General features: G+C 37.4%; 4 protein-coding genes across 11 annotated transcripts; 1 reads left to right on the top strand and 3 right to left on the bottom strand.

Moving 5' to 3' along the window:
* Positions 1-12,465: 12,465 nt before the first annotated feature.
* abi3bpa (ABI family, member 3 (NESH) binding protein a) lies at positions 12,466-34,789 on the top strand. Of its 7 annotated transcripts, none has more exons than XM_084121792.1 (22): positions 12,466-12,768; positions 17,892-18,071; positions 18,146-18,214; positions 19,259-19,391; positions 20,211-20,392; positions 21,226-21,272; positions 21,359-21,404; positions 21,491-21,568; positions 22,739-24,283; positions 24,759-24,833; positions 25,319-25,474; positions 27,342-27,401; positions 28,609-28,650; positions 28,754-28,879; positions 29,047-29,136; positions 29,231-29,440; positions 30,802-30,907; positions 31,185-31,264; positions 32,831-32,860; positions 32,980-33,138; positions 33,216-33,338; positions 33,427-34,789. In XM_084121792.1, exons 1-22 carry the CDS (start codon positions 12,696-12,698, stop codon positions 33,540-33,542), a joined length of 3,726 nt encoding a protein of 1,241 aa, XP_083977918.1. In that variant the 5' UTR covers positions 12,466-12,695; the 3' UTR covers positions 33,543-34,789. The 7 variants fall into 7 exon arrangements, with proteins under 7 accessions (XP_083977918.1, XP_083977920.1, XP_083977919.1 ...); XM_084121793.1 differs by having other exon boundaries at positions 12,489-12,768; positions 22,751-24,283; XM_084121795.1 differs by having other exon boundaries at positions 12,489-12,768; positions 22,739-23,296.
* Positions 34,787-46,681, bottom strand: tfg (trafficking from ER to golgi regulator). Of its 2 annotated transcripts, none has more exons than XM_084121800.1 (8): positions 46,564-46,681; positions 44,797-44,984; positions 42,365-42,448; positions 39,290-39,436; positions 38,738-38,887; positions 38,225-38,380; positions 36,185-36,268; positions 34,787-35,652 (listed from the first exon to the last, which is right to left on the bottom strand). In XM_084121800.1, the coding sequence occupies exons 2-8, from the start codon at positions 44,978-44,980 to the stop codon at positions 35,267-35,269; spliced, it is 1,191 nt and encodes a 396-aa protein (XP_083977926.1). In that variant the 5' UTR covers positions 44,981-44,984; positions 46,564-46,681; the 3' UTR covers positions 34,787-35,266. The 2 variants fall into 2 exon arrangements, with proteins under 2 accessions (XP_083977926.1, XP_083977927.1); XM_084121801.1 differs by having other exon boundaries at positions 44,797-44,981; positions 46,564-46,670.
* A 338-nt stretch (positions 46,682-47,019) lies between these two features.
* On the bottom strand, positions 47,020-48,841 carry jagn1a (jagunal homolog 1a). Its single transcript, XM_084123027.1, has 3 exons — positions 48,702-48,841; positions 48,027-48,132; positions 47,020-47,726 (listed from the first exon to the last, which is right to left on the bottom strand). The coding sequence occupies exons 2-3, from the start codon at positions 48,113-48,115 to the stop codon at positions 47,264-47,266; spliced, it is 552 nt and encodes a 183-aa protein (XP_083979153.1). The 5' UTR covers positions 48,116-48,132; positions 48,702-48,841; the 3' UTR covers positions 47,020-47,263.
* Positions 48,842-50,975: 2,134 nt separating this feature from the next.
* On the bottom strand, positions 50,976-60,136 carry col8a1a (collagen, type VIII, alpha 1a). Its single transcript, XM_084122919.1, has 3 exons — positions 60,048-60,136; positions 54,148-54,367; positions 50,976-53,857 (listed from the first exon to the last, which is right to left on the bottom strand). Exons 2-3 carry the CDS (start codon positions 54,362-54,364, stop codon positions 51,933-51,935), a joined length of 2,142 nt encoding a protein of 713 aa, XP_083979045.1. The 5' UTR covers positions 54,365-54,367; positions 60,048-60,136; the 3' UTR covers positions 50,976-51,932.
* Positions 60,137-72,089: the final 11,953 nt, after the last annotated feature.

Here is a 72,089-nt window from a genome sequence, read left to right as displayed (position 1 = left end):
GTTAGCCTACCAAGCAACCCACGACGCATAAACAGCTGCTGTGTGAAGTAAAACGGACAAACTCTAGAGATTAAAATGAAAATACAAAATAAGTGGTTGTAACAAAGGTATGTTGTTGTGGGAAGAAGGAGATGGAGCACACACATAAACTTAACAAAACATAACATAAATAGTCCAGGCCTGGTCCTCTCTCGTCGCTCCTCCTAAAATAAGATTTTGCACTTAAGAAATGTCATTCTGTAATAGTTTTTGTCCTAAATGAGGTCCTAACTGAAATTGCCATTGTTACCAAAAAGATAAAATAAGATTCTAAAGTTAGTTTCTGTAATGCGCCCCCAGGAGTCTAAATTGAAGTGTAATCAGTTGACAGAGAGTTTACTAAAGACAAAGTTCTCCACACTTCCAGAGGCTGTAGAAAATGATACAGAAACACTATATGGATTATGAGTTGACATCATTTCTACAGGTTCTGATATAGATTAACAGTGCAGATTATTCTAGCAGCATCCAAACTTATTTATTCTGTTCTTTACGGAAATTAGGTCATTATCTTTGAGAATTCTTAAAGAATTACACATGCTAAGTATGCATAATATGTGTTAGTGGATACTAGGGGTTGCAACAGGAAAATAAATCTTTGAAGTCCACTTTTACACTGTTTCCAACAGTTAAAATGACAAGTAAATGCATACTCCGAGAGCTCTCCACAAGGTATGTATGATTATACCATCTGGATGCTCAAAACTGATCGGGTGAACGCACGTTTAAACAGCTTATTGTACACGTAAGTTAGCCTAGCCTAATCGCATTCTAAACTGATGCTTTGCTGCATTAATGCACACACATAAAGTAGCTCATACATCATGCAGATCGCGTGCACACAGAAACATGCAGTAATGTATTGTCACCATAGTGTTCTGTGATTTATCAATAACTTAGAAAATGAAAAGTTCTAGCATATATTTCTTATATTTATATATACAAATAAGCTGTTATGTAGGACAGTAGGAGCAATAGCCTTGTGGGCAGCGCTGTGTCATATGCCCAACCCGTTCTCATCAAGGGAACCCGCATGAGTGTTAGCTCAAGGTTCAGACTTATTTGTTCAATAATGACTTCATCAGCGACTAGTCGACTCCGACTCGATTTTAATCACGTCAACTTAAAAAAATGTGTTCAACCTCTAGTAGTAGTTACTGACCATCAGTTGTCTTTACATTTCTCATACAGTCAGATATCATAAGAACGTACAGCAGAATACAGTATACAGAATAAGAATAAAGTTAAATTATTTACAAAACAAGTAGGCTACTACATATTCTCTGAAATCTGGGCTAAATGAGTAAATACTATTACTTCATTCGTGACATCGGTCAGACCCTCAGTCACCTCTCAGATACCAAATACTGACATTGCCTGTAACTAGAATATCTACAATGGTTTTGAGAAAACTATCGCTGCATCCGAAATCGAATACTTCCCTACTATAGATGCTATGCGAAAAACTGTAGCTGAATAGTCCCCAAATGACCTACTATTTCTGCCGAGATTCTGAAGTGTGCATTAGATGGACACTTTACTATCCTGTGAAGCCACTGGAGGGGATTTATGAATGGAATTGAAGTGATGCAACTGACTCTTTGTAGGTCACATGATGACTAATAGCCTAAAGTGCATAGTTTTTTAACGGTAGAAGTAAATTCAGATTTTGGACGCAACATTTGATTTCTAATTCAGTATATAATTAAAAAAGAGGGAATGTAAATTCATCCCCTTCACTATAATTGAATGGATTTGTTTAATAAAATAACGGCAACACATAATAAGAACATTATGTCCATGACAGAATGTAAGTATGGCATGCTAAACTATGAGTCTGCTTGAGAGAGTGCCGGAGACAGTCACAGAAAAAGATGCTTCCAGTAATTGGTGTGCATCTAGTGATAAATTTGATAAACGTCCTGCTGCAGGGCATGCTTGTACAATACTTCTCAGTGTTACAGTCCAATTGATTCTGTGTGCTTAGACTTTTCTGGCATTGTTAATAATGAATTATCCTCCTGAGTAGAATTCATCAGTCCCCCAAATACACATATGCTGCCAACAGCTGCGTTTAGTCACTTTTTCTTCCTTTGAAAAAAACAAACACATGCACATAAAAATGTTCACAACATTTAACACCACTGATCGGTGATGTCAAGGGCCACCAATGACCAAACTTTACAGTCAAATTTGTCTTCTGTGTGGGCCGATAAGTGCTTGTAATTTTAGTGGTTTATGCAAACATATGTCGACACCTTAGTTTTTTTCTACTTCTACGTGTTTTTGTCTGTTTGTTGATTGGTATGCCATGTGTGTCTGTTTATATTTGTTGTTTTGTGTCTTGACCAAAATTTCTTCTACAGGAACATGTGCGTAAAGTTCATTTGGTTCAATCACAGCTGCAGAGCAAAACACACACAATCATCTGCACCAAACCATCACACAGGCAAGAGGCTTGATAATCCATTGTTTCCCAACTTGTTTTGTCTTTTGTACCACCGTAGTCCAATCAGTAGGTCTCTTAAGCACCCCTTCATTGACACTAGACATGTGTCATTTAATTCATATTATACTACATATTCTTTATAGTTATTCTGAAGATTATTTAAACATTTTGATACTCAGACCAACAGCACATTGTACATTTTAAACAAAATTGCATCTTAATCTATTTTTTGCTCTGTTAACGAAAATAGTTGCAAATTAGATCAAAATCAATGACTCATTCATAAACAGACAATTTAGTTTCTGAATGAATTAGTGTTGTTTTTTGAATGAATTGTTTGAGTAAATGATTCAATGACTCACTCATAAAAAGTGGCTGCATTTGAAATTGCACACTTCCTGAGTAGGTATTTCTTTTGAATAATTACTTCCCTCAGCCTCTATGTAAACCATAATGTTTTCTAAATTGAACCCAGATTTTGAGGGAACTTGTGACTACTGGATTATTTGAGACCCTGCTTAGAATTTAAGGAAGTTGAGAACAAACAATAGAGTAAAGAGTACTTTTCAAAAAAGTTTCTGTATGCACCCATGGTGGACGGTTGTCAGAGTAGCTATCCCTGTTTCAAAAGAGAAGTTTATTAAGGTTGCAGGCCCAGCAATATTGCTGGAAGTTGGGAAGTGAGGCCTCCCTTAGCCTTGGGAAGTTATAGGATTGATTTCTTAAGGCGAGCAGGTTTATTCCCCTATAGAAATGAGTGCAAAGGGCATCAAAGCCATTCAAGAAAAATGTATTAATGAAAATCGTTATATGTGTAGAAAGAGGTAAAGAAATTTAGGCAGAATAATAATTTTGACCAAGTTAATGCGACCTACAAGAGATAAAGGTAGAGAGGCCCACCTACACATATCCAGCTTGAATTTATCCACGAGTGGTTATTGTAAGAATTGATGGGTAGAAGTTTTTCACCAGCCCCACTCCGGACCAGAGCCAGAGAGAAAGACTGAGCAGACTATTGCCCTGGAGCCCGTGTCCAATGTCTGATCAGGTGCGTTAGACGACAACACTGTGTTTCAGTGGGCATGCTCATGGAGTACGAGGGGATGGATGGAAGCCCCACCCACACTCCCTACGCTGAGGGTGAACTAGAACTGTCCTCTGTGAATTATTATTATGAGGATTTGGAAGAGGACATTCCCTTTAATATCCCATTGTCACTGGTCCCACCCAGCTCCAAGTGTCCTGCGTCTCTGCTGGTCCCACCCAGCTCCAAGTGTCCTGCGTCTCTGCTGGTCCCACCCAGCTCCAAGTGTCCTGCGTCTCTGCTGGTCCCACCCAGCTCCAAGTGTCCTGCGTCTCTGCTGGTTCCACCCAGCTCCAAGTCTCCTGCGTCTCCAGTGATCCCACCCAGCCTCCCTCTCCCACCTCCTCTATACCTTGGAAATGTATGGAAGACTAATCTTAATTAATCCCTTAGACACCTCTTGGCACATTGCTTTATCAATGTGCCCAAGGTAAAACAGGCATCTGCAGAATAATCACCAGTTTTGTCCCACTGCCACGGGTCCCATGATCAGATCCTCTCTGCCCAAAGTAGATGAATGCAATCAGTTTCCATCATGAATGCAACTTCCTCTTGATTGGAGTCTGAAAGATACAGTCCTGTACATCTGCCACTGGCATGTCAAACAAACAACGACAGAGAGCTGATAGAAAACAGACGGAGAGTTTAAGAGAGGTGATCCCTGTTTCCCTGACATCTCAAAGCACAACTCTTAAACATGTGACTGCTGCCAACAGCAAAAACACGCCAGTCCTGAAAACAATGTGGAAAGATTGATCCGCTCATATTAAGCGATCTGTCACACATATGATTAAGCAAGTTAAAAGTCCCTGGCCCCCTGTTATTGTATATATACACAGTATAATTCATGAATATATCATTCATATTCATATTTAGATGACTGGTCCTCTGCTGCTGAAGGCTGGGTTTTGTGTGTCTGTTTGTGATGTAGTTGGCATTTTTATAATGAAACATCTGTGCTGAATTTTCAATTATTTATCCTGAAACACCTCCAAGAGTGAGGAGGGGTGAAAAAAGTGGAAAACTTCTGGTCACTACAGACAAAGTACAAAGTCTGTCACGTAGTTCAAGTAGCACTGTTTAAAATAGGCCTACCTGTTACAACATAATGGTATAAATCTGTTATGAAACCCATAAAATCACTTTAATGCAGCCAAACATAGCTGGAGATTTGCTTTGCAGATTTTATTTGACAAGAATCTTGACAAATGTGACCAAAATCCTTGTATGTTTGACAACATATAATTTAAATCAGACAAGATAAAGGCTGCTTCAATAATTTAGCAAGTAAGCATTAAACTGATGAATTTAACCAGAACAACTAAATAAAATGAATGTTTTTTAATAGTGTGTCAGTTAATAGTGTGTCAGGACCATAACCATACACCATAACAAAAGTTTAGGGTCAGTAGATTTTTTTTAAAGAAATGAATACTTTTATTCAGCAAGGATGTAGATTGATCCAAACTGACAAATATTTTTACATTGTTGCTAAAACAATATTTCAAATAAATGCTGATCTTTTTAACTTTATATTCTTCAAAGAATTATTTACAGCCAGCATATTATAATGTTTTCTTAAGGATCATGTTACACTGAAGACTGAAGTAATGGCTGTTGAAAAATAAACTCGTCATCGTAGGAATTAATTGCATTATAAAATATATTAAAATACAAAGCAGTTATTTTAAATTATAATACTATTTCACAATATTTTTTATGGAATAGGGACCTGGAGACAGAAGAGCAGGTGAAAGAGTTTATTAAACAGCAGTGGGCAGACAGACAGCTAAATGGCAAACACAAGGTAGAGGAGAGCACAGAAGTTGGCACCCCATAAAACGAAATAATTTCCAAAACTATGCCATTCGTTTGTGCTGCGTTTGTGCTGATTTGTGCCGCAAAAACGAACGTTTGTGCTGGTTTGGTGTTTGAGATATTGAACATTATTTTTTGGGTTGTGTGACGTCACTCTCCACCCCATTCCTTCAAATCGCTCCAAACCGGTGTCATTCGTTTGTGCTCGGTTTGTGCTGGTTTGTGCCGTTAAAACAAACACTGTATCTGTTTTCCTTTCGCAGATATAACACATTTAATTCGGGAGCTGTGACGTCACTCTCCACCCCACCTCATCTAAATCGCACCAAACCGGTGTCGTTCGTTTGTGCTCGGTTTGTGCTGGTTTGTGCCGTTAAAACAAACACTGTATCTGTTTTCCTTTCGCAGATATAACAAATTTAATTCGGGGCAGTGACGTCACTCTCCACCCCACCTCATCTAAATCGCACCAAACCGGTGTCTTTCGTTTGTGCTCGATTTGTGCCGGTTTGTGCCGTTGAAAGAAACACTGCAACTACGATCCCCTCTTAAACATAAAAAAATAAACTTTTTAAGTACAGTTACATAACTGTCCACCCCATATGGTCCAAATCGTTGCAAAACTGTGCCGCTCGTTTGTGCTCGATTTGTGCCGGTTTGTGCCGTTACGATGAACATTGTATCTTTTTCCCCTCCTTAGAAATAACACATTGGATTCGAGACAGTGACGTCACTCTCCACCCCATGCCGTCCAAATCGCCCCAAACCGGTGCTTTTTGTTTGTGCTCGATTTGTGCTGTTATGTGCCGTAGAAATAACCATCATAAATGATTTCATTCTTTAGACATCACAAAATCTTTGGAGGAGTAGTGACGTCACGCAAGCAAGCCGCGCTCTCCATCCATCTCGTCTACAAACCTGTCCGGTTCGTTTGTGCTCGCACAGGGCCGCAGCTGTCAGTGTTCTTTTCTTTAGATATGGGAATGTTTTATTTTAGATTTGTGCTATTGACATTTGGTCTTTATATAATCACCAATGCACTATGATATGTAATGTAGGCTACTATGATATGTAGGCTAATGTACTTTCACTACTCTGGCTGTAAGCTACGTGTGACTGATGCTTAATTATGTATTAAAATAAAATAAAATAACCAATAAAAAATATTTAAAAAATTGTGTGGTGTCTTAAGTTTTCTGAATACTTTTAACAGCTTATAGTGCCGGTTTGTGCTGTAATAAGTTTCGTTTGTGCTGCTTCGGTTTTTTAGATATTAAAATAATATTTTTTGGTCATTCTGAGGTCCCAAATTCACCCAAAATAGTCTCGTTCGTTTGTGCTTAGTTTGTGCTGGTTTGTGCCGGTACAAATTTACTTTGTGCTGCGTCGGGCTTTAAAATATTAGACATTAAATTATTGTTGATGACGTCACCAGTCCCCCACATGCTCAAAATTTACCCAAAATAGTCTCTTTCGTTTGTGCTGGTTTGTGCCGGTACAATTTTCGTTTGTGCTGCATCGGCCTTTAAAATATCAGACATAGACAATGACGTCACCAGCCCCCCACACGCTCCAAATTCACCCAAAATAGACTCAATCGTTTGTGCTCCGTTTGTGCTGGTTTGTGCTGTAAAAAGTTTATTTTGTGCTGCATCAGGCTTTAAAATATTAATCATTGAATGTTTGGTCGATGACGTCACCAGCCATACCCCTTCCAACTCCAGAGTTATCCTTCCCGTCTAGATACAGTGCTACCACATCTTCAAATTACTATTATTTGAACATTATAAAATACATAGACTTACACCACAAAAATAGTTTAAAATTCTTTAAAATTGGGCAATTCCAGCGTAATGTGACATTTGCAAGTCAAAACTTGAAATATAAATTATCAGAAAATGCACTTAATACGTCTGTTTATATATCCATAGGCTACTCCCTTAATAAAGGAGTCCAGAAATTAGAAAAATAGCCGTCTACTCATGCGTTTTATATTTAATATGAGGGAAATAGTCTAGACATGCATGTGCGTTACATTTTTTTTTAGTAATTCTATGAATTACACTGCACAGACCAAAAGTACTACTCGCCCACCGGATGAAGAAGCGTTGGCTCTCCGCAGAACATAAATTATTCATTTTATTTTATTTTTCGTGTTTGCATTTATAGGAAAAAACAATGTTACGGACGGCACAGTTCTCGTTACGGTGACCGCTCTGAAAGCGGCACTAAAAGACTGCTTTAAAACTTCCACAGAGACCTCAAACAGAAAGCACAAAGCCTTTCTTTAAGGTGAAATTCTTTTTGTATTAATTGTATCTTAATTTTAAGCAATGTTTCATCTACCAATTGCCAGGATTTAATAGGCAAAATAAGAAGTAAATAGGCCTATATCAGACAATATAATCAGGACATGGAGGCGCCGGCGACTGAACTGCAGCTGGTCTCATAAATGAACCGAAACTCAGCGCCTACTTGCATCACAGACATGTCTACTTTTAAACAGAACAATTAAAAACGAAAGAAAACAGACTGCTCTCTGCCTATGTATGAAATGTGCATTTCTCTGTGGCGCGTTCACGAATATGCAGGTGGGGGGCTGGTGAAGTCACCGTCTATAATTCGCTTTCATTCAGTGTCTGATATTTTAAAGGCCGATGCAGCACAAACGAAAATTGTACCGGCACAAACCAGCACAAACGAAAGAGACTATTTTGGGTAAATTTGGAGCATGTGGGGGACTGGTGACGTCATCAACAATAATTTACCCAGCAAACACATTTACGTTGTGGCAACGTCTCTGGCACGTTGTATTTCTGCTATGGCAACGTCGCTGTCTACGTGCTCGCAACATTGTAACAACGTAGAATTGTAAGACATGACAGGGCTGTAGCAACGTTGCTGCGCGACATTCAGCAACTGAGAGACGACATTCTGACAATATTTTTATATGGTGTATTTTGTTAGATAATTATACTTTTTATCGTTTATTGTTTATCTATATTATTATTTAATGGGGCTATCAACACCTGCAAGTGTAGCCTACACTTTGAAGAGTAAAAATGACAGAAGGTTTCGTTAATTCAACTTTATTAAAACTGCATATAATCAAATTGCACTTCCAAAAGTCATACATTTGTAAAAAAAAAAAAAAAAGAAATAAAGGAATATACAAATTTATTTTAAGTATAATAAATAAAACATAAAAAGAAAAGGCAGATCAGAACATTTAAAGAACAAAACCGGGTCTGTATGGCGGACAGTAGCCGAAAGCAGGTGTCACCGGGGAAACATCCACAAATTCAGAGGAGCAAAGAAACGAATGAGACTAAATAGCGGAAAAATCAAACGAAAAACTAAACAGTGCGAGCGATGCTACATTAATCACATTATAATTAAAGTTGTAGGTTGTGTTTGATAGCTGAGGTAGGCTAAACGCAATACTCACGTATCCTTGCTCGATGATGAATGAGAACACAATGAGCCCAACAACAGGTGGTTGGAATTTAAAAGGCTGATTTTCGCGCTTCAGGGCAGTGACGAGTACATTATGTAGTCCAGTGGTTGTCAAGACAGCGTTGGTACAACCTTAAGCAATGGCCCTGAACGGTGGTTTAATACCAACATTGTGACAACGCTGTAACAACCTTCACCACACAACGTAGTTATAGCAACCTTTTGGCCATGTTGTTAAAACGTTGTTAGAAGGTTGGCTACGTTGTGCCAACGTTCTGTGTTTGCTGGGTTAATGTCTAATATTTTAAAGCCCGACGCAGCACAAAGTAAATTTGTACCGGCACAAACTAGCACAAACGAACGAGACTATTTTGGGTGAATTTGGGACCTCAGAATGACCAAAAAATATTATTTTAATATCTAAAAAACCGAAGCAGCACAAACGAAACTTATTACAGCACAAACCGGCACTATAAGCTGTTAAAAGTATTCAGAAAACTTAAGACACCACACAATTTTTTAAATATTTTTTATTGGTTATTTTATTGTATTTTAATACATAATTAAGCATCAGTCACACGTAGCTTACAGCCAGAGTAGTGAAAGTACATTAGCCTACATATCATAGTAGCCTACATTACATATCATAGTGCATTGGTGATTATATAAAGACCAAATGTCAATAGCACAAATCTAAAATAAAACATTCCCATATCTAAAGAAAAGAACACTGACAGCTGCGGCCCTGTGCGAGCACAAACGAACCGGACAGGTTTGTAGACGAGATGGATGGAGAGCGCGGCTTGCTTGCGTGACGTCACTACTCCTCCAAAGATTTTGTGATGTCTAAAGAATGAAATCATTTATGATGGTTATTTCTACGGCACATAACAGCACAAATCGAGCACAAACAAAAAGCACCGGTTTGGGGCGATTTGGACGGCATGGGGTGGAGAGTGACGTCACTGTCCCGAATCCAATGTGTTATTTCTAAGGAGGGGAAAAAGATACAATGTTCATCGTAACGGCACAAACCGGCACAAATCGAGCACAAACGAGCGGCACAGTTTTGCAACGATTTGGACCATATGGGGTGGACAGTTATGTAGCCTAACTGTACTTAAAAAGTTTATTTTTTTATGTTTAAGAGGGGATCGTAGTTGCAGTGTTTCTTTCAACGGCACAAACCGGCACAAATCGAGCACAAACGAAAGACACCGGTTTGGTGCGATTTAGATGAGGTGGGGTGGAGAGTGACGTCACTGCCCCGAATTAAATTTGTTATATCTGCGAAAGGAAAACAGATACAGTGTTTGTTTTAACGGCACAAACCAGCACAAACCGAGCACAAACGAACGACACCGGTTTGGTGCGATTTAGATGAGGTGGGGTGGAGAGTGACGTCACAGCTCCCGAATTAAATGTGTTATATCTGCGAAAGGAAAACAGATACAGTGTTTGTTTTAACGGCACAAACCAGCACAAACCGAGCACAAACGAATGACACCGGTTTGGAGCGATTTGAAGGACATGGGGTGGAGAGTGACGTCACACAACCCAAAAAATAATGTTCAATATCTCAAACACCAAACCAGCACAAACGTTCGTTTTTGCGGCACAAATCAGCACAAACGCAGCACAAACGAATGGCATAGTTTTGGAAATTATTTCGTTTTATGGGGTGCCAACTTCACGGAGGTACGCTACCTATGAACACTGGAGAGGACATAGGTAAAGACACGGGAGGTATGGGTCCAAACATTCCACACACTCGGGATAAACAAGACTGGACGACGAGGGATCACAAGGTGAGTGGTTTTATGGTGAAGTTAATGAGGGAGATCGCTGACAGGTGTAGGTGATTGTGAAGGTGGTGCAGGTGTGGGCCAAGGAGGATGCTGGGAAATGTAGTGAAGGAGGTGGTGACTAGGCTGGTGACCGTGACAATATTACTGTTTTTACTGTATTTTTTAAAACATTAAAACAAATCTTAACCCCTAACTTTTGAACGGTAGTGTAGACCAATATTAATACAATTCTTAAACTATTAACTTAGGTAAATACGCTGAGCTTGAACTTATACACTGGTTTCAACATCTCATTCTTTTGCCAACTGACCGCAAAGACATTAGCAGTAAAACTGTCAAATTTAACAAACTCCAGCAGATTATAATCATTTGTTTGGTCACAATGTACATTTTTAAAGATAACTTGCTGTTTGTTTGAATCATAATTAATTATTGATAGGAGACAGATTGCTGAGAATGACATGTTCAAAAGCCTTCTGGACAGTTGATCGTACAAACAAATCGAATAATTTCCTGGAAACAATTATTGTTATATTGTGAATCATCAGAAGCCTGGAGAACTGTTACATAGATGCTATAAATAACATTATTCTGAACATTTTTAACATGTTCATTTTATTAATGAATGGATTCCAATCAGTCTTCAAACACTTCTTCATGTTTTTCTCCTTTAGCTGTGGTTAAATAGATTTAGTCAGAGTAATGGGTAACATATGGTATTACATTATATTTTGAACAGCCACACTGAAAAAAAAAAAGAAAGATTTTCAGCAAATTGCCATTATTTCTTACATAGGGTTATGTGTTTCTAATAAGATAGAGACTGAGGAATTTCCTATTGAGAAAACCATGTATCGTTCTGTTAACAATTATGTTTAGTATCTTTGTTAAATCCTTCTGTATTATGTACGTATTTTGACTTATTACAGTTTTTTTTGTTTTTGTTTTTTTTACTATGTCTAACAAGCGTTTATCTACTTAAAGTATGTTTTCCTTAAACTCTTAACACCTATCATCATACAATTAGCCAATAGTTTATTTTCTGCCCCAAACCACATTTTGTTAATTAAATACCAAGTCTACAGTTCAAGAAAAATCCATGATTTTGGTATTGGTTAAGCAATAAAGAAATTAAAATATATATATATATTTTTTTTTAGAAATGTGTTAATTAACTGCATTGTGTGAAAACAACATGAACATGAATGGATGTTGTGCTAAATGTGTTGAGAGTTTTGAAAATGTGACTACAGATTGGACAGAAGAATGTTAGCAATTGTAAAAAATAAAATAAAAATAAAAAATTAATAAACTAATAAAACAATACCGTAAAGGTTTTTGAAAAACTTTTTGTTATGTGACTCTAAAAATTATCAGAATGCATTTTTATTTAGTTTGGAATTTAGTTGTAATAGATTTGTTTATCATGGATTTACTTGCTTTATTCTGTAAGCATATTTAATAAAAGTAAATAATGCATAATTAATACAAACATTATACAAAATATTTGGGAACACCACAAATGCATTTCTTTCTAAAAAAGGGTCCCAAATCCTGCTTGGTAATTTCTTACAGCAACTACTTAATGATTTTTAAATAAAGTTGTTCACAGACACACACACACACACACTGAAGTGAGGCAGAGGAAAAGATGCAGCTTAGAAAAACAGAGAGTGCCGAAATGGTGTGTATATATATATATATATATATATATAGAGAGAGAGAGAGAGAGAGAGAGAGAGAGATTATCTAAAGGTTTACCAACAACAGTGTGACATCATAGGGTCCCTCCCTCTTGTTAATAATCCAGCATAGATGGTGCAGTCGTACAATCACACACACCCATTTCCAAACACACAAAATCATACCACAGTTTCTCTCACAGAGGCTGTCCATTGACACCTGATCTGAGATCACTTTAAAAGACAAGGAGAAAACATATGATTCATGAAAGAACAACTGTAGAAGTTTAAAGATAAGAGGTCTGAGTGGACTATATGAGCTCTGTATTGTGTTTTCTCTGAGGGAAAAAAAGGACAACATGCAAGCCTTCCTCCTCCTCTTCCTCTGCGAGATCTTGCTGCTGAGACAGACCTCCGCAAGCACACTGAGAGGTACCTAAACAAACCAATTTCTAGACAAGTTCAATATACATATTCAGACAATAACCATTTGATCAATATCAATTCAGTTCAAATAATCAAATTCATATTTATGAATCATTTGTTTATATAAAGTGTTACAGATTTATCTCTTTCTACCTGTAATGATAATAGGGGAAAAAATCGAAATGCTTAACCATGCAACTTTTAAAATGTATTGCATGCAGAGGGAAAAAGACTGCATATGCCTAATGTAATGTAATATTATGAAGTCGTAAGTCTGGTATGCTGTGGATGCATGGTGCTGGTTAAAGGATGCAAGCTCAGCTGTTGTCAATATTTCTGAATGTTTTTTATTTGTGTTTAGGATAATGCAATAATTTGCTGCAATTGTGACTATTTTACATGAGTACATTGAAAGAATTCATTGATAATGTTTTTGTTTAATCAGTAAATAATACTAACAGTGAATATTGTATTAACAGTGAATATTTTGAAAGTCTATTTGAAGGTCATTTGAATGAATTTTTATTGGCTGTCAGTAATGGATTCTGCTGAAATTGCTAAACAAATATTGTGTGTGTTTATGTCTTTTATTGGCAGCAAATACAAGGTCATATCAGGAGGCAGGTCTTTTGTGTGTATATCTGTTTCCTGTTAACGCTTGAATCTGTGCAGTGGGGTTGTTTAAAAAAATTTAGTTCATGAAAGCTGAGTGCATGGGCGTTGGTTGAATGTGGATTAATTTAGTTTACTTTTAGTTTCCTTTGTGCAATATCAAAAATGACTTGTATGTGCTTGTAAAAAGACCCTTGACTGTTGCAAGTTGTGCAGACAGACATAAAGCATAATATAATAAAAAAGTAATGCCAGTAAGCATTGAGCTGCTCATCATATGGCGGTGTCTTTAAAAACATAATTCAACCGTAATACATGAAAAATGTGCAATCTACTTTACAGCAACATTGCAGATTTAAAGTTTGCATTCTTTTAATTCAGTTAAAAGGTCACTCTGTGGCGTATCAATATTCTATTGGTCACTCGTCTTCTCATGATATGAATTTGCTTGTCAGAGTTCACCAAACTTGAATTTTGGAACACAACGGAATGAGAAACTTCTTCGCTTGAATTTGTGTTTCCTGTCCCCCGCATTCAAATGTGTATGAATATAAGCTAATGGAACGAAAAGTGTAGTGTGACTGCCCCTCAACATTGACTAATTATCCCATGGCCACCCATCTGTTTATAAGGTCACTGAGGTTCGCTAACCCAAAAAAGTACATGCTTTTCCAAAGGATTTTTTTCTTTTGGCGACGTTGCTTCTTCATAGTTCACGAAACTTAAAGGGGACCTATTATGCAAAATTCACTTTTACATGGTAAAAATCCACCCACTCCTCTTTTTTTAATCATCATAAATCATATGCAGTGTCACAGAATAAGCCGTTTGTAGTTTCTATGCAATGTGATGTCACATTGCACATGCCCCGCCCACGACTGCTGACAGACTCTGCCCTATTAGCATAGACTCTGAGTGAGCTGTACACACTCCGCCATGTTTATCTCCTCGCCAGAGCATTTAAAGGTGATCTAGGTAACTTTTTTACCTTAACTGAACAGCTTCGGAGTCATTGGAATGGTTATATTACTTATTTCGGGTTGAATGGTGGTCGTTTCGCACGCGGGTCGCCGGCCGCCGCGTCAGGAAGTATCGCGTGATATCAGGTCTCGCGATGTAAACAATTGCTTTACGGCCAAAAGAAATCTGCTAAAATGCTGTCATTATTGCGCTCCCTCACGCTGTTCGAACCCGAATGAAGAAGACGTTTTAAAGAATGTCCCATCTGCTTTGATGTCGTTGATCTACTAGCCTCTGGTGTCTGAGAATCACCAACGAGTTTTTACAACAGTGTTGTCAAATATCTATTCCGAAGCTGTGGGGGAGCTCTAGAGAGAAACCTGCGAGCAAAAAGCGAGAATACAGCGAAGAATTCCCGAAACTGAGCCCTGCTTTAAAGGGTAACTCTTGCCAAAATTAAACCTAGACTCTTTTTGTTGATCTACCACTTTTAAGATTGACCGTATTTTCGTTTTAGGTCAAAATGCCTTTTGAATGGGAGTGCATGAGGCACTTCTGTGATAGCACCAAAATCGCTATTTTTAAAACACTAAGAAGGCTCAACACAACATAAAACTGTGCTCGAAGTATCACCAGGGGCTCTACACATGAACTTGAGCATTAACTACATTGTTTGTGTACACAAAGTTTACTAAAAAGAAAGGTTGAACTATATAGCAGAGTAAAGATGTTAAATGTACCATCACTCCCTCTGCGTTAGAAACACCCTCGCAGTTGTGCTTACTTTTTTGGGGGGTAATTTAATGCCAGGGTACTGTAAAACAATGTAATGTCATGTGAAAGGTCATCATGTGGGTCATTTTATTCATGGCTAAATTATTATTCATTAATTTTACTAGTTAGATTGGGCAGGCCTTCACAAAAGGGCCTTTAATTAAAGCAAGAGGAAATTTTGCCTTAACAAAAGGGGACTTTGGGCATCAAGGGTGCACATGCACGTGCCTGTGTTAGTTAATCCATTAACACATTAACAGTGAGCAATAGCTACATTTGTTACAGAAGTTATTAGGCTATTCTTTGTTAAAGTTACTTAAAATATACAACTGTTTGTTCATGTTAGCTCAGATCCATTAAATAATACAGTTACAACTTTTGATTTTAATAAAGTGTTATTTAATGTTTAAATTAAATTAACTAAGATTAATAAATGCTTTATTATTTTTCATTGTCAGTTTATGTTAACTAACGAATTAACTCATGTTAAATAATGGAGGCTTTGTAAAGTGTGACTGAACATTAAAGAATCAGAATATTCAACCAATATCTAGGGCATGTTGTAGCCTAGTCCAGATTAAAATATAAAAATGTTTAAGTTTGAAAGTAAATATCCTTAAATCTTAAATCTTTACGGGGGTTACCGGGGTAACCGCTGCATTTTTGCTGTTCCATCAGCTCAATCTCCTGTCAGAGAGTGGATGTGCATTTTCATTCAGTGCATCTACTTCACCGTGGTTCCGCCTATGGTTTCGCCATGCGCTTCTCGTGAGTGTTGGGCTTGTTTACATCAGTGCACGTGCCTCTTTGACGCAGCATACAGCGATGTTGTGCATTATAAACGGTTGATGGGTAAAGTATTCTTAAAATGCACTCTAAAAATCTGAATGATTCGTAATAAATAAATATTCGCGATATTTTGAAGTGCCCACGATAACAATATCGTGAATGTTCATAATCGGCATATCGTATTACCGAATACTGGCACATGTCGGCTTTAAAACGCATGCAGATAATACTTTCATGATGATGAAGAACTGTAATGTCACGTGAGCTTGACCGCGATAGAGATAATAATCAAACCCAAACAGATTTTAGTTTTTGGAACAGTATCCAAGGAGTTGTACAGGTGGGGAGCAGCAACTCATTCGCATTAATGATACATGCATGAAAACATTATGTTTTTCCTTCCAATCAGAAATGAAGACAAATGGAAGATATTTTTTAACAAAATCTGAGCCAGTTCTGTACTCTCCATTGACAGTTACGCAACTACCACTACCACAAAAAGTCGTAAAGAGATAGTAAAAACTAATCCATATGAATTGAGCCATTTAGTCCAAATTTTCTGAAGAGACACGAGTTATGACATTGATCAGCGAACATAAATAGAAGCTCAACCGAACCTGCTTGACGCGTGAGAACAAACCTCTTGTAGAAGCTCAAACGTGCTGCGTAACACAAGAATGAACCTCATTGGTTCTTGCACGTCAAGCGGACATGCTTGAGCTTCCATTTACCACAACTGATGAATGTTTATATGTGAATAAAAGTCTAAATTAAATCTGTTCAGTGTATAAAGCGATTGTGTCTCTTCATAAAATTTGGACTAAACCAGTCAATTCATATGGATTAGTTTTACAATCTTGAAGTGTCAAAGTGGTAGTTGCTTAGCTGTCAATCAGGGACAAAAATCGCATATTAGAATGATTTCTGAAGGAGCATGTTACACTAAAGACTGGACTAATGGTTGCTGGAAAGTTTAGCTTTATTCCTTTTTTAAGTAAATTTCTTATATAAAGTATAAACTACATTTTAAAACATTTTAAAAAATGTTAATGGTAATAATACTTCACAATATCACTGTTTTTTTCCTTCAAACAAATGCTCCCTTGGTAAGACCTTTCAAAAACATGAAAACATATGATCAACTCCAAACTTTTGAATGGTAGTGTAGCTCTGATAATTTGGTTTTGGAAGAATTTGATGAGAAATGTTTAAGCTCATGATGAAATCTCAGACTTTTGATAGCAAAAAGTTTTTTCTTGACAAAAATCTTGGCAAATCTATGACATCTTCTGAAACTCTAAAGGAGAAATATGCGAGAAGCAGGAGAAGTCTTAATTTGTTTTCCATTTATTCTCACTGCCGTCTAGGAGAAATCATTCTTCAGTTTCATATTCTATGGATGCAACAAGTGTTTTCTCACGTTACACCCACACAAGGTTTCTGACATTTCTCTGAAACACAGCAGTTTATCTGCTGATTCCTCTGGGAGTGATACAGAAACCAGCTCTGATGTAATAAATGGGTTGTTTGTGTGATCTGGAGCTCTGTGCTCAATGCCAGGGGTTTCCCTCACAGCAGTAACCACTTTCTCTGGCATAGGACACTGTTTCATCATTCATTCTTCAGAAACGCACCACACATTTATGAGAAACAGACCACAGGGGTCCTGCACTGGGATTATTATACATGTTTGTGTTTTGTTGTCATAGTTTGCAAAACTAGGTAATTTTAACGGCAGAACATGATGTTTGTGTGGGAGACATCGCTGCCGGCAAGTGCATGGGCGCATGACCAAAACACTTTCAGTTACACTGTAGAAGCGTAGCTTTTGGAAAGAGGAAAATCTGACACTGGACTGATTGTTATTCCAAATCTCTTGGCAGAAACGTTGTAGATAGTCACATGACTTCTAATATCCCTAGCTGAAGTCATTATGAAAATGTAAGGGACTGAACTGAATCTGACATCACTTTTCCTGTGTATTGGAATCCTAGAGCAAAAACAAAACATGAGGGTGCGTATCAGCGCTGTTGGAGACACCATTGTATTCAAGTTCATTCGGCCCCACGTGGACAGCAGACTGGAGGGATATATCCTGGGCTATGGCAGTAGCATGCTTTCCAAACAATTAATTTATCTGCCTGAGGATGGACAACCCTTTGAGACTGAGATAGGTACCGTCTTTCTCTTTAGCCCTCTTTCATAGAGTTTGTTGTTTATTTCAACTGATTCTCCTCTTTTTTTCTAGATGCTGAGCCCAAATATCTGATTGCGGTACAATCAAAGAAACCTGAGGAACCTAAGAAACAATGCACAGGTAAGAAACACGGTAGGTCAGCCAATATATCGCCAAAGCCGATCCCTGATTTTAAAATATGCTGTGCTATGTTGCCCACTATGTCATATTCATGCCATTTTCACTATGTGTCGTATGTAAAATTAGTGTTACCTTGTCTTTATTGGAAAAAACATGATTACCAGTGCGCACAAATTTACTTGATTACTGAGTGCCATTACAGTGTTTACTTCCTTTTTATTAATATATTAATATATTTTTAAACAATTACTTTATTTGTAAAAAAGGACTGTAATAGGATTGCAGAATCAATTGCCATCTAAAATAGAAGCATTAAAGATTTTGTTTTTTACATTTATTTTCATATTTATTTCTAATTTATTAAATATTAATTATATATCGGCCATCAAAAACCAGTTGTTGACCACAACACGGTACCACAAATGAAATTTAAGAACAATTTACAAACAACATCTGCACATGCAGTGGCCCCAAAAACTATTTGTACACATAAACCACACTTAAAAAGAATGTCATTGCATTAGATTTGCTTTTATACAACAGTTTGAGAAGTCAATATTGAGTCAAAGTCAATAACTTAGTCTATTTTTGCTTTTCTGATGAAAATTGTTCTAAACGAAGTCAAAGCTGTTTTGTCTTTATCCTGAATGAATAAGGCATTTGAAGAATCGATATAGTAAATGACATTACTGCGTCCCAATTTCCCTACTTATACTGTGACACTTTATAATAAGTGTACAGTAATAAAGTACTTACTAAACTATTCATTTATAGTTAATTCATAGTTAATGTATTGTAGTCTCTACATTGTTAGTATATTAATAGGCTGTAGTTCTTCATTCATTGTCACTGTAATTAACCAAATTATTATTGTTTAAGTGAATAAAAAAAGATGTTGATGCAGGAACATGTTGCACATGGTGAAATTACGTTCACCATTGGAATAAGAACTTCGCAACTGTTAAAAAACTACATTAAGTGTCCATATTTTTTGGCCATTAGTATGCACTAAATTTGAGCTGATTACTGTCTTGTGACCTCCAGGGAAAGTGGATCTAGAAAAACCATTAAACGTTGTGATCGGCTCGGTGACACAGTCGTCGGTGCTGGTGTCCTGGGGGACACTACTATCCAGCTCATTCATGGATTCCGTTCTAGAGGACTGTATTGATGAAGGGTATGTGTCTTCCTAACGCGTCTGTGCGTATGTCCATGAACCGTGTGGGTGTTATCTGGATGACTGGATTTAATCCGATTTAATGTTGTTGACCGTCTTTCAAGATGTGCAATTATTTTACTGACAGGAGACACAGAGCAGGTATAGGACCATGTGTGTAGATGCCCATGTGGTCCACAAACAACCAGACACTTTGATCACACACATCAAGGGGCAAAACAACAGAAGAACAGAAACAACAAAACAACTTTAATAAACGAAACAGTACCAAAAACAGTAAAAAAAGAAAAAGGGAGTAATAAAATTAACAGATGTCTGGGCGAAAAAAGAAAAGAAAAAGAATTTGAGTTATTTTTCTATTATGGTGGAGACTTTCCATCTTTTGTATTTGTACTTAACTAATGATGTTTTCTATCTCGAGTTAGTATGTTTATTAAGTCATGTTGCTCATAGATACTGTTGGCTGATCGCTGCAATGCAGCTGACTTCAGTTTGACTGTCCTTGTGAGGACATATGGTCTGCACAATGTAGGCAAAACCTGACCCACACACACTCTCCTTCCTTGGACAAGTTAGTGGAAAGGAAAGCTTGACTTCAGCCCTCTACAAAACAACCAATTTGTTCTCCAACTCCATAAAAACCTAGCAGAGAGAGAGAGAGAGAGAGAAATAACTAGGAAAAAAAAGGGGCATACATTTTTAAAATCTGGGTTTTGCCAATTAGTGCCATATCAAAATTCTCATTTGCCTGTTAATACTGCCATTTTAAATTAAGTTATAGTTTCTAGAGTCTGGTTTTCCTTTTTTGTCTCCTCTCAGACAGTTCACAGTGCGCTACAGAGAGAAGGAACCCAGCAATACCTGGAACTACCAGACCTGTCCATCCACCAGCACAGTCATCGACAACCTCAAACCAGATGCTCTTTATGAGTTTGAGGTCCGACCAGACACTGACACAAACAGTGGAGCCTGGAGCCCACCAGTCACCCATAACACAGCTGGTGTGTCCCACTACAGATCATCATCCATTTTGTCTCACTCTATATGGCTGTAAAAAAACCTCTTTACAATATTCACAATTTTATACTAAGAATACTTGAGGAAATGAATAATCAAAATTGAGATAACTTCAATATCTCAGTTGTTTGCCCTAGATAGCAATTATATTAAATGGAGAGGCATGGAGACTTTTGTTTGAAGGGATAGTTCACCCAAAAATGAAAATTCTGTCATTAATTACTCACCCTCATGTCGTTCCAAACCCGTAAGACTTTCGTTCATCTTCAGAACACAAATGAAGATCTTTTTGATGAAATCTGAGACAGTTCTGTACTCTCCATTGACAGCTACGCAACTACCACTTTGATGCTTAAAAAAGTTCATAAAGAGATTTTAAAAATAATCCATATAAATTGAGCGGTTTAGTCCAAATTTGGAGGGATCGAAAGAAAGCTCTCAGATTTCATCAAAAAGATCTTTATTTGTGCTCTGAAGTTGAACGAAGGTCTTACGGCTTTGGAACGACATGAGGGTGAGTAATTAATGACAGAATTTTTGGGTGAACTAACCCTTTAAGTCTTGTGTTTCTCAGTATATTTCTTCTGAGAAAAAGACTTTAGGAATCTCATGTTTCTTATGTGTCTCATGTGAGTCATAGATTTTAATATGCTATATTTCTCTTCAGATTCTGAGCTGTGCTATCTACAACTACATCTACTATTTACATTAATTTTATAGACCCTTATTGAGTCAACAATATCTGACACAAAACTGATACTTAAATGAAATGTACTGTAACTGATAAGTAACTGTATTTTTTCCTCAAAAAATACAGATCAAATAATAGAGCCATTTAATGAACTGATCCAGGCGAAGGTTAAAGTAAGTATATAGCTGTGCTGTAGGGACAGACCTTTTATTCTCCTTTTCTCTCTCTTTTGTTAACCTTGGATGTTTTTTTTAAACAGAAGCCAGTCTTAGCAAGCCAACCATCACTGTTGCCTCCAGTGCCAGGTTAAAGACTTCTTTTTCCATCCTAAACACAGTCACTGATATGAGTAATGAATAAATACGTAATGAATTTTCCTGCCACTTTCTAGTCTCAAACATCATTACCCAGACAAGAGCAGCTCCTCTCCTCAAACACACTGGCCTTCCAAAGCCATGGAAAACTTCAGGTAAATGACACTCTCTCACCTTTGAAGCCAAGCATAATATTACATTAGCAGAATGGAATACAGGCATAATTCACACACACCATTCTGCACAGTATTTACTGCATACTACCTACTATTTATTATTGCTTGTAATCAGTATGCAACAATTAAAAAGGTTGTATGATGCCTTGTTGCCACATTACCTCACTACGTAGCATGTATATATAGACCTCCAGTTATCATCTCAGAAATAAATGGGACCATTGTGCATTCTTACCCAATTTTGTGTTAATATGTCTAAAATTAGCCAAAAAATGTGTCAAAAGGGAGATATACACAGTATACATATAAATTGCTCTACATTGTCTCTTGCTGTTTAAACTCTTTTAACTATTTGTTGTCATATATTTTCAAAACTGTGTTTTCCATTGTCTTGTTTTCAATAGCTACATTTTTTCCTCTATGATAAGTAATTATTTCTATAACTATCCTCTTCTTGCATGTGAAAAGGTCACATTTACCTCTCTTACAAAACAATGAATTGTTTTTTCAACTACACACCTGGTTTTCTTCATAAAACAACATTAGGCCTATAACTAAAATGACAAAAAAATTCTCACTGCTTTTCCAGCTTTAAATGTTTAGACAACTTTAAACGCTAAACAAATCAAGCACACCTGCGTTAACTCATATTAATTATGCATCTATGTAAAACAAACTAAACCAAATTCCTCTGTTTTATGTCTGTGACCTGAATTGTTTTAATTGGACCTCTTGGACTTCACATGCAGTGGGTCCCCGTCACAGTTTTCAAGATAAATTCCAAATAAATCTCCTTCACATTTATCAAAATTCTGTGTGCCAGATTAGACTTTCCTGAGAGAGGGACAAATTGAAGGAAATGTTTTTTAGCATTGTATTGCCCTTCTTTTTGGTAGCTGACTTGGCATTGGGCAGTTAAAAAAAAACATGCATTTAAGAAAACGAAATTCAACTAATGACTATAATTACATATCTTCTATACAAATTCATTTAAATTAAAACATAAAAACTTCTTTTTACTTCTGTTGTATGAGATCTACATCTCATTATCAACAAATGGACATCAGTGCCTTCTTATTTCTGTTTTTGTACTTGAACTGTGCCATTTTCTTTGCATGTTTGTCATAAATATTGTGTCTGTTTCTACAGTTTCATTAATAGGGGTGGAAAATCCCACAACAGCTGCTGATGATCAACCTGGCTTGAATGAGGCCCTTAGTTCCACTGACACACCTATCTTCCTGGCCACGCCAAAAACCACAAGCACAGTTCGAACTCAAAACCCCACCAGTCACCCTAGCACTACCCAAACAGATCCTCACACAGAGCAGCATACTAGTTTAACCCCACATCGACCTACGACAACTCAGCCAGAACCTTCCACAACCAAACTACAAACCAGCACAACCCAAACACCTCCCACTAGAACCCAAAAATATACCATCAAAACACACATCTCAGTTAAAGTTCAACCATATACAGCCAAACAGCTACTGAGTACAGCCCAACAGTTTAGTGAAACAACACCTAGTTCATCTACAACCAAACCACCACTTCACCAAACCCAACAACACACCACAAGCACTGTCCAGGAACATCCCTACCCATCTAAGAAACAAGACACCATAACTCAAGAGAGTCTCCATACAAGGAAAATTCAGCCCAGTACCAAGCTGCATCGGTTGAGCTCAACCCAACGTACACAAGGCACGTCCAAACACCGAACCACTCACACTTTCTCAAAATCCACTTCCTATTACCAGTCCAGTACAATCACACATTCTGAACAGCCAAACAACAAACCAACAACAACACCGAATTGGTCTACAAATGTCCATTATCCAACAAACACAGCTTTGAATTCACCCACAACTTTAGCAAACATTCAGAATGGATTAGTGTCACGGCAGACTACCGATTTCATCAGGCAACCAGTATTTAGCACTAATCCATCTATCCCTGAAGAACATTCTGCATCCCATATTACCACAACTGAAGATTTGCCTCTTAGATTTAGCACTGATCCATCTATCCCTGAAGAATATTCTGTATCCCAAATTACCACAACTGAAGATTTGCCTCTTAGATTTAGCACTGATCCATCTATCGCTGAAGAATATTCTGCATCCCAAATTACCACAACTGAAGATTTGCCTCTTAGATTTAGCACTGATCCATCTATCCCTGAAGAATATTCTGTATCCCAAATTACCACAACTGAAGATTTGCCTCTTAGATTTAGCACTGATCCATCTATCCCTGAAGAATATTCTGTATTCCAAATTACCACAACTGAAGATTTGCCTCTTAGATGTAGCACTGATCCATCTATCCCTGAAGAATATTCTGTATCCCAAATTACCACAACTGAAGATTTGCCTCTTACCGAAAATGTACAGGAACTGACTCCACACCCTATATATCCACTCACTTTTTGGTACCAGCCCCAACCCACCACCACAACACAACATTCCACAACTACAAAACAGCAAGCTAGCACTGCCAAATTCAACCCCAAAACATATTACCAGGTTGAAAACCAACCACTTAACCCTGAAGAACAGTTGCCAGGTACCCAAAAAAAACCACTAAACTTGACACCTAAAACTGCTTTCATCAAATCCAATGCTATTCAAAACTCACCTGTGGCGGAGAAGGTAACAGTGAGGACGAGTCAACCAGGTCCACCAGAGGGTAACTTCTCCCCTAGACATATAGTATAGAAAAATATTAGTTCTAGTAAATTGAATTCTAGCAATCTGGCAAACTAAAATGTATCGTTTAAGACAGGGGTGTCCAATCCTGCACCTGGAGGGCCACTATCCTGCAGAGTTTAGCTCCTATCCTAAATAAAGTAAACACCTGAATCAACTAATTAAGGTCTTCAGGATTACTAGAAACTTCCAGGCAAGTGTGTTGGGGTAGGACATTGGTGAAGGACATTGGCCTTCCAGGAGCAGGATTGGACACCCGTTGTTTTAAGAAGTTCTTTGATGTTTTTTATTCATTCTTATGCCTTCTTTTTAATTATTGGTGCCAGAAATTCCTTTAACAGCATGGATAATCTAGACAGGCTAAAAGCTATTGGTCAGGGATCTTCTGAGAACATTATCATTACAATATTTTTACCTTTGTATGAGACTTATGTCAGTCTGCCTCTGTATGTCAGCTAGTTCCCAGCCAAAGGACGAACAGCTACTATCACTGCCGACACTTACAAATGAGGTGGCTAATAGGAATGATGGTAATGATGTCAGCTCCAGTTTTACTCCTTCTAACTGTGCTGTTTGTCACCTGTCCGTATTAACCACATATATCTTCATTGTACACAGTATCGTTGTGATTGTCACCACCACTTCCAAACGTCATCCTGCTGGGCAATGCTATTACCACCTCACTAGAGCTGAAACAACCCCACCACTTCCCCTCAATCGTCTTTAAACCATCACCTACGGCACCAACTCTCACATTACCATGCCATGCGTTCAACTCAAATGCCTGACTATTTCATCCACTCTTAAAAACACTGCCACTGTCATAATGCTGCGCACACCATTTCACACCATCTTCGCTTCTAGATTTGTTGGCTTCTGTTTTTGGATAGCTGGTGCTCTTTTGTGAGCTTCCCAGACACAGTCAGTCACCCCATTCAGTCAGTCAACAATTCTGTTGCCATAATCTTTAATCATGTTCTCTTTCCCATCACTGACTGTGTTTGTGTTTATCTAGGCAGAGGTAACTTCCGTAACTCTTCGGTGTCCCGCCCCTTGGCACGAAATGTTACACAGAGACTGAGGCCTCATGGTCGTTTCCCTCTGATTCCCCCTACAAAGACTTTCAGGCCACCCCCTGTGTTTCGTAACTCAACTCTCAACAGGAAAAGGGGTATAAAACATTGGCGGTCTTCACATTGACACTAACACAAAGACAGTTTTTCTTTTAATTGGGGCCTTTAACTGTTCAGCTTTCCTTTCATGCTTCCAAAGATCTACCCTTACTTTCATTAATTAATTCATTCTGTCATTAATTTAGTTTTTTATATATATATATATATATGTATATACACTCACCTAAAGGATTATTAGGAACACCTGTTCAATTTCTCATTAATGCAATTATCTAATCAACCAATCACATGGCAGTTACTTCAATGCATTTAGGGGTGTGGTCCTGGTCAAGACAATCTCCTGAACTCCAAACTGAATGTCAGAATGGGAAAGAAAGGTGATTTAAGCAATTTTGAGCGTGGCATGGTTGTTGGTGCCAGATGGGCCGGTCTGAGTATTTCACAATCTGCTCAGTTACTGGGATTTTCACGCACAACCATTTGGGTTTACAAAGAATGGTGTGAAAAGGGAAAAACATCCAGTATGCGGCAGTCCTGTGGGCGAAAATGCCTTGTTGATGCTAGAGGTCAGAGGAGAATGGGCCGACTGATTCAAGCTGATAGAAGAGCAACTTTGACTGAAATAACCACTCGTTATAACCGAGGTATGCAGCAAAGCCTTTATGAAGCCACAACACACACACAACCTTGAGGCGGATGGGCTACAACAGCAGAAGACCCCACCGGGTACCACTCATCTCCACTACAAATAGGAAAAAGAGGCTACAATTTGCACAAGCTCACCAAAATTGGACAGTTGAAGACTGGAAAAATGTTGCCTGGTCTGATGAGTCTCGATTTCTGTTGAGACATTCAGATGGTAGAGTCAGAATTTGGCGTAAACAGAATGAGAACATGGATCCATCATGCCTTGTTACCACTGTGCAGGCTGGTGGTGGTGGTGTAATGGTGTGGGGGATGTTTTCTTGGCACACTTTAGGCCCCTTAGTGCCAACTGGGCATCGTTTAAATGCCACGGCCTACCTGAGCATTGTTTCTGACCATGTCTATCCCTTTATGACCACCATGTACCCATCCTCTGATGGTTACTTCCAGCAGGATAATGCACCATGTCACAAAGCTCGAATCATTTCAAATTGGTTTCTTGAACATGACAATGCCCCCCACAGTCACCAGATCTCAACCCAATAGAGCATCTTTGGGATGTGGTGGAAAGGGAGCTTCGTGCCCTGGATGTGCATCCCACAAATCTCCATCAACTGCAAGATGCTATCCTATCAATATGGGCCAACATTTCTAAAAAATGCTTTCAGCACCTTGTTGAATCAATGCCACGTAGAATTAAGGCAGTTCTGAAGGCGAAAGGGGGTCAAACACAGTATTAGTATGGTGTTCCTAATAATCCTTTAGGTGAGTGTATATATATATATATATATATATATATTATGGATGTTAAACTTTCTCAGTTGATTGAATTGGCTTTTGTATATATCTATACATTCTTTTTTTGCATGTGGTTTCTCTGTTGGGTTTTAAATTCATTTCTTTAAGGGACTCTTAGGACCTGTTGACAAGATTTGTGTAATCTAAAGGGAAACCACACTCACACACAGTCTCTTTCTGCCAGAAGTCTGTTTCTCGTCCTATCCTCTTCACACTGCCATTTAATTCTGCACTACAGCTGATTACTCCAGTGACACCTGATATTACAGCTGAAACTAAACATTTCAACATTTTAGTCTTTTTTTCCCTTCACATCTGGTCTCTTACTCTTAATATTTAACAAAAACACTCCCGTACTCATATTATTGTTTTACAGTGTTTCTGTATGCTTTTAACACATTTCTTTGTCATATCCTTTGAATGAAATGGGTTTGATTATAACAGTCTTTTGTATCCTGACAGTGCCTCATGGTGAGCGCCTTTGGCCAGCCAAAATTCAGAAGGGTCCCAGAAAGCAACATGGTAAACTCCTTCATGGATTCTGAATGCTAATAGTTTTATCTTGTAAAGGGAGTTTCAATATATTTCCATTACAGTCCTTGTGATGTTACTGTAGTTTCAAAGCCTGTTGTGTTCTTCAGTTTTGATTGATTTTGAAGCCCCTGTCCCAGAAAACTGTGAATCTAATTGTGCATAGTGCTAGACTGGATACAGTTTTAACATATTGTTTGAGATAGATGTCACTGTTTGGTAGAAAACATCTCTTGTGTTGAGAACGATTCCCTTGCAGCTGGATTTTATGACAATTCTAGGCCAAAGAAAATATTTATGTACTGTTCATGTCATAATGGATTTTCAGAGTTCTTTGGAAAAGCATGGCAAATCATGAGCATGGACCCTCTCACACTTTCTCCATCACTTTCTCCCAACCAAAGATAACACTGAAAAAAAATTTTGGAGAATCAAATCCCTCTGTCCTTACCCAATTGCTCATCCCATCCATCCAATCCGACTTTTATTCGAAAGTCTACTGCCCTGCACTTTTGGCAGATATATGATTACTTGAGGAAAACGTGAAACTGTTTTACATTCATTCATTTTTTTCATCCTAAATTAGATTAGAGTGTTTTGCGAATCACATATTGGAGTACTGGACCATTAAAGAGAGCTGTGGGAAATAATCATGTTTTGAGTTTGATTAATTGACATTTTTTGGTCAATATTATCCTGGACTTCTATTTTGAGTGAATATCCAAAATTATAGTGGTGTAGTTCTGCACTCCATCATAGCATTGGTCCCGTAGAGCTGTTCTTGGAGACGTTGCAGTCCTGAGAGTCTGGACAGCATTAAAGGATCCCATTTGGCTCTCACAATACCTTGACTGTGCGGACATTAGCCTGATGTCATGCAGTATTTTTTTTTTTTAATTCCAACCATGTGAATGTTATTCGGAACATACTTCACTTCTAAATGATAGTCAGTGCAGTGTTTTTTGGCCTTGGACATTTATAATAATGTGAAATAGCTATTCCTTTATGCTGATATTATTTTTAATTGAAAACAAAATAAAAAAGACCAACACAATAAAAAAAGACATAGCTCTCTTTTTTGTTTAGACTAATCTCAGCCACAGCATGACTTTATGGGTTTTAATGTTTCCACTGAACCCTTGATTAACCAAAAACAATTTCCCCGTATCTCCTGCTAAACTTCTGTCTTCTTTTACAGTTAAGACAAAGCTAAACCAGGTTTCAGAGACTAAAGAAAAGGGTGAGGACACTGACAAATAAAGATATTAAAGTCGATATGGCGACTGTCTTTATGTGCATATTCCGTTGCCAATTGATGAAACATTTTCCATGTTAACTTTTAGAAAAGAATATTGATTTGAAGCAGGTGGACCCAGTCCCAGATTTGAAACCTCTAGCTCCACCCACTACTGAAAAATCAACCAATAAAGAAACTTCACAAACAACAACACCACAATCTGCTTTTGAAGGTATGGTCTAATGCATGTTCTGCATTATGTGTTAAAATTAATGTATTTGTGTGCCAGTTTCTATTATAAAGTTGCAAAAAGATCTGCTGAGAATAATAGGCGTAATAAGTCTGACAGAGTTGGAGTCTTGATCTTTTGATTGTTTCATGTATGTCTTTGAATCTTAGGCAGTCGTTTTCACACCGGTGACAACTCCTCTGTATTCAGTCCTCATCCCGTATCTGAGGTGGATGCAATGGGGAAGAAACGTTTTGTAGGTAAGTATATGGGTCAAAATCATTTATTGAGGAATTGGAGGTCTATTTTACAATTCAGTCTTTTGAAAAGTCGTCGCCTGTCGTCTTTTTGCAGCGCCTCATGTGGTCTATAGAACTGACAAACGCCCAGAGGAGCCCTGCTCTGTCACTCAGTCTCTCAGCTTCTTTCCTGATGAGGAGGTGGTATACATGAATGTCACTGGCCCGCCCAAGACCCCTCCATCCAACCTTACTGTAGTCACAGTAGAGGGATGCCCCTCTTTCGTCATCCTTGACTGGGACAAAACAGACAATGAGACCACAGGTAGACTTAAAGTCGACATGAAATCAAAATTGACCCTATTTACTTTGTTAGCGCATATTACTAGTCTTGTGGTGAACAATTAATCCGTGCAAGTTAATACACAGAAAAAAATTGTTTGCCGTGGTAATCTTTAATCAAAATCTGAAAAGTGACTTCCGGTCTGGAATGGCGTTCCTTTTCTGATGACGTCAGTTTGACGGCTTGGGTTGAAAACGCGTAAACACTCGCCTCAAACCGTTAGTCTGCTATGAGCAGAGATGGAGATGAGGAGCGCTTAAGTAAAACCCTGCCCTCTGTTCAATATTCCGTTTCACTTGGAAATACGTCACAACATTGGAGAAAAGTCGTTTTCAACTTCCGGTTCACGGGGACTTTAAAATAGAGAACTAGACTTAAACTAGAGTATTAAACTAAAGTTGGTGATGGACAATTTGAGAAATGAAAGGAAAAAGTTGCAATGCCCAATATGGCAGCTGTAGGAATGAAAGTTAAAAGAGCCAACAGCCTTTTCTGACGAATACAATGTCTGTTTTTTAAAGGGTTCACTCAAAAATGTAAATTATTTTATTAATTACTCACCCTCATGTCATTTCAACCCCCGGGGGGGATATCAGAAAACTCTTGGATTTCATAAAAAATATCTGTATTCCGAAGATGAACGAAGATCTTACGGGTTTGGAAAGACATGAGGGTGAGTAATAAATGAAAGAATTTTCCTTTTTGGGTGAACTAACCCTTTAACTCTGGAATGTGCATTAGCTGGACAAGCCTGAAAAAGATATTTTTTTAGTGTTGGATTGAGCTTAGGAAGTAAAATATATGATACCATTGTTTTCAGATTATATTGCTGATTTGAAATATGTCTTTGAACGGTACCCTTGACAAATTTTGACAGATTTTTAGTCTTTTCTCCATTCCATCAGAAAGGAGCTGAAGTTTTATGGCCATTACCTACATAAAAAATAACTGCCTGAGAGAGGTGTTGCCAAGATGGCCGCCAAGTGAACTGGTTTGACTTGAGGCTTTGCTTAGACTTACTTTAGTTTGATTTAACACGATATATGAGATATAAAACATTTTTAAATCTGTCATTATTTACTCATTTTAAAATAAGTCAATCCAAACCTTTCATGGAAGAAAGGATATACACTGCCATTCAAACTTTTGTCTGTAAAAAATCTGTAAGAATTTTTTTTTTTTTTAAGCTGCCTCTTATTCTAAGGCCAGATTTATTTGATTATAAAAAACAATAATTGTTAAAGCTGAAAAGCTGCTGAAAAGCTTGATGGTTAAAAGTGTTACTTTTAAAAAATCTTACTGACCCAAAACCTTTGACTAACGATTTTTTGTGGTCTCAATAGAATATGACGTAGTTTCCTTAACCAAGGGTCCGCAAGGAGAAGAGGTGTCCATCCAGACAACAAATCAAACACATACCGCTGTGGAGAACCTGATACCAGAGAGAAGGTATGAACACATACCATGTTCTGTGTCATGGACTTCCTAAATTAAGCTAATTGTAATTGCTACACAGTACACACTAACCCATAGACCTATTTTAAAGAAGTCTTTTAAGCATATTGGAAATGAGGCCATCATTTAGTCCCTTCATGAAGCAGTTTTCACTGTGAGGCCTTCAAGGTCCCCATATTATTTGTTACAGTAACATACATCTAAATAATAATGTCTGGTTGTCTGACCAATACTATTGGTTCAGAATGGTTAACTCCATTTTCCTTTGCAGTTATGAATTCAAAGTTACAGCCAAGAACGAGCTGGGTGCAGGCCCAACAAGTGATCCAGTCAGTTTTAGTACTGAGTCAGGTAAGCGGAAAGAGAAATGTTAAAGGCCCAAGACATGAATTCATTGTGAATAAATTGTGTGTTTAAGAATATCAGCGAAAAACTCCAACCACAGTATGTTCTGAGATCATTGTGAAATCATCTGGCTCATCCAGTGAATCTGAGCTCTATTTATTCCAGAAGTGTCCCCAATTGGCCATTGTATCAACAAGAGAAGCATTAATGATTTTTACCTTCAGAGTCACTCTTTTCCATAACAAAATCAATGGCATGTGAAGTTCAAAAAAGAAAATACCATAGCCATACGAAGCCATACGAGAGCTTTGTGTGAAAAACAGATGTAAATCATTCAAAAACATTCGAAAGCATCGCAGTGAGTCACAAGTTGCGTGAGAGCCGATTGTGTTTGATGTCATTCAACAATTTAAATAAACTGGCACTCATGGAATAATAGAGTCAGGCAGGCCAAGGTAACTTAAGAACAAAAGATCGATCTCACAGGTGTGTGAAATTGGCAATGAACCATTGCTGTAATATATATGTATAGTTAGCATATAAGCATTACTGTCAGCAGTGAGAGTAATGTGGCTAATGTGCCTAATAGTTCCAATGTGTTCACTCTTCTGTGTCTATTGAAGTCATTTAGATACTGTACTGGGGCCCTGATAAACTGCCAGAAAATAATAATAACCATGAGGATATCTGACACAAGCTCTGGAAAATTGTACATCATGAAGGACAACTCAGGGGAATTTCCTGGTGCTTCAGATTTTTTGTAACTTTGTTAGAAATAAGTCCAGAAACATGCTGTTTTGATATATTCAGACCTTGAGTGGAGTTATTTACCTGATCTCATATTGTCTGGCTTATGTTTAAGGAAGGAATTCTTACCTTTGACAATTACGTGTTTGGATCACCCTAATTCACATATGTATAGTTTCATAATAGGTATGGGGGGAAATGGGTAATTTCATAAATTTTTTGACATACACTTGCATTTACAGTACACTACCATTCAAACCTTTGGGCTTTAAAAGAAATGAACAATTTTATTCAGCAAGAATGCGTTAAATTGATCAAAAGTGACAGTAAAGATATTTACTACAATATTTTGATGCTACAAAATATTTCTAATTAAAATAAATGTTGTTTTTAAAGTTCTATTTTTTTTAAACATCATGAAAAAATATATTACAGTTTTCACTAAAATATTAAGCAGCACAGCTTTTAAAATTGATAATAATAATAAATGTTTCTTGAGCACTAAATCAGCATATTAGAATGATTTCTGAAGGATTGTGTGACACTGAAGACTAGAGAAATGATGCTGAAAATTCAGCTTTGCCATCTAGGAATAAATTACATTTTAAAATATATTTAAATAGAAAATAGTTATTTTAAATTGTAATAATATTTCACAATATTCTTTTATAAACAAACAAAAAAATCCTACTGACCTCAAACTTTTGAGCAGCAGTGTATGGTGCTCATGAGGCTAATAGACATTAATGAAAAATCACAAAATACAGATTATGCATTTATGCATTATGCAAGTTGCTTTGACATCATGTTTCTTCTGTACTACAGCCAATCCTCTCGTAAGTGAAACCCCCACTGGTAAGTGTTTCAATTCAAGTATACAATATATATTTAAAATATAAACACGCAACGTCTATACACAATGTACACGTCTAATCTAGACATGTAAAATGTCTGAACTATATGGGCTCTCATAGGTAAAAATGCCATCTGGTCATCGTTTTCGTTCAAAGCCGACTCGTACTCAGAGTGCAACGGGCGGCAGTTCATAAAGCGGACCTGGTACCGCAAGTTTGTGGGTATCCAGCTGTGCAACTCTCTCAGATACAAGATCTACCTGAGCGACTCTCTTAAAGGTCAGTATTAACCATTTACAGACTCACCAAATATTTCTGCTAAAAGTAACTTAGTTACTTTTTAATTCTTTCTTCAGGGAAGTTCTACAGCATAGGAGATCAAACAGGGTATGGGGAGGACCACTGTCAATTTGTTGACTCGTTCCTGGACGGACGAACCGGTGGTTCTCTTCCGCCAAACCAATTACCACCCAGACAAGGTTTCTTATAAAAAAACAAACATGTTTCTTAGACAAAAACACAATAATCTCAGACAAAAGATATGATGATTTCTCCTCTCTTATCAAGGCTTTTTCCGGGCCATGCGTCAAGAGCCTGTCAAGTTTGGGGAGATCGGAGGAAATTCCATGATTAACTATGTGGACTGGTACGAGTGCGGGATACCCATTCCTGGGAAGTGGTAGGACCTCGTGGAGCAGATGGAAGACATGACGGATAAGAAACAGCAGTTCCCATGGAAGAACCGGCTTTTTTTGATTGTCTACAGAGTATGTATCTCTGTTTTTCGGTTATCGAGCACATATAGAATTATTTATAGCTCAAACAGTTCAGCAAACGCACAGAGCTGAATAAATGTTACCATTGAGATTAAGAAGTTAAACTTTTGATAATATAGGGAAGCAGGCTCCCTTAAAGGCTAAATAAAGGTGTATATTATTTATCAAAATGTTGAATATGTCACTTAAAAAAATGCAGTAGTCACATATTTAAGTGAATATTTTTAAAGCTCTCATGTTCTATTCTTCCATACAATTTTTGTTATAGCTCAATTATTTAGTGGTGGGACTGTTTTGAGATGATAAACCTCTGCTTAGGAATTGCCAAAGTAATTCCTAAAGGTGGATTTTACTCCCAGTAAACAGACCTTTTTTGGACATTGCAAGTGTTGTGAAAAAGGTACCAGGTTTACTGGCTTTATATGGTCATGGCAGGAGTTGAAAAATTGGACATATCTGTAGTGTTTCAGTTACACTGTTCTCATGTGAATAGTCTCATTAAGTCTTTTGGCTTTGCTTATAAAATACTGTGTATTTTAACATTTATCTGGGTGCAATGCTTTGCCCCTAGACTTTCACAAGTGCTTTGACCATGTTTTTTTTTTTTTAAATAGTTTTTTTCTGTTCTTGTAAGTTAACGACGTACTGAACGTACTGAACCCAGAATACTCCTTCAGCAGCTCAAGTTCAACATTAAACAAGGAATTTAAAGAGTAGGCCACATAATCCAAGCCATGCAGCTTTTCAATTAATTGTTGTAATTATCCTGTTATACTGTTTTTAATGTCATGCAATATCACTTTAACAAGGAAGTCTATTGTTTTGTACAGAAGTTCAGTGACTCATGATTTCCAGAGAAAGCTTTTAAATGCCAGATTTTATGAAAAAGTTTTTACATTGAAATTTTGATTTTATAGATGTTTATCTGCTTTACTAATAAAAGCACAAGCAATTTATTTAGTTTTATGATCTCTTTTTTGTGGCTGTAATTTTTAAAAAAGAAAATACAATTGTTTCTGAATCTGATATAAAAAAAAAGACATGTCCTGTTTTCATATTGTTTTAGAAGAAATCTTCAAATCAGTTAGAGAAAGACCTAAATCGCAGATAAATGTTTATTCCATAAACAAATGAATAAAGCTCCCCACTACTTCAGTCTCAAAGTCTTTATTCACCTCCTGAAAACAGTTACAGTTTATACAGAAATGATAGGCTTCACTGCAGAGGGCCAGCCAGGGGTTAGTAAAAACCAGGACATTTGAAAAAGTAAAGAAAACAAGTAAAGAAAACTAAACAAATATCACTTACTTTGATTATGATCATTTTCTAGTGTTTAAACAGACTCATTGTTTATGACAAAAATAACACCAATGAGGAGACCGGTGATAAAATAAACTGCACACACACACACACACACACAGCTGTCCACTCCCACACCGTTTGGTCTCCCATGTGTGCAAACACACACACACACAACCTTCACTAGCTCACTGTCACATGCATTCATACATGCACCCAAAGCACAAACAAACACAAACACAATATTAGGATGTCAAACATAGATTTCGGGGCTGATGTGTTGGAGACAGAGAAAACTTGTAGCGAGGTGCTATGGGGACATTAAAGGGCTTTTACCGATACCCAGGGCCCGGCTGGGTGTAGCCCTGGCCATAAGGGGGGCGGTTTCGGGCATAGGGGTTGGCACCCCCTGGGGGAGGGGTGGTGCCAGGCGGCGGGGTGTATCCAGGACGGGGCTGATACCCCCCTGTGGCCTGGGAGGTTGGAGGCAGGCTGTAGTTAGCTGGCTGCTGAGAGGCCTGGGATGTGTAATTTTGAGCAGGAAATGCTCCAGGTGGGTACTGGGTGGGTCCTTGGGGAGCAGGAGCCTGTGACTGGTTGGAAAACCCAGGAGCTGAGCCAGGGGCACCAGCTGCCTGAGAGGTAGTGGTGGGGTAATTCTGAAACTGCTGTTGAGCAGGCGGAGCCTGAGGAACACCAGACTGAGGAGTATAACCAGCTGCAAAAGAGTTACATTAATCATTTAAAATAAACAACATTAAGGCTTGGTAATATATATGCTTTGGAGTAAACAGAAAAAATATTTCAACAAGCCACTATTGATTGCATTTCTTATATATATTTTACATATTTGATTATTTACTTTTTAGTAATTGTACATGTTCTTATTCTTTCATTTTATTTACAGGTTATTAGCATATTTGTTTGTCTAAGGAGACAGATTTTGTCTAAGTAGCTAGATTGCTTAAAACTGCAAATCAGAAAGTGCAGTTAACACAACTTTATGTACAAAAGAAAATAATAATAATAAAAAAAAAATAATAATAAATATATTTGTATTCACAGGCAAGGCTAGTTTTTAAATTATTTGCCATCCAATTTTGTCCAAACTTTTCAGAGAAAATTAAGCATCAGACTAACAAAATGGTGTATGAATAATTGTTTGCAAAAGACTATCAGTTTTGTTATGAACCAGGCTTAAAGCTCAGCTGTAATTTAAGGAGAAATCAGTATGTATTTTAAAGAATTACCAGGGTACTGCATCCCGTACTGCTGCTGGGGTCCCGCTGGCGGAGGATATCCACCTGGAGCCTGATACTGCTGATACATCTGACCTGTTCAATCACAGAAAACACGTTTTTTTTAAGGATTAAGATTCACAGTGTTAGGGGAGGGAATTCCCATAAAAATCAGAAAGCAGCATATTGGATCCTAGCGTGGATATCCCGCTGTTACTTGGTTTCACCAACAAAAGTTTGAGACAAATCTGGAACACCAGAGTGCCATAAATATTAGGAAATGATCTCTCTCACTCTGCGTTGGAATATAATTTAATGTCGGATATCTGGCATTACTTTGGAATATCAACAAATAAAGCGCTAATACAGAGGAGCTGATTGGAACCATTTAATTCCATTTAATAAAAAAAACATTTAATATTGAGCCGTCAATGGTTCGATTAAACGCTGGCGGTCGGTGACAGTCTGACCGTCTGTATAGGGCACAGTTCCTGATCCTGACACATTTTAAATACTTTTATACCTAGTTCAGACAACACGACTTTAAATGTCGTGTCATCTCTACAGTCTTGAAGTCGTTGTGGTGTTCACACTACGTAAATGATTTGCAACAGGGGCTCAACACTACACGAGCTGACGACGACAACAACTGTCAGCCAACGACTCTATCCGGTCCCCAAACCACGTTTCGTCACGACACATCTGGAACAGGAAATGACGTGAAACAGGAGTAAACAACAACAACAACAACATAAAGACATTCGTTCTCCTGCCACAGTTAAATTCAATTTTGCTCCATTTCTAGTGTCCACACTCTTCTTGAAGCCATGTTGCTGCTACAGTTTTTCTTCCGGGGACCTCAACCCATGCCTTGCTCTCTCATTGGCTGTAGCTCGGCATGACAGCTCCAGATAATTATCATGCTAGATATTTGTCTGGCGTTGGAGAGGCGTCAGCAAGCCTCTTTGATGTCGTTGAGTCGTTGACACACAAAGATTGGCGAGTGCAGATCACCAGCTGATTTGCCCGTTGGCGAGCTAGTTGACTTGCAAATCGATCTTAAAATCCAATAGCCTGAACTTGGCATTAGTTGGATTCCAAATGAAAAAATAAAATAAAATCTTACAATTATCCTAATATTTTTAAAGACCTTAAACAGCAATATAATCTTGCACATCAACAGACCTCACATATCACGATGGGTAGAGGTAACAGCGGCTTCGCTGACACAAAGCACACAGACAGATTATCCAAAGTTCATAAATGTTTGTGTGCATTGCACCAAGATACTAATGAGAAAAGGCTGTGTGTGTGTCCCAGTGCGGCATGCAATGGGAACAATAAAGCAGAGAAAACCATCACAACTCCATAGCTCCATGCAACCATGGAAACCATCCGCACAATATGCCAAATCTAGAACAGCTCTGCACAATTTATCATGTGCACTGTGTCTATCTGGAAGAACTTTGGAAGAGGAGGGGGTGGGATCAAACCCAATGGACGGGCGGAGAATAACATTATACTCTTGACGCGAAGGCCATTTGATTTGTGGTTTGTTTTTCTTCCGCTGGACAGATTCCCAAGGGCCTCAGTTAGAAGACAACATCTGTAAGGTGCTTTTATGCTGCAAACAAATAAGTTTTGTGTGCATTGTTTGTATGAGTGTGAGAACATGTGTAAGTACAGGTGTGTGACCTTCCTGCCAAATCGAGATTCGACCTGCATTTCTCAAGTGCACTGGACTGATGTGGAAGTTTTTTGGATAAAGAACGAGGGGAGATATTCCAATGGCCAAGCGGAGAATAACATTATGCTCTGAATCCACTACAAAGACTTTGTGGACATATGATTCTTTGTTCATTTTTCTTTCGCTGGACTCTTTCCCATAAGCATCAGAAGAAAAACATCTGTAATAGGGATGTGCAAAACTACATTCTCAAAATCGACTGGCCAGACTTAAGGAAGCCCTAAACAATTACTGATTTCTACTTTACACTTTTTTACACTTTCTACAAGTGTACTGGAGTACAATTTGTAAAAGCGGCGATTTACCATCCATAGTACTAGAGGGAGGTTGTTGGACCCCTGAGTAAGGTGGGGGAGCCTGGGAAGCCACAGCAGAAGGGGGCGCTGCAGAGGATGAAGAGGCAATACTGTCTGGAGTAGCAGAGCGCTCCTCTGCAGCAGCGGTGGCGGCTACAGCTGGAACTGGAAAACAAGGAACAGATAAGGAAAATGTGATTCATTATAAATCAGGTGGTTCCAGCAGACAAACATACCTGTGCTAGCTCATCACCTGAAACTTAGATTAATGCAGCAAGTGGCTATAATAAACCATTGAAAAGTACGAACTATGAATGTATATAAAGTGCTATAGCTGAAAAAAAAAACTAATTATACAATTACTTAGCCATCTATTAATGAACATTAAGCTTCTTTTTAAATATCATTTTAGGGGTTTTTTTTAACACTGGGGAAAATAACTGATTACAATAAGCAAATGAGAAATTTCACAATCAATAATCCACAAATAAGTTCTATGAAATCTGTACATGTATAAGGTACCTTGGGCATGTTCCTCAGACAGGCCAAATGCAGAAATGACATTCTTGTTGACCTCTTCCTGGTTCTTCAGGGGGTCAAACGCAGACATGCTAGCAGCACTAACCGGCGGGGCATACTTCATTGTTGAATCTACTGCATCATTCACACATTCTGTCACACAGAGACATCAAAACAAGACAGCTCAAGTACTGCCTTTCTGTACCTCTCTAGGTAATTTATGAGGTTCAATTTAAAAGAGAAAGTTCCCCCCAAAATTTTTATTCTGTCATCCTCCTCATTCTGTTCCAAACCCATATGATAAACGTGTTTGAATACATTCAAATGAGACACATCAAGACATAACTTATTATTTATGAGTTGCTATGTTTCACGGTAGTAAAGTCTTATGGGTTGGGAAAGACACAAGGGTGTGTAAATTATGTTTTCACTGAAAACCCTTTATGTTCTCCAACTTATACAATCTAAGTGAGCTTCTAGAGTGATTTTACATGTTTCAAATGCTTTAGTTACAGTATTGGATATGAAGAACAAGAGAATAACTCGTGTGTGTACCGGTTTCTGGGTTGGTGCTCTCTGGGACAGACTCTGAGGGGGGCTCCAGGCTGTCCAGCAAGCTGTTGACTTTATTCCTCAAATGGATCAATTCTCTACGCAGGTGCTTCACCTGAGATGACTCCAGTGGCCGAGGCTGCCCATTCACTGCAAAAAACAAAAGCATTATTTTTGAAAGCACTGTCTAACACTTTGTTCTAAATATTTCCATAAAACTATTGTTCTAATCCATGTTAGTATGGGTTCTATTTCTAACCAGCTGCCAGACATTTCATCAACCACTTCATTTCTATTTTTGTCATGCCTTTCTTTCATCCAAATTCCTGTCCTAACATATTAAACATCAAAAATGTTCTGATTCACTAGGATTTTGTCATTTCATGCAGCTTTTCACTTTCAGTTAGGACGGAAAAATGACTTAACACTGAAAACTCGTCTCAATTCGCCTGGATAGGATGTCAAAGTCAACAAGTGATCAACAAAATTAGATCATTTAGATAGCCAGACTATATGATGAGGTAATCCAGAGTTTTGCCGTTTTGTGTGAGCTAGGAATGCTTTCCTAAGTCCATATGTGTGAGACCGCCTGCCACTTGAACCATTCCAGACTCTTCAGAGTTCACACAAGCTCTAGCAGGCGTCCAACCCAGCCCCTGGGCGCCAGTCACACGTTTGGGATGCATACAAACACGTGACGTTATACAACCATGAACCAGCACATTTGTACTCTTAAAATCTTAATTCTTTACTTCAACCATCCAACAAAGGGCAGGGCTACATTTGCTAATACAAGGTCAAGACATGACTTCATCTGGCTGGAGCACAGACGCTTTGGACAGTGCACAGCACAAACTTGACCAAAAGTTATTCATTTTTATTTTTATTAGGAAGAGAAACTTATATTTTGAGTTGGTACTAAAATCGGTTCTCTCAGATCACATGGTCTACACAATTTGAGCATAAATACTGGCTTTTGTTACACCCACGCAGATTGCAACCTTTGATTTTGGCTAGACTTGCCAAATAAATCAGTGTAAAATAGTGTATGAATCAAGCAGACCAAATCTACAGCTTCGGCAGCGTTTATGATGACACATTTGAAGAATAGTCGGCACATGCTGAGAACTGGCACTGACACTGCAGTGCAGATGTACCTGTGTGAGCCAAACATTGCTAGAACAGAGAGAGCATGACGTTATTGGGCAAGTAACCGGGTCTGATTTTCCTCTCTAAAGAATATTTGTTTGTGCCACAGACCAGTTAAAAAGAAGAATTGCTTTTCAGCACAGCTCACGAAAATTGAGAGCAGATTTAGAGCCTATAAAATGACCCTGACCCTTTAAATTGATGACATGTATAGAGAAGCTTGTTAGCTGCAGGGCTTCCACTCTTTTTAACCAATGAATTCACATGACTCTTCGGGTCATTCATCATGTACAGGACATTTTAAACTCACAATTTCTACCTGATTAAATATTTTAGAGCTTGGTATAACTAGAAAAATGTATGTTCTTTATAAAACAAGTGCTCATGGCATTTTAAGATTTTATTAATTTTAATGACTTTTCTAGGTCTAGAAATCACATTTTTAAAATTAGGCTTCCTCATATATCAAGGTTTTCCAAGACCAAGGGAACCCTGGCTCTTCAAATAAAACATACAGTTGTTGAGGAGATGAATTAAAATACAAAATGTTTTATTTTAATGTTTGTTTTATCTTAATTGAAATCATTTTAAGTGATCTTGAGGTATCCCGGCCCCCTGGTTGAGAACCAGTGCTTTATGTTAATCAAAAGAAGCCACTGGTCACAATGCATGTATCAGAAATACTCATTCTGTTTTAAGTACTGCATTAAATCTGTTAACATTTAGGATACATTTAAAATCCAAATGTTGTCATATCAGTGGCCCAACAAATATTTGGACAATCAAGTCACACTTAAAGGTAACACCATATTTTAAGGTTCCATTGCACCCAAAATCCCAAATGAACACCCCCCTGATAACCTCACATGGTCAGACACGGTCATTTTCAGTTCAAATCTTGTTCTATTGCACCCTCTGCTGGACACTAAAAGCTCCAGCTGTGTTATCATTGAAAGAGAAAAAACGACGACATCTGGTTGGATGAAATATGACCACGTTCAGCATTTTTAAGATTAAAAGAGCTTAACTCCGCAATAATACACCATCCATGCCGATGTGGGATTATGTGCTTAACAGAGAGTCAATTTAAACCCAAAGGTTAAAGGATACAGCTCCGTATAACACTGTTCTGGGTCACAAAGACACAATGTGGAAAAAATCTTTAACGTGACATGCTTCTTTTTTTTTTATGTAAAAAAAACACCATCCAAAAAGCATAAAAACAACTATGGGATGCATATGAGCTGCTTGGTTCTTATAGTGCTATACACCTCTTCTGTCAAGGGACACCATGACCACTGGAGCGTTTTTGGAATATGATCTTCCTGCAGGTAAGATAAACCTACACAAGCTCACTGACCTTAACTCTGAGCATGATTAGCACTGATGCGAACAGTGTTGTTGTGCCTGTATCTGTGGCCTGAAGTTGTTATAAAAATATAACTTGCCCCTCAGTTTGTAAAATGAACTAAAAACACATTTACAGATATAAACGATATAAACTTACAATGGAAGCCTAGCAGGCAGGTGGGCTGGAGGACTGAACAAAAATACAATCCCCAAATCCCCATTAGAACAATAAAGTTGTTTTACATAGTTATTTTAAGTTGCGACTACTTTTTACACCAATTAACTTCTGGTTGTGCATTACATAATTTATTGTTTTAATTCTGCTATATGTAAACAATGCTTTACAAAAAGTAACATCACATTCCTTTCATGCTCCTTCATGGTGCAGATACCGAGTGAAAGTAACAGAGTTTATACATGAGTTGGTTTCCAATATATTCCAATATACACATCACCAGTTTCATACTGACACCCTAGGCTTCCACTGTAAGTGTATTACTGTAAACATTTTTCATTGACTCTAGAATATTCCTTTATGTCAGGTTGAGGAAAAAACCCTAAGGATTGCTGGTTTCTTACCAAAAAGAGTGAGCTTCAATATTCTACTGCACTGGATCGCAAAGGACAAATCAGAACTGTCAAAGATGGTGATAAGGTCATCATCTGAAAGAGAAAGGACAAATGAATGATAAAAAAGATACATGTGAAAACAGAAGAGTTTTAGAGATCTAGACCAAAGTCTGAAGTGCAAAACTACTGAGAGATTTGATTAAGAATACATATAGGTTTATTTGTCTTATAGTATTATACAACATGACTGATAAGCAAATGGATAAATACTAGTGCTGCCAAACAAACTCTTAAATCACACATTTTTCTGTAATTAATCACCCCAAACATTTAAGTTTTTAAAATATATTTTTATATAGTAATACTTTCACATGATCCTCCAAAATAATGTACAAACAACAAAGATTTTTTATATTTAATGTCATCTTTTTGTTAATCATTATGAACGAAGGCCAGTATCATTGATACTAGAACTGATACTGATGTCAGAACTGATGCTGAGGTCACAATTTCTCAATTTCAGCCATTAATTATAGCCATTTAACATTACACTATAATTAAAAGCCATCATCTTTAACATTAAATAGGCTTTTAAAAAATATTTAAAAAAACTTTTAATATAAGTGAACTTTCACATCAACCCATTGAAATATGTGTCACATTTAGCTGTGCCTCATGCTGAGGGCTCAACACTAAGGTTTGTTTCTACTGGCCCAGTCAGACCGGTTCAGATTTTTACCTGCCCTGCTAAAATGCACAAAAAAGTAATTGTTTTCATTTCATGGTTTATGACCCATATAACCTTGTAAACAGTGATTTAAGATTTTTAGGTACGTCTAACAAGTAAATATACAGAAATTGAATAATACAGCAATGATTTCTGCATCTGCACAGTTAATAAACACTGCAGAGTCTTCTCTGCATAAATTATAAATTGAATATAGATTAATCCTTACTAAAGCTACAAAGTTATTCAGTCAAGGGCAGTGAATGATTTTCTCTTTGTTCTTCGATTAACATTAATGACAGACAGCAGCAGGTTTATTAGGCTGCTGTCACTTTAAAACCAGACGCAGATGATGCGGATCTGACACGCATCCTATTTTCTCATAACTCTTTACATTAATTTAATACTTTTTAACTTATTTAAGACTCTGCTGATGAGGATACTGGACAAAACTGTTTTTTAGCGTTCAAGTGCGGGGAAAAAATTCAATGCGGCTCTGGCGCGCTGTCTGAAGTGGCATTCTGTGCCTGCCCTGTTTCGGGTGTTTGTTGACAGTCGCTTCACAGACCGTGCGTCAGTACATATTTGAGTTCTTTTTTTTGCATCTTATGCTTGAATGGTTTAACAGCACTTGAATGAATGATAGGGTCATCATATACTGTAGCGTAGCCAAAGGATGACACTCACGTGACATTTTGCAGTTATTCACAATCACAAAAGTTTATTATTTGCATGCGTATTAAACCTTGGCAGTTAAACATTTTATTTGCACGCTGTTGTGACAGGCACACCCAAAGCGGCACACACTAAAAGTCAAACAGCGCGTGAATACTAAACTAAGGTATATTTAGCGTCTCATTGCGCTGCAACTGTCAAATACACACAAGGTTTACAAAAACAGTAAGTTATGTCTTAAGTGAATGTAAACAGTTGGGAGAAAACCGGATATGTGTCTGTATATTAGATCAGTGCATGAGGTATTAAAGTGACAGCGGCCTACTAGACCTACTGCCGCTTGTCATTAATGTTAATAAAAACAAAGAGAAAATCACTTACTGCTCTTCACTGAATAACTTCAGTAGCTTTAATAATAATCAAAGTAAATATAATTTATACAGTGAAGTCTATGTTGTGTTTTATTTTTACATATATTTATTCAATTTCTTACTAGAACTGAATACTACTGTTAAATACACCTGGAAAAATAAAGCACTGTTTATTTCATTTGTATATTATATTGCATTTGTAATGTGTATCTTTGTTCTTATTTATTATAACAAAGATAAAATAATGAAAAATACTTTCATCTTTGCCAACCCCTCCTAAATGGCCTGTCATTCTTTTATCTTTATTTATATATTTTGTTACCTTGTAAGGCTACATTTTTAAAATAGGGAAATTAATTTGGCTATACTGCTCAGTCTCTTGGAAAATAGTAAATCCAACATGAAAAATTGTGAATCATGATTTTCCTGAAAAAAATCATGACATGATATTTTTGCCATTTCACCCAGCCCTATATTAAGGGGGAGAGGAGGTTAATGTTTCAGATAAAAGATTACGAGGGCATGTGAATTTAAAAAAAAAAAATAAGGGCATATGAATTAAAAAAAAAATAAAATAAGGATGTGCACGGATAAATCATTTATTATAAGCACTGCAGCATTCTATAAAAAAATATATATATATATTTTATGGTGACTTTAAGACAGACCTTCATCCTTATATTTGATGGCGACTTCATCACTGCTCTGTAGCTGCCCACGAAAGACTCGCTGCATCATCAGCAGGAGCTCGTCGTAGGTGATGTCTTCATTGTGGATGGGGATACGACGAATATCATCCCCCAGTTGAGCTTTAATGATCAGCTTTCCACTCAGGTCCAGCTGGCCATTCATACTGCTGGAAAAACATTGTTTTACTGTAAATACTGTATTTTACATTTTTATATACATTTCAAAAAATGGGTTACACTGACCAATGCCTAACAAGCATGGTATCCAATTTAATCAATCACAATCGAAATTATATGAATCCACTGCAGAATAAAAATTGACAAATTGTCAAAATGCCCACTTATGCCAGCCAATGACACTCTTACTATTACTGCACTATTAGCTTTAGAAGCGGCCCATTTATAACTAATGCATCACATGCACATCTGATAGTACAACAACAACAAGCTGAAACGAAACACACAATAAGAGCTTCAGCAGAGCTCTGCCTACATTAAATGTACGCATATACAGACTTATATAGCTAATAGCCCAGAGTAAAACCTCTGGCACGATCTATGAAGACACAATCATTATGTTCTTCGATCAGAAGCACATAATTCCACTCGCAACAACAGTTAACTATGAAACGTGATAGTTGTAACTCAATGAGTGTCTTCACCCACCACTAACTTTCCTGCTTTTGTTATGGATATTAAAAACGTCAGGGAATCACTTATGTCTTACTCAAACCCATACTCTATGACTCATCTATGAGGTTTTATCTGAACAAGTGCTACTGTCCATTGCTGGGATATACTATAAGTTCATGAAAGTCTAAGGGTCAGGAGATCTAAGATGATCTGGCACATGTAGATGACTCGCAATCTTTCCCGGTACAGACTTTGGCCTCAGACAAAATGATAGGGAGACACATTTTGGATTTTATATGACAATACAAACGGTTTGAGTGTGCGCGTTCAATCAAGAACGATCTCATCCGGACTTTCTAACTATGTAGCATGTAAGTTAGACAGACCTGTATATGACTCATATTGAATTCAACGACAAACACGATTAAAACCCTGCCAATTCTTGCCCGCTGGATCAAGAAAATGACAAAACCCAAGTGGCAAACTGGCAATCAAATCCTGATTTACTTCGCTCTTACATTACTATTTTAACACGTTGTATGAATTTGTCGTGCATATGAAGGTTTTCTCTGGTTGGACATGTTAAAGAGGGTAACGTTAGATGACAGTTTCCAATAACAACAGCCCATCAGCTATCTAAGCTAACTGAAGATCGTTTAGACGAGAAGATGATGTGGTTTTGGGGGTTTAGGGCAACACCACATCAGGCCATTCGTTGAAAACATCTCATCAGGCCTCATTCACCTGATGATGCAGCAACTTCCTGCCAAAAAAAGGTCTGAGCGTGACAATTCTCCCGGCGTAAATAATTAAATAATTACTGTTAACAAATCTCACATAAGTTATTACAACAATCATTCCTGTGTTTTAAATACTGTTATTTAACTACCCCATTCTGTTTTTAAAAACACTGCCTTTTATACAAAACGTCTCTGTTTTTTGTTTTTTTTTAGCTTGCCCTAGTTTCAGACAGGCTAAGCTATGCTAATGCTAGTTTGCTTGGTAACCGGCTAACTGCTAATGGTTATTATCCAGGATATTTTGCCCTACAAACCTGTAAAGTAACCATATAAACGTATGTACATGTTTGTACGAGAAGCCCCGAGTCTCTACCTGGTGGTTTGGACGTGTCAATCCCAGCAGCAGCCTGTGTGTCCTGGACTTCAGCTGAACGACGTCTGACTGACTGATGATCGGAAACGCCTCACAGCGACCTGTACGTGGCAAAACCACAAACGCGCATGCGCGCTATCCGGACACTTGTAAATTTAATTACTAGGCCTACTGATGAGGTGGCCTATATGGCGTCTGAATTTTGTTACTAAACCAAAAAAAAATATATATATATATATTCTATATTAAATTGATCCGTTCATTTAAATAAATAAAACTGACTGGAGTTTAACTGATTTATATTTAAAGCTGGCAAAAAATAGATGCCTTATATGAGTCACATAGTTGACTTTTATGATGTTATAGGCTATATGACTATACTATGTTAGACCTTGTTTGATTAAAAAAAATCAAGCTTAGAATGAAATCATCAGTATAAAATACATTACAATGAAATATCTAAAGAAATATTTTATTTATAACATATTAGAAATTATGTGAATTGCTCTGTTTTCTTGGACGTGGACCAGACCTCCCGAAGAAACAAATTAAAATTAAACAGAATTCTAGGTCTTGTGTGAATAAATGTAAGATTTGTTGGCTTGCAAATATACATATTATAACATTAAAAATATTTGCATGCATTGTACAGCAACAACTAAGACAGAAAATGAGCATGGTCGAGTATACAATAGTGTTTTTATTTCTTCTTCTTCTCTTGTGTTGAGTTGAACCAGGCATCTAGAAGCTTCTTGCTGTAGTAGATTTGCCATGCGTGCACCTGAACAGCAATCACCATGAGTAGATACATCACAGAGACAGCCGAGAAGCCAAATATAAACCGGTAGGCCTTCCCGTGTCGGTACAGCTGCTGGGCCAGTGGAAACATTTCCATTGCACCAAAAATCAAGGGTGCCACAGAGAACAAACCAGCACTGATCATGGAGATCACAAGGTAGCTGATGTTGTTCTTCGGCATGGCCAGGGCTCCAATAAACGAGGGCAGGAGACTCAAAAGGTAGGGATACTCCCACTGATAGGGCATGGCCACCAAGTCATGCGACACCAGATTGAGGTGACTAACAGCCACCTGAGCCGCCACCAGTATCCATATGAGGAAATGCACTACGGTGAGCTTCTTTATCTCTGATTTCAATGAAGCACTGAAAGACATTTTCAAAATTCAAACACATATTCTGATGCAGGGATGGGCAACTTCGGTCCTGGAGGGCCACTGTCTTACAGAGTTTAGCTCCAACCCTGAAAAAATCACCTGCCTGTAATTTTCTAGTAATCCTGAGGACCTTGATTAGCTTGTTCAGGTGTGTTTGATTAGGGTTGAAGCTAAACTCTGTAGGACAGTGGCCCTCCAGGACCGAAGTTGCCCATCCCTGTTCTGATGTAAACAATTTCATTGGCAATCCTGTAGCATATTGCTGTGACAGTTTGAAGGTTATAGTTACCTCATCTGATAGTGAGATGCCACTTTCTCTCTGTGTTTAAAATCACTCCCATCAGTCCCTGCAGCTCTGGGGCCAGCACGCGATGCCATTGCCAATTTCAAGATAACTGTAACACCATACAAATATGTTATGGCCTGACATATCAGTTTAGCAATTTGAGATTATTATACAGACAGAGCATATTTGAATTGAAATAGAAATATCCCCAAATGCTGAAATTAATTATTCAGAATGTAATAGCCTATTATAATATCAAGACACATCATAGCTACTGAAAAGGACAATATTACATTAACATTTAGGGGTCTGAATAGAAATAGTCCTGTGATATCTCTACATCTGATCAATCTAACGGACAATTTACAATAAAGCACCCCAGCACATAAATGAAAGGGGGAAAACTACATTAACCCAATAGCATATAAGCTATACTTTTATGAATTTCACATGATTAGGCCTATATAAGCATGCAAGATGAAGCATAACAAATATAGGCCTATCTGTTTGGTACAGAAATTAAATAAAGGCATTAACTGTAGATGAACTGATATATTGTAGGCACATATTGCCGGCCGGCTTCCGGATGAAGGATAAATTTACCGTTTCAGCTGCGCGGATCACTGTAAATAGAAAGCGGTTATTTCATGTGATGCGCCTTTTAATAAAATAACTTACCGTATGGATTGGTGAAATGCGACCGAAAGCAACAGTGACAGGATTAGATGAGGAAATGTTCACACAAAGGATTTTTATCAATGAAGGAAATGTTGCTCATGCGCACTAAAGAATCTCTCTGCCCCTCCGTGCGATGTGATTTGACAGCGCAGTATCACAGTCTGCGCATCCTCAGCATCACCGAGTAGCCTATACTGAGCCGGTTGCTTGGCTCATGAATATTTATTAGGTTCATTGAGGTCCATTCGGATTTAAAGAAAGAGGAAGTAACAGCTGGCTGCTGCTAGCCTACTATGCCGTTGTTGTGTAATATTCAGTTCCTTTGAAAAACGGTTCCAGTGGGTGGAGTGTATAGGCTACATGAATATTCATGATATTTCCGTGTTGTGTTTTTACTCTTTGATGTCTTTAGTTTTATTTATTTAATTTGTGAGGCCTTAAATTTAATTTTAATAGTTAAAAAATTGTCTTAAACATTTTTATCTGCCAACGATGTTTACCTCGTTGGCATTCAGTGATACAGTAGGCTATAGCCTATAGCAGAGTGTTGACAACAATGCCTAAATTAAACCTCTACAAATGTATCTGTGGTGCCCTAATAAAATGTATAGGCTGATGTGAGTATTTGTGTCATTCTTAATTTTTAATTTATTTTGTAGGCTATGGCTATAGCCAGTGTTTCCCAGCCTCCACAGTCGCTCAAGGCTCAAGTTTCCTTTATCAACACCAAAAATAGGGTTTTCCTTCCATTGTATATTAAAAACAAAACGCTGAGACGTTTTTCAAAATATGTCCAACGAAAGAAGTCATACAACTTTGAAACATCAAGTACATCAAGCTTCCCTTTAACAGTCAAATTAAGTTGAGAGAATCTACAATAAAGAACTGCTTCTAATAATAAATATTAAATGAATAAATATTTCACACACGCACGCACACACACACACACACAATTATATTTATATAATTATAAAGCATACATCATGTCTGTTATTTGACCATGTGTTGCACTGAAAAAAACCCTATCATGTAATGTGTTTTATAATGGTGTGAAATCATCCAAAATTATATCATCCATAATGTTGTGTTAATCGTGTTTAACATTTGGAAATTTATTCAAAAGTATTTTTCCCATTTTACAGGTGTACAGTACAATGACTATTTCTGATCTTCAACATAGGGCAGGGATTCCCAAACTCTGCTGACTTAAAACATTTACTTGAAGTTCTCCTGAGATTAATATAGTTATTATTTAAATAGTTTAACAATACACTTTCATGTTCAGTTCTCTGATGTTGGTTAATGATGACATGTTGGCATGTAAACAACAACAACCAAAAAAAACATATTTTTTTATTTGTATTTTTTTATTTTTACGTTTTTCATCAATTCATGCAATGCAAAATTATGTGAATGTCTGGTGTCTGAGATAATTATTAAAACAGGGCCTTGGCACTCAATGGGAAAAGCCTCCATGTGTGTCCAGATCACACTGCCAGTGACTTCAGCTCTTCAGCTCTGATGATTATTAATTAGTTTCTGTGACTAGCCATGTCCAGGGGAGGTTATCATGGAACTTGAGCACGATAGAATGAATGTTCATGACTTTGAGCCAAGCTTTCGCCATAACCATAATCGTTATTTATCTTTTTTATTTATTTTTTTAGGCACAAACATCAAATAATTTAGGCATTTCATTATACCGTGAATACATTTAGGCCTACAACGTAAAAGAATAATAATTTAATTTAGGATCTCCTTCACATCAAGAATATTTTATAATCTTTGTATTGTATTCTCCTTGTACAATCTTTTTAATGAAACTCGGGACTAAGACCAAGTAGGCTAGTTGTTTTCTATAGAATAGGCTACTGAGTTAATAATGGCTAGATTGAATAGTATCATTGACAATCACTAGCTCTGTGCCATTTTGGTGTAACTGTTAAAATGTTTTTTTAATGGCTATTCTTAACAATAAATGAGCAGTATAGCATTTAGGTTCAAGATTAATTGCAACAGATCACATTAGAACTATAATTTTTATAGTATGTATTTTCATACATGGTAAAAATGTATACTAAATTTGATGCTTTAAATTTAAGATATTTTAGATTAAAGTATTGGCATGGTTTGCAAATTCCCCACATGATCATAATTAGGTGATGGTTTTTAGAAGAGATATATTACTACATTTCTGGTACAGTAAATTGATTGACATACAATTATGAATGTAAATCATCTTTATTACAAAATTCAAAGAAAAAGTCACCAATAAGTAGGGAGGGGGAGTCATTGGATTAGACAATTTTAGCACCGTTGTTCAAAGTGACCAACATATAAAAACAAAGGTTATTACACAATCGAAAAAAAGAGTAATATTTCAGGTGAAAATTCAATTCAGAGTTGGGTGGAAACAAGGGAATTGATATGAAATTTGATTTGTGATAGTGAAATTTAAATTATTGTGAGAAAAACTCTCATTTTTATGACAGTTAACTTTAAGAACAGTGGTTTTCAGACAAGTTAGTATTTATAGTTTAAAAATAATCTTTTTTGGGGGAGGGGGATAAAATAAAAATCTAGCACACATGCTCTCTCTCTCTCTCTCTCACACACACACACACACACACACACACACACAAACTCATACAAACAAATATGTAATTTGGTTGCAGTTCACACAGCGCATGTGTTACAATATTAGAAGTGTGCAAAAACTTTAACATTTTTTAAAATCATTGATAAAGAAAGACAAATATGATGTGATATTTTTGAAAAATTGAATGGCTTTTCTCATCTCATTTAAAGCAAATACATTATTTATCATGCAAATGTCACAATGACATTACAAATAGAGTTCTAAACATTTTAAAGCATGTATACTCATGTTGGATACCATCAATTAAGCAAATACATAAATACATTACAAAAACAATCTTCTCAAAAAGCTGTTTAAATGTGGTGTTGAATTGAAGTTTCTTACTACAATCTGTGAGAGTCTTTGTGCAGGTTGTATCTTTATATACAATGTACTCTGTAATTTAACATTGCATATACTTATACAGTCTGTAGATTGATATTGTTGGGTTGAGTTTTAAAGGGCTGTCTCTGAGTCTTCTTTATTCCCTGTGAGAATGTACTTAAAAATACTGACATTTTTAAGTCAAACATTTTAATGTCAGTTCTTTCTTCCCTCTCTCTCCTTCAAATTCTCTCACTTATTCTTGCAATCTACATTGGGTACAGTAAAAAGCCGGAGAAGGAGGAATGGACATACTGTCCTGCATAAAATCCAGCTGCCTGGTCAGATGGTAATTGTAAATAAACTGTGTCTCCTGGTTGTAATGGAATCACTGCACTCCCAGATGCTTGATCCAGGAAACCCTTCTTGTACTCATCATATGTATACATAAGTGGCTCCCCATTCCTGTAGAGCCCAACCCATACATTGGCACCCTTGCAGTGCAAATGATAGGCGAAGTAGTAGATGCCTGGGAGGTCACAGGTGAACACACCGGTCTGAGGGTTGTAATTCTGACGCCCATTATACAGTAGTTTGTCAAGCACTATTGGTGTGCCAACTGGAGGGAATGGTGTGGTCAGCTGGGCAGTGAAAGCAGGCATCTCCAGACCATTGGCACCCATCATATCACCCCCACCGGCATACTTCCCTTTCTTGTATCCACCAGTTTTCATACCATCAAGGGCAGGGCCCATCTCAGGAAGAACACTCATCAGGTCAGGGGAAGGAGGGGGGCCTGGGGGTCCAGGAGGTCCCGGTGGACCTGGCATTCCTGGCTGACCTGGGTTTCCATTTTGGCCAGGTGGACCTGCGGGACCAAGAGGACCAGGGGTTCCAGGGCTGCCTTTACCGGGTGGACCAGCTTGACCTGATGGACCAACTTCTCCCTTTGCCCCAGGTGGTCCAGGAGGCCCAATTAGTCCTCCAGGCCCTGCAAGACCTGGAATGCCTTTAGGACCCTGTGGTCCTTCTGGGCCGGGCTGACCAAGTTCTCCTTTAAGACCAGGCAGGCCAGATGGACCTGGGGAACCAGGTAGACCATTGCTTCCTGCTTCTCCTTTGGGACCTATGGGTCCTGGTGGTCCTCTTGTCCCAGGTTGTCCATCTTCACCTTGGAGGCCCGGTTGACCAGGAAATCCTGGAGGACCTGGTTGCCCCATAGGCCCCGGATCTCCCTTGTCTCCTTCTAGACCTCCCTCTCCTTTTATCCCTGGGGAACCAATTCCACCTGGTGCCCCCATTGGTCCAGGAGGACCTGTAGGACCAGTTTGACCAGGTGGTCCAATCATGCCTGGTTGACCACCATAACCTTTGTCTCCTTTTGGTCCTTGAGCACCAGGAAGCCCTCCCACCCCTTTATCACCCTTTGGGCCAGGGTATCCAGGTTTGCCAAATCCAGGTAATCCAGGTTTACCAGGTAACCCTGGTGGTCCTTGTAATCCTTTGTGTCCAGGTGCCCCTGGCTGGCCTGGTAATCCACCTTCTCCTGGACTTCCAATACCAGGGGGCCCTTGTGGTCCTTGTGGGCCCAGTCCACCAGGTGGACCCTCTGGACCTAGCTCTCCAGGCTGTCCAGGTTTCCCTGGCACACCAGGTGGACCTGGTACACCAGGAAGACCAGGCTTACCCACACCTGGTAATCCTGCCTTCCCTGGGAGCCCAGGTGGCCCAGGTGGCCCTTTGGGCCCTAGTGGGCCTGGTTGTCCAATTCCTCTGTCTCCTTTAGGCCCAGGTAACCCTGGGAGACCAGGAAAACCTTTATGTCCTGGATCTCCTTTACCCCCTGGCTGTCCTGGTAATCCTTGTCCACCAGGCTTTCCTATTCCTGGCAGGCCTGGGGGTCCAGGAGGGCCATGTGGCCCAGTCATGCCTGGTGGTCCCTCTTCACCTCTGGGTCCCTGTTCACCTTGCTGTCCAGGCTGCCCAATACCTCCTGGCTTCCCGGGCATACCTGGCATTCCTGGCTTACCAACTCCAGGGAATCCTGGAGGACCAGGAGGTCCTGACCTTCCAGGAGGGCCTAGCATTCCATTACCTTGAGGCCCAGAAGGTCCTTGGGGCCCAGGTGGACCAGGGGGCCCTTGAGGTCCAGTCTCTCCCTGAACACCCTGCTCACCTCTGGGAATGGTCTCACCTTTGTAAAGGAAAAGCAGGGACAGCATTAGGTATCAGTGACCATAAGAAGGTGTGTCAGCATAAGTAAATTAAAAAAAAGTAACCACATTTAAAAAAACAACTAATTAACCAGTGAATAAAGGGACTTTATAAGTCATGTATATTATGTACTGTATAAACTAATTATAATCACTACAAACCCTGTTGTTTAATTTGAAATAAGAACAAACAAACAGTAATAATGTAGGCTATACCATGTATATCATGTACAGTGTGACCATACGTTCTAAGATAAACAAGTGTTCATACCTTTGGTATCTTTGCCTTTGTTTAGGTGCATTGGTAGGTCTTTTCTGTAGTGTGGATATGGCATGTGTGGCATATCCTTTCCCATGCCCATATGAGGCATCTGTGGTAAGGGTTGGTGCTGTTGAGGATGTGGCTTGTGTCCATAATATGCACCCCCAAAAACTGATGGCAGTAGAGCCAATTCCACGAAAACTACCAGGAAAGCAGCCATGGCCATGGCCTGTGGGGGAAAATGAAATAACCATTAACAAGTCTGTAAAATGACCTAATAATATAAATGCACATATATTTCTAACAGTATCAACTAATTATATAATATCTGCTGTTTGAGGAGAGCACAATAATATGCTTTTTCCTTCACAAAGGAAGATTATGAAATATTCTTTATAATCAATTTCATAGTCTTTCAGCTAAAAACAAAAGAACCAGTCCATTTAGTTTAAAATGTTGAGAGCAAATTCTGAGAACATAAAATACTTCTTTCAAAAACATTAATAATCTTACCAACCCAAAACCTTTGAACAATATATATTAATTAATAATATAATCAATTTCAATGTTAACATCACCCTCCATAATTATATCTCCTCATACCTTCTTCTAACTTGATTTGAGATTAGACAGCATTACTTTCTCAGGCATCTAAATTTAGCCTATACTCTTAAACGTGACCTTAAAGCTGACTTTTTAACTGTAAAAGCAAAGGACAGGAAGCAAACCCTTTATTGGAATTTCTCACTTCTAAGAAACTCTGGGGAAGTTCTCAGTAACTAGAAAGAAATTTCCAGCAATTCACCTTTCACACTGCAGGAATCCCAGACAGTAAACAGTAGATGTTCATTAATGTGTAAACCGCTTTACATTTTTGCTTGTCTCTTGTTAAATGACCAAATAAGTTTTCATAACACGTTACTGTGATGCTTTAAATTTAATGGGAAAACAATAACAACTTAGATGTGAATGAAACAAAGATTGCATCAAGATGATGGGAGAGACAGAGTTGACCTTTTGGCTTTTTCTCAGGCTGCTGAGAATCACACAGATATGCCATAGGTTTAATGCTTTTTGAGAGAGATATAGGTTTGGGCCAAAGACCTAAATACCAGTTCGAATGTGCCGTACACTATCATAAAACATTGTTCGGTTGATTTAGCTTCATGTAATGCTGATAACAATGTCCACTACAAAAGTTGTTAGAAAAGCATTATCATGCATTACCCTTATTTAATTGCACATATAAATGTTATCATAAGATTTGACAGTGTTTTTACACAGAAAATCTACTGAAACAATGAATCCCATAATGCAGAGAACGCATTCCACACTCCATCAGTCTTTTGACCACCGCGGCTTGAATCCAACGCAGCATCAAATGTTTTGGCATAAGACATATAGTTTCATCCAGCCATACTAATTTATTGTTGGCAACAAAATGGTTTAGAGCAAAGTAATCAAATCCCACATTCTAAAATGGGTGTTTGCACATGTGACATTATGTGAAATTATGAATGTATGTTTCTAGATCAGGTCTGCAGGGATGTCATTTTGTGATGAGGAATGTTAATTCCAGTGATCATGCTAATTGCATAAGAATGATCCGAAAGACTAATATATCTAACCTACTTTTCCATGACCAGGTAAAAGAAAGAGAGAGAGTGCAGAAGAGAAGAAAAAGGAGGAATGTAAGCTCAGCTGATGAAAAAGAATAGACCAAAGTCTACAGCTGCAGACAGGTAAACACTGATGTAGACCTTTTCACCCTATCAGCAGGCCCCCTTTCCCTCCTTTCTATGGATTTTTTTTTTTTTTTTTTTTTTTTTTACAAAGGTCAGAAACAGTCACATTCACCCACTAAAAATAGAGCAATCAAATCAGTAAACAAGTACAATGTTACAAGGACAAAAGTCATTAACAGTCATTAGCACTAACATTAGCAATGTGATTAGTTAGGCATCACTACAATGACTATAACAATATACAGTGAACATAACAGTGATCGTTATAACAACATATTAACAATATTGTCATTTCTATATTGGAAAACATAATTAGAAAGAAATTTATGTTTACACTATGGCCCCAATCCTGCCAATAAGTTAAAATATGAGTTGTTTTTTTATGTTATAAACATAAATTGTAAAAGGTAAAAGATCATGCTAATGTCCTGAAACCACTTTTACACATAATAATAAATTCACAGGAATTTTAGAGATGTATATGTCAATGTCTATATTTATATAAAATTATCAGCAAAAGATATAGATATTATATATACTGCAGAGTTTATTATAAATTATTTATCCATGCACATAATTATTATCAAATTAAAAATCATGCCCTTGTAATCTTTTATGCCCATCTCTCTTGCATCAACATCTCTTCTCTGATGACGTGTTTACTGGCGCAAGGGTGGAACAACCTACCTGTCACTCACATGAGATCACAGCAATAGCAAACCACAACCATCAAATCAATTCTCGATGGGCATAATCACATCACGTCCCGCCATACATTTTTTTCCTGTTCAAGAAGCTGTTTCACTCTGATATACATCACAATGGAGAATAAATGACTGTAGCAACTTCCATTTCATGTGACTTTAATTCGCTTATGGTATATCATCTGTGAATATCATAACTCTTGATTTTGCAATACACTGCTTTTTAAAGGGTAGGGTTTTTTTTATTAATAAAATCACGGTTTTCTCAAAAATATTAAGCAGCACAACTGTTTTCAACATTGATAACAATAGGAAATGTTTCTTGATCAGCAAATCAGCATTTTAAAATGATTTCTGAATGATCATGTGACACTGAAGACTGGAGTAATGATGCTGATAATTCAGCTTTACCATCACATAAATAAACAGCCTTTTAATATGCTGTTATATAATATATAATAGAAAACATTTATTTTAAATTGTAATATTTTACAATATTACTGTTTTTACTGTATTTTTTATTTAAAAAACTCAGCCTTTGTGAGTATGAGGGACTTCCTATAAAAACATTAAAAAAATCATAACAGCATTTAAAATGGTGGATTACAATGTAAATATCACCTTCCATAATTATGAAGTCTTTTCAAACCTTTTTTCAAACTTTTGATCTCAGGCAGCTACATTTAGCCTATACATTTAAACATGACCTTTGACCCTATAGTAAAAATGAAAGTCCTCCGTGCTATTTGTGAAATGTTCTTCAAGAATCTCATTGCTTTAGTAACTGAACGTATAAACAACACGGCAAATAAGTCTAGTTAAATGCTCACATTCGGCCTCTCACTGAGACACAGATGGCCAACAGTGTTTGCAAAAATCCCTTCCCTGCTCTTGTCTGCCTAGTCCCTCATTCTTCCATTCTGTCTTTTATTTCATTCAGTCTCTCACACCCTTTTTCCCCATCTTTACAGAGCAGTGTGTTCACAAAGAAACACATAAATCATCAATGACAACACTTTTATTCTGGCTTTCTATGGGAAAAAAGGAGGGGGGTGATTCTTTCAGCAAACCAAGGGAGGACTTTAAGAGGCTGTGATCCAGTAAGACAATATATTCTAGATTATGATTTTAACTAATATCTAATACATTTCGATTTTTCTTGAACAGAAATGTTCATTTAATTATTTTAACATGTGAGAGGAATAATACTGTGGAATAAGTACTGTAGCTAAATATTTGAGTTAATTAATTTTCAATGTCCATGTTGAATTACCTGATGTTCCGGGACAACTGAATATTGGGAAACCAGAAAGAGTGATTGTACTAACATGCATGTGTTGCAGCAGACCAATCAGAGGGTGCTCAAATAATTCATATGCCAGTCAACCTACAGAATATTGTGATGTGACACACATATCTCCTTTTGTACAATGTAGCAGACAGACTATATTGACTATATACCAGCTGTAGGAAAAAAACAGGCCTTTTTGAGGTACAACAAGGTCCTCATTCTCTTTGAGCATCTGTTGGGTTACTTAGAAGCATTTTAACAGCTGAGCGTTAATAAGAGTGAGAAACACGGCAAGGGTCTGCTAGCCTCAAAAGTGCATGTGTGGGGAGAGAGGATGTGAAGAATGTATGTCAGAAAGAATCTATCTATCTATCTATCTATCTATCTATCTATCTATCTATCTATCTATCTATCTATCTATCTATCTATCTATCTATCTATCTATCTATCATCTATCTATCTATCTATCTATCTATCTAGTAGCCTATTTAGATCTGTTTTATCTATTTACTGATAATAAAGATACTCCACTGATACATACAAATTTTCTACATAATTAATGACGAGTTATGATCTATTATAATAACCAAAGCAACACTTGTTATTTTAGTAAATCAATGGAACAAATCACCAGTTACAGACAATGATCGTAATAGAAACATTTATGATTGAATGGAGAGCTCCATTCCATATCATCCAAATAATTAATTTATGGCTCTGTTTCACTTGTTATGAGATCTTTCATTAATCTGGATTGTATCGATAATTAGATACATTTGAAAGTTTCTTTTCACCTGTTGTCTCATGAGCAGGTTTGATGACCCAGTAAAGTGATACTGAAAGCTGATTGGCTTGAATGCTTACCTCTGACAATGATTGGTTATATTTGCAGAAAGAAGCTAATTTCTTTTTTATTACTATTTGCAAGTGTTAAACTCCAACAATAATATAATATATTTAATATATTATATTATTGTTAGTTTAAAAATGTTCAAAAATGATTATTTATTTATTTTATTGGGGAATATTTTTTGAAGTGATGTTAATAGTAAATCCAAAGCAAGTACTTTGCAATTAGCTTGCATAAGGAGGCGGAATTCATTTCAGCCACATGTTGGATTGAATCAAACAACGTTTCGTTATTTGAATGAACATTCTGATCTGTCTGTTCACTAATGAGAAGAAACTTTATGCAACTCAAAAGTCTCACTATAGAAATTTCTAGAAGTGGCATTAATCACTCACTACACTGTAAATTATTATATGATCAATAAGCTATGACACAGCAACGTTTTTTACAGTGCTGAAACTGCACACAATTTATTTCTGCAATAAATGTAGAATGTATTGAAACATTCTTTCAATGTATGAATTGTTGAAACAATGACACAAGTCACATCCCATTGTGCCATTAATGGGTGTCTGCTTTGTATTCGTCTCCCAGCTGAGAGTTCATCTAACAGTCCACTATCAGGTACACACTATCACAATCACACATGCATGCAAAGACACCATATGGCTGCCACCAGGAGGGGGAGCTAACACATTAACCTAGAAACTGCACACCAAACTTGTTAAAGCAACATGATGTTTCTGCTCAGTATTTCTGTAATAAAATTGAACAGAAAATAAAATTTGCATATCAAGTAGACTGGACAGTACAACTGTATACACATCTATGAGTGGTTTATACACTTTATAAACCACCCATAAATGATTAAACATGCTAAAAGCGAGTTTGCTTTATATTAATCACATTTCTGCAGTAAAATTCATCAGCTTCATTTGTCAGACAGATGAGAGATGAGATAAGAGCCCAAAGATAAAAGAGTGTTTTACAATCTAGTATGAAACGCAAATGCACATCTTTGCCTGTTACAATCAATGCAGCAGGGTAGCTTGTAATAAGGTTTCATTTAAGTTTTCAACACGCACTACCTCAAACACTGACACAGAATAATGCTACAAATGGGGGAAACTATTTACCTTATATCTATGCTCAACCACTTCCTTTTTCATTACTTGTCTATTTGATCATAATTATTTTGAAATTACAAATTAGATCAAATTTTTCCATTAGTTTTTACAGTGTACATCAATGAGAATCAAGACAAGCAGTTAATAAGCAGACTATTAAAACAATGAATATATTTAAGTGTATTTTCTTACCTTTCCTTTGAACGGCTGTAGAAGGAGATAATCTCAAGGATTCTCAGGCTTACACTCAGAAAGACCCTGAAACACACACCTTGACCAACTGACCAATGCAAACTGGACTTAAACAAGTAACAGTCTGCAGACGACCACCTTTTATTCACAGCAGGGTGGAGTCAGACAGCAGGGGAGGGAGAAGAGAGGCCGATTGAAGAGAGAAAGGTTGCTACAGTATGGATGAACATGTGACAGTATAAAGGTGCAGTGTTTTCAGGATAGACATTGAGATTTGTTTGATTTTCCAAAATCGCTGTCTACTGATGGCAGCTACACCCTTACTGTGGTGCATGATGTCTATAGCCTTTCCTGTTCACTGATTAGTCATCACATTCTCAGTTGAGGTAGAGCTGCACAGTTAGGGTTATAATCCTGAGTTAGGATGAGTTCAATATTGAGTTTATCGGTATTAGTAATCCATATATTTAAGTTATAATTAAACTTATTGAATATTTTAAATATACAAACATTTTAATATAATATAATATAATATAATATAATATAATATAATATAATATAATATAATATAATATAATATAATCAAGTGTGTGTGTTAGGGTTGGTAATTTTTTTTTAAAAGAAGTATGCTCACCAAGGCTGCATTTTTCAAAAATACAGTAAAAGCGGCAATATTGTGAAATACTATTTTTAGCAATTATACTAAATTTATCAATTTGATGGAAAAATTGAAATTTCAGCTTTATTACTCCAGTCTTCAGTGTCACATGATCCTTCAGAACTCATGCTAATATGCTGATTTGGTGCTTAAGAAAAATTTATTGTTTTTGAAAACAGTTGTGCTGCTTTACATTTTTGTGGAATCTGTGATACATTTTTTCATTATTCTTTGATGAATAGAAAGTTCAAAAGAACAGCTTTTAAATTAAATAGAATTTTACTGTAACTGTTGTTACTGACACTACTAATATGTCCTTGCTGAATAAAAGCATTAATTTATTTTTTAAAAATGTACTGACCCAAAACTTTTTTATTCTGAACAACGTGTAAATGGCTGAACAGCATATGATTTTGTGTATTGTAATGTGCTGTAAAATTGTTTAATATTTTTACGATTCATTATTAAAATGACTATTGGACTTAAGCTGTATGCAAGCTCAAATGAACAGAGCTCATTAGTGGAGATATGAGATCTGAAAGTTTGGGACATAACACCACAAGTATATTAGTTGTAGAAGAGGAGCATAGGGTCGTCATGGGGACAGGTGCAATCAGTGTACTTAGCCTTTGGTAATCATTGTGGGAAACAGGCTGATATTGCCCTCAGCCCTGTGTTAATGAACAGTCAATTATGGTGCTGTGAGGATTGAAGTGGGGGTGGAGTGTGTCCACTGTGACGCCACCATGTGAACCTAAATGCTTTTTAAACCTTCGCTTGTTGCACCAAAATCAACTGTAATTACTCACTCAGTATTTCGTTCATGTCTGCTTTTCTATTCATTCAGTTCCTAGAATGTGTTCGACCAACACGTCATTAACCTTTGCAATAACAGCTGTTATGAAGCAAGCCCACAGGGAGATGTGTTATGAAGTGCAGAATTTGTGCACGTGCAATAAATCAGAAACCTTCATACAGATCCATTAGAACATCAGAAATGGTGCGTTCTGTTCAAGTGGATAACTTTGAAATTCATGACAAATCTTGTGTTAACCCCTAGCTAATGATCTTAGGCCTGGTGTCACAGACAGGGCTCAGATAAAGCCAGGATTAGGCCTTAGTTAAACTAGGACATTTAAGTAGATTATATAAACATGCCTTAGAAAACACCATTACAGGTGTGCATCCTGAGACAAAACAATGGCACTGATATATTTTAAGATATTAAGCAAGTTGCTTTCAGTTAAGACAGCTCAAACTGTTCAAACTCATTCATTCATTCAAACATGCACTTTAGCCTGGGACTATAGGCTTAAGTCTCGTCTGTGAAACCGGGAATTCAAATTTGTACACAATCACTTAATAAATAGCACCCTAAGGATAGGACTCTCCCCAGTACTGCACATTCACACACTTTTTCACAAAGGCACAAAACTCAATTAGCTATAAGCATGTTTGCTAATCACAAACACTGTCCTGGCATCTGTTTCACGGTTTGCCCACAGGAAAGAAAAAGGTTTGAGAAATAGAAGCAAGGGAATGAATATTGACATGAACAAGATTAAAAGTCTGTCAGATGTGAAGTCTTTAAATTAGCTTGTTAGCACTCTCTTATTGATATCACTACTGTAGCCTCTCAATACATCATAATTCAATTAAGTACATAGTTTTCTGGCAAGAGTACAGGTTATCTGTCACATCTCTCATGTAATGTCCCAAGTCAGATGCCTGTACTATACCCATTGTATAGTGCTATGTTTACTTGTTTTGCATCATGTTTTGTTAATATTGTATTCTGCATCATGTACTGTATATCTGCAGCAGGGTTACTGTAAACTGAAAACATTGAAAACGTCTAGGTTACGACTGTAACCTCTGTTCCCTGAGAACAGGGAACGAGACACTGCATCGATGACGCTATGGGGAACGCCCTCCATGTGAACCGGTGTCTGAAAAGCTATCCAATCACGGCAATCGATATTGACCGGCGACAGCCTATGATGTCACTACTAGTGCGACCCGGAAGTATAAAAGGGGCGCCTAGAGAACGACATCCAGTTATCGTCTGAAGGGACTGTTCAACAGGCATCTGAACGCAGGCATCAGAAGGCATGGCGAACTCAGGGAACAGAGGTTACAGTCGTAACCTAGACATTCCCTTTCGAAAGGGAACTCGCACTGCGTCGATGACGATATGGGGAACGATATACACTCCCACCATGCTGAGGGGCCTAACAAGGCCGCTCAAAGGCTTGGAACCAACAGCTTCCATGGAAGGGGTTCTTTTAAGGGAATATGGCCAGGGGGTCCAAAAGGAGTCCCGTCCAGACACTTTCTGAGGGGAACATAAAGTCAACCCCATGCCACCAGGGAGGCTGACCTGGTCATATTTACTGACCTAGTCTTGCCAACAACCTGTATGTTTCCAAAACAGAGTCTCTCACAAAATCCAATATAGGGAATTAATGGCAGTAGTTCACTCACAAACCAGATCATAGAGATGGGCATCCTGGAGAGTAGAACTCAGCATAGCACTTTAACCCTTGCAAACGAGGGGAGTAACTCTACTCGATCCTGGATCTACACAGTGCTTCAAAGCCCTGTGGAGGCTGGGCACTCTAAAGGGACCCTAATAAGGGGGGCGCCTCCAGCTCTTGGGCTGATCTAACAGGGAGGCCTCGTGAGAGTCCTTCGACCTGCCGACCAGACTTATGGAGTTAAGTATTCAAACAGAGCGATCCTCAGATAGATTCTGGAACACTATGCTCAACCTGATAAGTACTGACCAGGCTCTGGGCTAAAATCAGGGAGGCCTGCAACGTGATACTTAATGCCTTTGCAATGCTAAGCATCCAACTCGTTGGGGAGCCTGTTAAGGCCTAACTACTTGATAGCGAGGATGTTAGCAGAGCCAGCCTTCAGAAGCCTAGGTGCTCTCACAGACATTTCTGTGGGCCTGGTTATACTTATTTAACATTGCCAACAGGCAGTGTACTCAGCAGAAGTGCTATTGATCCTTTGAAGGAAGGAGAGTACAATCTTACGCTACCGGAGTATTGAGGAGGCCTACTGTAAGGCCTACAGCTTCGAATGTCAAAGGCGTCAGCCCGATCAGTGCTTTGGCTCTAAGGGAGCATACTCAACTATCCCAGGTGGGAGGGAGTAACTAATCTGCCTCTACCTGAGCCTGGGTGGTGAAAGGTGATAACAAGAGCTATGGGTAGCAATTAAAGTACTCTAATTAATGACCCTAACAAGGGGAGCACTATCAGCATGACCCTGAAGGATGTATCAGGGTCGAGGCTATTATCTTGTAATTTTACAAGACAGATTTTATATTCTCTACTAATGAAAGAAAAGGGAATGGAGGCCTCAGTAAGTGGTCAACGGCATGCAACCTTTTGACTTGAATTCTTATATTTCAAAGGGGCACATAAGAAAAATCCTTTTTATCTTAAAGGTCCCGTTCTTCGTGATCCCATGTTTCAAACTTTAATTAGTGTGTAATGTTGCTGTTAGAGCATAAATAATATCTGTAAAATTATAAAGCTCAAAGTTCAATGCCAAGCGAGATATTTTATTTAACAGAAGTCGCCTACAGTGAACGGCCCGTTTGGACTACATCCCTCTACTTCCTTCTTTAATGACGTCACTAGAACCGTTTTTTGACTAACCTCCGCCCACAGGAATGCTCCCTCAACTCTACCGAAATTCGTTTATGTACTTGCGCACTTCTTATAACTTACTGTTTACTCAGCTCTTACGGTGATTTTCTGAAGTAAAACTGACGCTTCATCTTTTGTGTTATGTACAATAAACTTTATTAAACTCATCAGTATATGTTTGATCATCATTCAGACAGCAGACTTGTAGGCTATTAATAAATAATGGATACATACAAGCAGATGACAAATACGTTATAATAACCGTAATTAAACTACTAAACTATACCTGTTTCATCTCTATACAGCACTCTGACTCTGTAGGCATTATTGTCCGACTCGAAATGAACACCGTTACTGAGAGTTTCTGATATTATCATCATTCCGTGAGATGAAATTGTCCTGAGAGACTGAGCGCGAGCTCATGAAGCTCCGCCCACTGGGTCGTCCAGCAGCAGCTTATTTGCATTTAAAGGGCACACACTAAAACAGCGCGTTTTTCTGTGCCCCCAAAAATGACAATTTAAACATGCTGTAAAAAATTATCTGTTGGGTATTTTGAGCTGAAACTTCACATACACACTCTGGGGACATCAGAGACTTATTTTACATCTTGTGAAAAGGGGCAGAATACAGGACCTTTAAGGTCTTGCTGCCAGCTACCCCACATGGAAATAACCTATATAAACATATATGTTTTAATATAGGTTTTGATATAGGTTTTTAATATATGTGACATATATAAAATTGGCCGTTTTCCTATATTATATGTACATATATGTGTACATATATATTTGTGCATACATGTACCTATATATGTACATATATGCACGTATATATGCGTGCATATATGCACATATATATGCACCTATATGTTCACCTATATATGCACCTATATGTTTACCTATATATTAGTAAAATTATTAAAATCCATAGCTAGGCAACAAATAAAAGCCCAAAATGTAGAAATTTTCATTATTTATTTACTTAAGAACAATCAAATAGTACAAGAACAAAAATAAGACAAAAAACTGAACAGAAAAAAAAAAAAAGTTATCTTTTTGATCTTCTCAGCTCCGTGAGCTTTGAATTGATAGATGTGCCTATCTGAGCTAGGCATCATGTATGACAGTTGCCAAAGTGAGATATGAGCTACAAAATGACCAGATCCTGCCATGAGCTATATAGGAGACATATCTTGTATGTACATATAGGGCTTATATGTGGATATAAAGAAGCAATACAGGAGACCTATATGACCTGTATATGCACATATATGCACCTCAATTTTGCCTATATGTGGCATATATATGCATATATGCAGCATATATATTATCATATATGTGCATATATGCTGTATATAGGTTTCATATATGCGCATATATCCTCATATAGGTTATTTCCATGTGGGACTACACTCGGCCTGATCACACTGCTTCTTACTCTCTAGAGAGAAAGACCTGACAACGCACATAGATATCTGCATCGGAGGCTTTTCAAAGGTAGCCTGCTACCTATGCTGCTATCTACCCTGTTACACCACTAGCATTTACACCTAATGCAAAAGGCGGGCCTTGGCCAGACGACTGGCCATAGCGTCATCAACGCAGTGCGAGTTCCCTTTCAAAAGGGAACTTTTTTTTTAAAACTGGAACAAAGCTGAGATAAAATATTGCATAAAAAACTTAAACTAAACGTAAATTAGAAATGTTGTCTTGGCAAAGTTTAAGTCTTTTTAAGCACTAAAATAAATAAATAAAAATAAAACTGAACTAAAACTGAAACAAGTTTATAAATAATACTAAAACTATACTATACTAAAATAGCACTTCTCTGCAATGACAAATAATGAAATGAGATATATTTATAAATAGATTAGGAAAAGTATGCCTTATATGCGAACAGCATCCAATTTCAAACGTTAAAACGTCTTTAGCTAATCCATCTAAAATAATCTTTGACTTTCTTAAAAAGTGTAGCTTGCCAATGCTCATACTTCTGTAAATATTTGTACTGTTTACGATTAGCTATATGTTAAATGTATTGTAAGCCAGGTTGCTAGGTGACAGGGTCTTCGTAGATTGTATAGTGAACAATGGCAGTAAAATTGCTACATTCCCACAGCTGCTGTTGTTCTGTATTAAGGCCTTGGAATGCAGAAAGCATGCAATCATTACCACGGAAACCTATCATGGGACTCCAACCCACAGAGGGCAAATCAAAAGTAGCTCAAATCATTCTTGTAAACACCACACACATCATCAAAATCACTCCAGCACAGGTGGTTCAGCCCCTTTTTTACTGGACAAAAATGTAATGAACTACTAATCATGCATCAGCACATTCTCAGTGTGTGCATGGAATCGGGTGTTTGAATGAGTGTGTGTGAGGTCTGAACCCCCCTTGGTTCGAAGATGCTGACCTGACCGGAATCTGTTCTTGTTGTGGAGACCTGCGGCTGATTGGCTGCTTCCTCTGGGACTTGTAAAGCCATCGCCATAGAGACCTAAACCTGTCACCGGTAAGATTTAGGGGTCCCAGTGCTGGTTTTAAAAGTTTCAGTCTGACAGCAGGCAGCAAAAGTTTGTTTCTCTGAAATAACACACTACTGTATATGTCAGACTACACTGAGATGAAGGTACTATTGTTCATGGGTACCGCTACAAAATCAATGCATTTTATGCTTTTGAGGATCCACTTACAGACTTTGAATGCTGTTTGATAGAAAACATCTTATCAAAATGATTTAAATTCATTGTTTATTGCAAATGTCCTAAATCTGGAATCACTGTGACTTCAGATCCAGTTTCATAAAAATGAAAATGGCATAAAACGGGTAAAAGGTGAAAATGGCATAATTAGTCATAAACAAACAATTATCTTCCCAGTAAAGATATAGAATACAATGACGTTCAAAAGAAATTAAAGTGTCCAAAGTGACAGTAAAGATTTTGTACATTGTTGAAAAGAATTATTTTCAAATAAATGCTGTTCTTTTGAACTTTCTATTCCTTAAAGAACACTGTAAAACATGTGCTGTAGTTTTGCAGCTGTTTGCCAGTAACTTACTGTAGATTTAAATCGTTGTTATTTACTGGCAACAGTTTGCTCAAAGTTAAATGAACATTAAACATTAACAAGTCTTTGTCTTTACAGAATAAAACTATAAAATAACAACCTAATGCAAAGCATTCTGGGAACCAAAAATCTTCATCAACCTTTTCTGTTTTTTTCCTTCAGATTTTGGTTCCCAGAATGCTTTGCATGAGGCTGTTATTTTAGTTTTATTCTGTAAAGATAAAGACTTGTTAATGTTTAATGTTCATTTAACTTTGAACAAACTGCTGCCAGTAAATAACATCAATTTAAATCTACAGTAAGTTACTGGCAAGTAGCTGCCAATAATACTGTAATTTCTACAGATTTTTTTAACAGTGAATCCTGAAAAAAAAAAAAATGTATCACAGTTTCCACAAAAGTATTAAGCAGCATAACTGTTCTCAACATTATTTCAGAAGGATCATGTGACACTGAAAATTCTGCTTTGCCATCAGGAACAAAAAAAAAAAAAAAAAAGGTATTTAAATGTTTCACAATATTAATGTTTTTTATTCTATTTTGATTTTTTTTTAAATCAGCATTGGTGAGCATTAGACACTTCTTTCAGAAGAAAAAACAAACAAAAGAAGAAAAGGGGGGAAACATGTTTAGTTCAAATTCTGCACTAGTGTATGAAATATGACAAAAAATATGGACAAAATGTCTCTAGTTATCTATTTAGATTATACATAATTTATACTTTAAATGATCACCCCACAACAGAGAAGATTTTATAAATGTTACAAATCCAAACAAATTGTTTAAATTTGCACCAACACCAATATATCCAATAATCAGTTTATGGGATTAATACTTTTATCATATGTGAACCCAAGAATTGGAAGTTTTATTTTAATTAAAGCAATACCAAATACTAAGGAGCTCACACACATACACACAAATGTTGTATGTGTGTGTGTGTGTGTGTGTGTGTGTGTTTGTGTTGTGTCTGATAGAGCTATAAGAGAGGGTCACTGTAGAGGAATAATGTTATAATAATGTATCTGTGTGACTGTGTACTTCACATAACTGTGTTACTGTCTCCCACCACACACTCACTGTCAGTCCATCTCGCAGTGGACATACAATTAGTTTAATAACAGCATACTTTCTTGTCAGTAAGTTATCGCACAACTATCTGACTCTTTGTGTGAACTTGTCTAAATGTCATGCTTACATTATTGCTGGTGCCGTCATGTTTGACCTACAGATTGTGGGTGTGTGTGCACTGTGTGCAGTGTGTGGGTGGGTTGTGTGTTTAGCTGTAGGAGTTTACTGTGAGTGTGTGAGGCAGATGGCTCACCCCTTACACTTCCATGTTCCTCCGTACACACTACCCAGAATCCTTTGTCTCAGTCAACAGCCTGTAACATTCCAGGACCGTGAACGGTCGTGGGGAAGGTGACATCATCATTCTGCAAAAGTCAGATGGCATCGTGACTATTGCCATTTCTACATTTAAAAAGCTTTAATAGTGGCCCAAAATTGGACCAAAAATAAACCACCTAAAGCGGACGGTTTCCATCTGCATGGCTGACGTGTCTCTCATTGAAGTCTGTCACCTTTGCCTCTGTGAGACATCACTGTCTATGTGTCTGTGCTCACACATGTGTGAAAACCTATTACTAATAGTACTGGAGCCATATAGCTCGACACGTGATAAATGACAAAGTCATCAGAATATATTTTGACAAATTCAGAAAGCCAAATAACATGTTCATGTTTAAAGCAACACACACTTCCTAAGCTCGTGACTTTGTGTTTGCATGCACGTGTGTGTGGCCTGGTGGTTCTCAGGGAACCGTGGAAATGGCTGCCAAGCTTAATTTAGGGTGGACAGGCAAAGCCCTCTCCCTAAGGGCCCCGACCCCACACGTCTGCCCGAATGCTTTTACACATATGGACAAAAATTGGGACATGTCAAGTTGCAATACTGCCAGATGTTGTATAACGTATGCATGAAAAGTCACAACCTCAATATCAACATGTGAATGCATAATAACAATAAAAAAAAATAGCAAATGGCAACTATACTATTTTAAAGACAGAACGGAAATCATATAAATGATGATGTAGGGTAGGGTTAATCGACCGTTAAAAGGTTTGGGGGCAGTAAGATTTTGTTTTAAATGAATCGTTTTATTCAGCAAGGACCCATTAAATTGATGAAAAGTTATAGTAAAGACATTTATAATGTTACAAAAGATTTTCTTTTTCTAATAAATGTGGTTCTTTTGAACTTGAAAAAAAGGCCTGAAAAAAGTATCATGGTTTCCACAAATATATTAAGCAGCTCAACTGTTTTCAACATTGATAATAATAAGAAAGGTTTCTCGAGCACCAAATCGTATTAGAATGATTTCCAAAAAATCATGTGACACTGAAGACTGGAGTTGATGAAAATTCAACTTTGTAAAATCAGATCCACAGCAAAGCAATATGTTGCTCAAATTGGGTGCTCAACAAGGAAATTGATAAAAAAAGGAAAAAAGTCGGTACACCACGGCTCCAAAAATGTGAAAAATTGAATGACACACACAGGTGGTATAACGTTTCGAGCACGAAGGCTCTTCGTCAGACAATTAAAAGGTTTTTTTGAAAATTCAGCTTTGCCATCATAGGAATCATCAATTACATTTTAAAAGATATTAAAATAAAAAGCTATTTAAATTGTAATAGTATTTCACAGTATTACTGTTTTTACTGTATTTTTTTAACAACAGTGAATATAATTTTAGTATCAAAACTGATATGTTAATTATAATCTATAGGCCCGGTTTCACAGACAGGGCTCAGATTAAGCCAGGATTAGGCCTTAGTTCAATTAGGACATTTAGGTAGCTTTTATAAATGTGCCTTAGAAAAAAACATTACTGGTGTGCATCTTTAGACAAAAAACTGACAATGACACTGACATATTTTAAGATATTAAGCATTAAGCACGTTAGTTGCTTGCTTAAGGGGGGATAGTATATTTATGGTATATTTATATTATACAATCTAAAATTAAAATAATATGTATTAAAACTACAGTATATTCCCTGCTGTCAAAGAAACACAGCTTAAAAGTCATTTTCTACAGAGAGAGAGAGAGATGAAATAAATTATAGATCTCATTATTTTACAAGGTAGTTCTAGGGATATAACATTTTGCTGTTCCCAGTGTTCACTGACTTTGCAAAACATTGGTATTGATGCCTTTTCACTTATGTTAGAAGAAGCAGGTAAGGTAAAAACATTCTATCTGGTTACCTTTTGGCCTTCTCACCTCAGATGGAGCTCCGGTCAATGTTAGATATCACTCAAAACTACAGCTAGCACACCCTGCTGTAGTTTCACACCCTACAGTCAATTGTGATAACATGAATGACCTCTCTCACACTGAACTATACCTGCCTTGGGCTCCTTGTCGTCCGTCTGGTCGGACATGTGTATATTGTCTGTACAGGAGTGTGTTATGGTCTCTGAGTACATGTTTGATGTCAGATTTAGAATGTGATGTTTGCTCAGCTCAGCTGATTCAGTGTTTTGGTAAACATGTGACAGATCTAGCATTTTGACGTGACGTGGGAGTTGTATTAAGTCTTCATGAAGTCTTGGACTTCATTCTTCATTTTAAATGTGCTCACTGCTCAGAATGTTTTTCTTTACTTTAGGGCCGGTGAAACTTACAGAATGTGTTTCACACTATATTCCTATTACATGCTTAAAAATAAATGTTCCAAAATTAGGTTTTACAGTCATAAGAAAACGTTTATTTCTGTAATGAACAAAGGTACTGCTACTGTGCTCTGTGTACTTCTGCTGTATTGTAACACAACTGTGTTGATTATAATGAGAGCGTTCCCAATTTGTTTTATTGTGCAACTCACTATATAGTATAGTACAGACTGTGGACAGTAAGACTGTGAATGTGCAGAAACACCCAGTTCAAGACTTGTGGGTCAGAAAGTCATGTATAGCAAATTTCTGGAGAGGAGTGGTTATGGACCTAATATTTGGTTTGCAAAGTGATTGTAAGTACTGCCAAAAAAATAAACGAATAAATAAATAAATCTTGGAAAATATAATATGAAGATATGATTAAGAATATACAGTTACAACTAAGAAATACTGTACATACCATTCAAAAGTTTGGAGTTGGTAAGATTTTTGTTTTTGAAAAAGTCTCTTTAGTCCCTTATGTTTCTGAAAAACGAAACAGCAGTCATTATTTGAGTTTTCAGTCTTGATCCTTCAGAAATTATTCTAATATGCTGATTTGGTGCTGAAGAAACATTTCCTCTTATTATCAATGTTCAAAACAGTTGTGCTGCTTAATATTTTTATATTTTTTTGTAACAACGAACAAGTCTTTACTGACACTTTTGATCAGTTTAATGTATTAGTGCTTAATAAAAGTATTAATGTCTTAAAAAATATATATTACTTACCCAAAATTTCTAAATGGAAGTGTATTAATATATCTTCATATACTGTATGTTTGTTCAACAAGTGCTATGTCTTGAATCTGTTAATTTTAACCTGACTTATTTTATTCTTTACTGCAGAAAGTAGGAAGTTAAACAGTATAACCGTTAACCCAATAACATGATGCGATCTAGGAGAGGGAAATCTTTAAAA

Source organism: Abramis brama (assembly GCF_963993115.1).
Source record: "Abramis brama genome assembly, chromosome: 8".
Classification (NCBI taxonomy): Eukaryota; Metazoa; Chordata; class Actinopteri; order Cypriniformes; family Leuciscidae; genus Abramis; species Abramis brama.
Note: the sequence above shows the minus strand (reverse complement) of the source record. Positions and strands in the feature narration are given on the sequence as shown.

Excerpts from the sequence above, each read along its gene's own strand:
- abi3bpa (XM_084121792.1), top strand. The coding sequence starts at position 12,696 with ATGCAAGCCTTCCTCCTCCTCTTCCTCTGCGAGATCTTGCTGCTGAGA. Across the intron at positions 18,215-19,258 it reads ACCTAAGAAACAATGCACAG|GGAAAGTGGATCTAGAAAAA; the intron begins GTAAGAAACACG and ends TGTGACCTCCAG. Across the intron at positions 21,569-22,738 it reads AAAGCCATGGAAAACTTCAG|TTTCATTAATAGGGGTGGAA; the intron begins GTAAATGACACT and ends CTGTTTCTACAG.
- tfg (XM_084121800.1), bottom strand. The coding sequence starts at position 44,980 with ATGAATGGCCAGCTGGACCTGAGTGGAAAGCTGATCATTAAAGCTCAA. Across the intron at positions 42,449-44,796 it reads CATCAAATATAAGGATGAAG|ATGATGACCTTATCACCATC; the intron begins GTCTGTCTTAAA and ends TTTCTCTTTCAG. Across the intron at positions 39,437-42,364 it reads ATTGAAGCTCACTCTTTTTG|TGAATGGGCAGCCTCGGCCA; the intron begins GTAAGAAACCAG and ends TGTTTTTTGCAG.
- jagn1a (XM_084123027.1), bottom strand. The coding sequence starts at position 48,115 with ATGGCATCGCGTGCTGGCCCCAGAGCTGCAGGGACTGATGGGAGTGAT. Across the intron at positions 47,727-48,026 it reads GCATCTCACTATCAGATGAG|TGCTTCATTGAAATCAGAGA; the intron begins GTAACTATAACC and ends AATGTCTTTCAG.
- col8a1a (XM_084122919.1), bottom strand. The coding sequence starts at position 54,364 with ATGGCCATGGCTGCTTTCCTGGTAGTTTTCGTGGAATTGGCTCTACTG. Across the intron at positions 53,858-54,147 it reads CAAAGGCAAAGATACCAAAG|GTGAGACCATTCCCAGAGGT; the intron begins GTATGAACACTT and ends TCCTTTACAAAG.